This window comes from Psittacula echo (genome assembly GCF_963264785.1).
Source record: "Psittacula echo genome assembly, chromosome: 1".
Lineage (NCBI taxonomy): Eukaryota > Metazoa > Chordata > Aves > Psittaciformes > Psittacidae > Psittacula > Psittacula echo.
The window spans coordinates 113,249,991-113,320,821 of NC_137735.1; the positions used below are offsets into that span (position 1 = coordinate 113,249,991).

Genomic DNA, 70,831 nt, shown 5'->3' on the forward strand with positions numbered 1-70,831 from the left:
ATTCAATCACCACGTGGGATCCCTAATTTTTTGTTAAGGTATCACATTTAATAAAAGACCGTATTTCACCTAGTAAAATAATCTTCAATTGGCTAAAACTAGAAATAGTAGGAGTATGAAGTTTTAACTCGTTTGAAATTCCAGCACTTAAAAATGTATTGTGCTGAATTGAGACACAAAGTTAGCATTTTGTAAAGATTTTTTTTAAAGAATGAAAAAAAAAACCAACCCAAACCAGAATGTCAAAGCAACATTGCTTTAACATGTCAAAACCTAACATTAAATATTGTGTATTTATAGATATATTTTTAAAATCTATTGTAGAATTCAAAACAAACAAGTAAGTAAATAAGAAACTAAAAAAGATAAAATGTTTTTCCAGATTAATCCTTTTGAAAACTTCTGTTGAAAAAGGCATCAAAATCACATTGTGTAAGCTATTTCAGTTGGGGTGGGAAGTTTAGTAGGAAATCATGGCTTTTGAAATATATTATTTTCTGGCGAAATCTGACTGCAGTAAGCTGCTTTTGACAAGAAAGGTTGCAAAGGCTCAGGTATAAAATAGCACACAAACTAAACCACTAGATGTCATTGCATACTTATAGCTAATGCTGGTTTTTTCAGATATCAATAATGAGGTGGTTGTGAGCTTCAGACTGATTGCATCAAACTGCTGATCTATTAAATCACGAGAGAAGAGCTATTCTAACTTTTTAGTAAATATGCATGTTGGTATGTAACAGGATTTGTGGTAACTCAGCTGGTCAGCTGCCTGTATGGCCAGACATTTGGAAACAGTAAGTACAGCCACATTAAAAATTACGTTTAGATGTTTCAGAAATCCTTCTCAGGTGAAATAATCTAATCAAAGGACTGTTATTTTACCTGCATTTTCATTATACCAGTAAAGACAGGCTGAGAAAATTGGGCCTGTTCAGCCTGCAGAAGAGAAGGCTGATTGGAGACCTCATAGCAGCCTTCCAGTATCTGAAGGGGGCCTATAAGAATGCTGGGGAGGGACTCTTCATTAAGAACTGTAGTGCTAGGACAAGGGGTAATGGGTTCAAACTTATACAGGGGAAGTTCAGGTTAGATATAAGGAAGAAGTTCTTTACTGTGAGGGTGGTGAGGCACTGGATAGGTTGCCCAAAGAAGTGGTCAGTGCTCCATCCCTGGCAGCGTTCAAGGCCAGGCTGGACAGAGCCTTGGGCGACATGGTCTAGGGTGAGGCGTCCCTGCCTATGGCAGGGGGGTCGAAACTAGATAATCTTAAGGTCCTTTCTAGCCAAAAACCATTCTGGGATTCTATGATTCTATGATCTTCTGGGGTATGTTGTGCAATATTCAAGTAGAATGAAAACTCACATTTGTTTACCTGGTAGATAAAATTTAAAAAAACCTTGCAGGATTAAAATTTAATTATTGCATTTTTCTGTTTACTTCAATGGCTAATGCTGTACCTGTCTTTAAGTTCTCCTTTCCAGACTGCAGTTTCAGAGTACGAAAGAGCAAAGGCGGCACAGGCCGAGTGGTGATGTGGAAGATGGGCATCAACAACAGCTACACTTTGGAAGCCTCTATCTGTGGCTCTAAGTTGGGTTAGACAATTCCCTGTAGCTATTTAGTAGGAATAATCAAACAAGACCTTTACTTCTGTTTTTTTCATGGAAAAAAAAATGTGGTTTTTCATGTTTTTTCCCTTTTTGGGGTTCTGTCACCAGCAGCATTATTGCATATGTATCATGAAACAACAATGGTAGTGGGTGGCAAATTGAAAGCTGTAACTAAAGCCAGTTGTATTTTTAGGAATTTTGGATTAGGGAATCAGTTAACTATGCCTTACCCCCTCTGAGTGATCTGTTCATAAAGGCAGAATATTGATCTATAATACCATTTGTATAAAACTACAACTACAACAGACCTGTCTAGGATCTGTCAGTGAATTTGCAGTCAGCCAGCATCCTGAAATATCACAGTTACCTAGCAGTCAGCAGGATTGCTGACATTTTCATTTCTGTCTTGCTCTTATTGATGCTGCAGGCTGCAGACACAGCACTCATTTTGATGTGAAAGACTTGGAGTCAATAGGACAGCATTTCTGTGATGCTCTCTTGAGCTACTGTGTTCATGATAAGGAAGTAAGGAAAATCCCCCTACGCCTTTTCTCCTGCCTCAGTTCATCTTACTGTGACAAAACATAACACTCTATAGGGTTATAATAATAATCAATTCAATAATGGCTTTCTTAAAACAGTGAACTAAATTTTTTATGTTTCTTATTATTATCTGTGCCTGAGGAACATGAAAGTGTAATGAAACAGCAAGTCGGGGTGAACTCCAAGGTCCTGAATTCTGATGCACTAGACTTGGATTCCGGGTAACTATTCAGATATACCACAACTTATTATATGTTCTCTGCATCTCATAAAGAGTACCAGAGTAAATGTTAGAAATGTTACTAAAATCAGACTTTTAATAGTCACAGTCCTTAATTTAACACTCCTTAAGAAATTTCATACAAATCTTATAGCCAAACCTTAATAACCAGTTCATTGGAAGCAGATCTCTGTACCTACCCCAGGTGGCCTTCCTGAAGTGAAATGAAACTGCATTGATACAGAGCTTGGTCTGTTGCATCACTTAAAACAATATGCTTTTTTTCAGCCTTACATTTTGCAGAGCAATCTAATATGAGGTATATTATTTGGTTTTGTGTAAACCTAATTTAATTAAGCATGGAAGACACTAGTCTGATTCCATTTATGCAAAGGGGTTAAGGTCAGGGTAACTGATAACACTGCAAGAATCCCTGCACTGACCAGATGATACCCCTATTAAACATATCATCAATTCTCCAGGGTACAGGAGAGGACCTTAAAAAAGCTAGGAGGATTGGCCAAGTTAATAAATGGTTAAAAGGGTGGTGTCATAGTCAGGCGTTTGGGTGTTTTGAATACGGGACCCACGTTAGTAGGCCAGGTCTACTGGGGGCTGGTGGAGCTGATCTGGCAAAGAAGAGGAAGAGAGGTTTTGGTAGAAGGCTTGCCAAGCTCGTCAAGGTTTCCTTAAACTAGATGTGTTGGGGGAGGGGGGCATCATTCCATCCCAACACACCCAGTCAGTTGCCAGCACCTACAATAAATGCTCGGAGCGATGCAGAGATATTCCAGCTGCTCCAGCCAATGAGCCGGCTTCATTTGCAGCTCGGCTCAGATGCCTCTATACAAACGCCCGTAGCATGGGAAACAAACAAGAGGAATTAGAGGTGCGTGCACGACTACGGGAGTATGATATAGTAGGCATCACAGAAACATGGTGGGATGGCTCCTACGACTGGAGTGTTGGAATGGAAGGTTACAGACTCTTTAGAAAAGACAGGCTTGGCAGGCGGGGAGGGGGAGTTGCTATTTATGTTAGGGATAGGCTGGAGAGTATGGAACTCTGTCTGGGGACGGGTGAGCAGTCGACAGGGTTTGTGGGTCAGGGTTAAAGGGAGAGCAGCGATGGGGGACATTACTGTGGGGATCTGTTACAGACCGCCTGATCAAGAGGAATCTGTGGATGAAGTGCTCTATAGGCAGATAGGAACAGCCTCACGCTCACAGGCCCTTGTTCTCATGGGGGACTTCAACCACCCTGACATCTGTTGGAGTGAAGGTACGGCCCAGCACAAGCAATCCAGGAGGTTCCTCGATCGTGTGGAAGACAACTTTGTTCTGCAAGTAATAGAGGAGCCAACAAGGAGAGGTGCCGTGCTTGACCTTGTGCTCACCAACAGGGAAGGGCTGGTTGGAAATGTGACACTCCAGGGCAGCCTTGGATGCAGCGACCATGAGATGGTCAAATTCAAGATCCTCGGGACAGTGAGAAGAGCGTGCAGCAAGCTCACTGCCCTGGACTTCAAGAGAGCAGACTTTGGCCTCTTCAGGAACCTGCTTAGTAAGGTTCCATGGGATATAGCCCTAGAGGGCAGGGGGGCTGTTGGTTGTTATTCAAGGATCACCTGCTACAAGCTCAGGAGTGTTGCATCCCAACTAGAAGGAAGTGCAGCAGGAGGGCCAGGAGACCTCCTTGGATGGATAAGGTGCTGCTCAGGAAAATTCAAAGGAAAAAAGAGGCTTATAGAAGGTGGAAGCAGGGACAGGCGGCCTGGGAAGAATACAGGGATGTTGTCCGGGAGGCTAGGGACCAGGTGAGGAAAGCTAAGGCCCAGTTAGAATTGAACTTGGCTAGGGATGTTAAGGATAACAGGAAGGGATTCTATAGGTACGTAGCGAATAAAAGACCGACTAGGGACAACGTAGGCCCCCTCCGGAAGATATGGAGAGAACTGGCTACCCGGGATTTGGAGAAGGCTGAGGTTCTCAATGACTTCTTTGCCTCGGTCTTCACTGGCAAAGGCTCTGACCGCACCACCCAAGTCTTGGAAGGCGGACGCAGGGACTGTGAGAATGAAGACCCTAGGCCCACTGTAGGAGAGGATCTGGTTCGAGACCATCTTAAAAACCTAAACGTACACAAGTCCATGGGACCTGACGAAATCCATCCGCGGGTCCTGAAGGAGCTGGCGAATGAAGTTGCTAAGCCACTGGCCATCATATTTGAAAAATCATGGCAGTCAGGTGAAGTTCCCGACGACTGGAAGAAGGGAAATATAACCCCCATTTTCAAGAAGGGGAAAATGGATGACCCGGGGAATTACCAGTCAGTCTCACCTCTGTGCCTGGCAAACTCTTGGAGCAGATTCTCCTGGAAGGCATGTTAACGCACATGAAAAACAGCAAGGTGCTTGGTGACAGCCAGCATGGCTTCACTAAGGGGAAATCCTGCCTGAACCAATTTGGTGGCCTTCTATGATGGGGCTACGAAGCTGATGGACAGGGGCAGAGTAGTTGACGTCATCCACCTGGACTTGTGCAAAGCGTTCGACACTGTCCCACACGACATCCTTGTCTCTAAATTGGAGAGACATCAATTTGATGGGTGGACCACTCGGTGGATAAAGAACTGGCTGGATGGCCACACACAAAGAGTTGTTGTGGTCAATGGCTCAATGTGCGGCTGGAGACCGGTAACGAGTAGTGTCCCTCAGGGATCGGTGTTGAGACCGGTCTTGTTCAACGTCTTTGTCGGTGACATGGACAGTGGGATTGAGTGCGCCCTCAGCAAGTTTGCCAATGACACCAAGCTGTGTGGTTCGGTTGATACACCGGAGGGAAGGGATGCCATCCAGAGGGACATCGACACGCTTGTGAGGTGGGCTGATGCCAACCTTATGAAGTTTAACCATGCCAAGGGCAAGGTCCTACACCTGGGTCGGAGCAATTCCAGGCACAGCTACAGATTGGGCAGAGAAGAGATTCAGAGCAGCCATGTGGAGAAGTTGGGGGTGTTGGTCGATGAGAAAATGAACATGAGCCAACAGTGTGCGCTCGCAGCCCAGAAAGCCAACCGTATCCTGGGATGCATCAAAAGGAGCGTGACCAGCAGGTCGAAGGAGGTGATCCTGCCCCTCTACTCTGCTCTCGTGAGATCTCACTTGGAGTATTGTGTGCAGTTCTGGTGTCCTCAACATAAAAAGGACATGGAACTGTTGGAACAAGTCCAGAGGAGGGCCACGAGGGTGATCAGGGGACTGGAGCACCTCCTGCATGAAGACAGGCTGAGAAAGTTGGGGCTGTTCAGCCTGGAGAAGGCTGCGTGGAGACCTCATAGCAGCCTTCCAGTATCTGAAGGGAGCCTACAAGGATGCTGGGGAGGGACTCTTCATCAGGGACTATAGTGACAGGACAAGGGGTAACGGGTTAAAACTTAAACAGGGGAAGTTTAGACTGGATATAAGGAAGAAATTCTTTACTGAGAGGGTGGTGAGGCACTGGAATGGGTTGCCCAGAGAGGTTGTGAATGCTCCATCCTTGGCAGTGTTCAAGGCCAGGTTGAATGAGGCCTTGGGTGGCATGGTTTAGTATGAGGTGTCCCTGCCCATGGCAGGGGGGTTGGAACCAGAGGATCTTAAGGTCCTTTCCAACCCTAACTATTCTATGATTCTATGAATAGTAACTGGAGTGACTCTAGTTCAGTTACGGTGAAGTGGCTCACATCCAGCCCCTGCAGCAGCAGCGTACCCAGAGGGGCAGCTTAACAACTTGCTGAACAGAGCCATGGCAGTGGGGTTGGAACTAGATGATCTTAAGGTCCTTTCCAACCCTAACTATTCTATGATTCTAACGAGGAGGGTTTCTGTAGGGATTGGTGCATGGACGGGAAGCTGCTAGGAGGGACAGGAACCAGCTGACTCTGGGGAGGTGCTTGGGCGGCAAATATAAGGAATTCTAACTGCGCAATAAATCGTTGATGACCCGCATTCCGTGAATGCTCTATGTCTCAGCCCTAGTTAGGAGGGAACTAGTGCTTCCGTCCCTCACCACGCGAGTAGCAAGAAACTACAAGTGGTGACCCCGACGTGATAGCGATGGATGTGAGCCACGTGGTACAGATACTGGAGGCCCTCGTGCAGCAAGCTGGGTTGCCGAAGGTGATATACTCGGTTCCAGCGGGCCACTGCATCCAATGGTTGCGAGGCCGGGGGGCGGTGGAGGCCCCCGTGGACGTATTAGATACCTCCCAATGGGGACGGATCTGCCAAGAGCTTTTGGAAGCGGTCTTGGCTGGGGAAAAGAAAGCAGCAGATCTAGGGGAGACGTGGGGTGCTATCGAGAAGGTTATCTCCAGGAGAGCAGCTGTTGGAGCGGCTGCGGGACACGGAGGTGCTGCGAGTGGAGGAGCCGCGGGTGCAGACCCTTGCGCGGGAGCTGTGGAGGAAGGTGCCCCGGGAGGCGCAGCCGGAGCCCCCGGGCCGCACGGGCAGCGCCGGAGCTGCAGTGCGACTGCCAGAAACCGCGGCCGCGGCAACAGCAACAACGGCAGCAGCAAGGAAACGGGAAGTGGAGTGTTGTGAGCCCTGGCAACACTCCCCTTTGTGCGACAGGGCAGGGGACAGGGGGGTTCCCCACAACGAGCGACAACAACCCTCAAAGTCTACCCTGGGGGAATCCTCCCTACTAATGACATTGTCTTTATCCTTGGCTACCAGGCAGGAGTGTTCAGTTTGTTTTTGATTTTCTAGGGGGGAAAAAAAAAAAAAAAAAAAAAAGTACCCTTATAGCCTTTTGAACATGTTATATGAGTACTGTGGCAGGCTGTGGACTTGAAACCCCATATACAACTCATTTGATAGTCTCTCTGTGATCCACATGTATTAGAAGTTGGCAAATATATATCCATGTATATCCATGTTTCTATTAGCCTTTGGAGACTTTTTAAGGATATTGCTGACCACTTCTTCCGATGTAGGCTGGCCACCTGCATCGGAATGAGTGTGCGTTTTGGTCAGTGTGAAAGCCCAAGGCTCATGCGATGGGGGGGAGGCAGGGCCTCTGCGGGGACGCCCGCTGAAGTTGAGCCTGCCACCTCACACTGCGATGATGCTGCTTGGAGCTGATTTTTTGATTGTCTTCACAGGGTCCTTACGCCACGTTCCATATGAGGGACCGTATAGTGGGAATAATGACTGTCTAGGTTTTGTGTTTCAAATACTGTAATTGTATGGAGTTTGCTTGTGGGATCCCGTGTGTGTGTGTGTGTGTGTGTGTGTTGAGGGCGGACAGTGTTCTGTATATTTTTTGTTGTTGGGTTTGTGTAAAAGTTTTAATGGGTAGCAGATTAACATTTTGGACAAGAAAGGGTTAATGCAAAGTGCTGTTGCTGGCAGGTATTTATGGCTGCTGATAAGCAGGCAGGCAGCTGTAGCTTCACATTTCTTTCCCATCAGAATGCCTTTGAATCACTTTAACCTGCCTCCTTCTCAAGAGCTGATAACGTGGGAGAGGGGGTATGTTTGTGTTCTCCTACCTACAGGTCCATGGCAGCTGCCTGCAAAGTTTGCAAAGCCTTGCCATGAGCTGGACAGACAAGTGGAGGAACCCGATGCCTCAGCTACAGGAGCTGACAGTGAATACCCCAAGGAGAATGAGATAGAGAAGGAGAAAAATAGATGATTACAGGACATCACTTGAGGGCAACTGAAAAGTAACAACTTGACTACGTGTGCTTGTAACTTAGCTAGTATTAGACGCTGTGATTTGGTGTATAAAACCACTTGTATTTACTAGCCAGTTGCTAATGGGAAACTATACCTTGTATTGTGTGGACTTGTTACTTGTAAAAGATGTTAGAGCATGCAAATTTGCAGCAGCTGCTAGAAAATGCTAAGGCAAAAGCTAGAAAGATTCTAATATGATGGTAGTGTTATAAAGCAGGTAATGGAACAAATTAAGAGGGTGGGAGAACTCCACTGGTAAGAAAATTCTTTGGCTGGTTTCTTGCTGCCATCAGCATTTTCAACATGCTGTTGTAACCTGTAATAGTTACTCTGGTAATGTAAATCTGTGTGTGCTTTGCCACAGTAGCAACTTGTTACTGGATGAAGCAGGTGAAACTCTGCATTGACAACGAGGTACAAGAACTGAGGTTGACCAAATGCCTGCTGCCACAGTCAAGGGCAAGACTGGGTTGGCCTCTGTGTTTGCCACCAAGAAGAACCTTTAGCTCCGCTGTTGGCTGCAACCCAGCAAGCGTGGAGCGATGGGGACACATGCCATGCCAGACCTTGATGTGAGGGGATGGCCTCCCCTCTTACCAGAGAGCCATCCAGGAGAAAAAGGGCAGACCCAGCAGCCTGTGATTGACCTATGTTGAAGAAATATGGAAACATGCTAAGATCTTACACATGGTGTATGAGGATGGGCAAGCCTTTTGGCTGGACAATTTGTTAGGTGAATGGGGACTGACAGGTTGGCTGGTTGCTCTAGTAAAAGGTGGACTAATGGTATTTATTATCATTTTAACGATTTTGATTTTGTTGCTGTGTATTTTTAATGTATCCAACGAATGATAATGAGTGCTACAAAGCGTGTTTGGCTTGTATAAAAAGAAAAAGGCGGAGATGTGGATGACTTTCTGGCAAAGAACAGCCGTGTACCCAGATCAGCAAGTGCCTACGTGGAGTCGAACATGAACCAAGGGACAACAAAAGCTGAAGGAATCCCAGCAAGATAAGAAGGAAGTGACAAATGCTACTATGCTTGCACTAAGTGGGCTCTTGACTGATGTTGATAGTGTTCGTCATGCCACCTCACAAATAGGGCAGCAATCGACTTTTTATTGTTGGCACAGGGGCATGGTTGTGCTGAATTTAAGGGGATGTGCTGCATGAATTTGTCAGGTCATTTGGAATCAATTTATAAGAGTATACAACAATTGAAAGAGGGGGTTAAACGGCTAACAAAAGATGATGGGTGGAGTAGCTATATTATGTGTGTTAGTTTTATTTGTATTAGTAGCAAGTTATATGTTGCGGTGTGATATCTATGGTTAAGAAAAATGTAACATCCGTCTGGTTTGCTCAAAAACAAAAAGAGGGAATTGTGGAGTGGCTAAGGGACGGTGGACATTTCATGACCAACCCAGATGTCTTAGCCTTAGGAGATGGTGGTTATGAAGAATACAGCTGAACAATGGACATGTGAGCAATCCCAGCTGTTTGGTCTTGGCCAAGCTCTGAGTTAAGTTGCAAGGCCTGAATTCAACTTACCCAGGCTGCAAGGCCTAGCCTTAGGTTACTGAAGGACAGTTACGTGCAGTAGCATAAGGAACTTGGCATTTGCTCAAGGCTAACAAGATGTGGGAGCGGGATGGTGAAACTGCAAGTTATGTGAGAAAGGTAGCGAATGGATAATTTTAGCTAGCTTGTTATCTGCTTCAAAATGTGTGGACTGCACTTCTGAGCCAATCACAATCTATATTGGTTACGTCTAGCCAATAGCAGTTCAATTTCTGGAAGCATATACTGTAGCTACTGTGCTACGACAGTGGTCTGCGGACCCCATTGGCCATTGAGGCTACGATGGAGTGTGCGCAAGTCCTTTTTCAGGCTTTGTCTGAGTGAGCTGCTGAAATTTGCCCAGAACACTGTAATAGTCATTCGCACATCCGTGGACTCCTAACTGAAGGTAAACAATAGGGCAGACCGTGTTGCACAAGGTCTGCCACTCCCTGACTGTTGCGCTCCAGTTTTTATGCGCTATTTACATGCCACGGTTGATACCTGTAGCAGTGTCATCTTGGCTACGGCACAACGCAAGCAAGATGCTAAGGCGGCCATTTTGCATTGGCGCGAGGTCATGGCGATTTTGGGAGTCCCTAGCCAGATCAAGACCGACAACAGCCCAGCATATTCAAGTCAACTGGTGGCTTCGTTTTTACGACAGTGGGGCATTGAGCATAAGACCGGTTGTCCTCATAACAGCACTGGCCAAGCTATCGTCGAACGCGCGCACCGGACTCTGAAAGCTCTCCTCGTGTGTCTTGAGGCGGGGGAGACCGTACCCGGAGGAGCTCCTGCAGTCCGTGTGCGCCGACTTTTACTTTCTGCGCTGACTAGTTTAAATCAATTCTGGCGTGGATCAAGTGAACAATCCCCGATGAGCTCGCACTTTGCTCCACCTCTAGACAAACCCCTGTATCCACAGGTACGGGTGAAAGATCTGGAAAAGGGTAAGATAGGTCCATTTGCCCTACGTGCTCACGGACGGGGCTATGCCTGTGTAGAGGGTGAGACTGGGCTACGCTGGGTACCGGCAAAATGATTATTACCGTATTTGTAGCTGTGTCTGTAAGTTTGTATTTGAGCTATGTTTTACAGGTGGTGATTGGCGCTCAGCTGTATCTGGGAGAGAGTGATGGAAAGAGGTGTGAAATGACATCCATGGCCCTTATGTGTCCAGATGACTTCAGTCACGGATCCAGTCATGACGTGCCTTACGAACTTTGTAGCCGGCCGTTGACGACATCAGTCAGGCCGGAAACACCTGTGTCTAGGTCCCTTTAGGCTGACGCTCTGTGTTTATTAGTATTGGGATGTTTGTTTCCTTCTTGTTTGATTATGTAATACGCACCATGTTTGAATACTTAGTGGCACAAACCTTTCTTACTTAGTTAATTAGAGTTATAAGTTGTTATCTGGAATAGCTGTTAAAACCCTGAGTTTTCTAGTCTTGAAGCAGGGGAGATGTAGGGATTGGTGCATGGACGGGAAGCTGCTAGGATGGACAGGAACCAGCTGACTCTGGGGAGGTGCTTGGGCGGCAAATATAAGGAATTCTAACTGCGCAATAAATCGTTGTTGACCCGCATTCCGTGAATGCTCTATGTCTCAGCCCTAGTTCGGAGGAAACTAGTGCTTCCGTCCCTCACCACGCGAGTAGCAAGAAACTACAGGTTTCCATGAGGAAGCAGAGGATTTTGCTGCAGAGCTGCAGGTTTGTCCCCAGTGATACTGCAGGGCTGAGCCCAGTACTGCAGCAGCCTTTGAGACTCCAGAAGAACTGGTTCTGTGTGAGGGCACGTCACCACAAGGCTCAGACCCACACAAGCCCACGAAAGGGTGTGCTTGGGGGGCTGGGCAAAGGCTGGGTTGCAGTGCCTCAGCTGGGCCACCACAGCCACAGCATTGCATGGGGCCTCTCTGCCACAGTGGTGCACAGCACTGCTCTATGCTTTGTCTGCAACCTTGCACAAAGAATCACCTGCTTTTTCCCCATCCCCTTCAGGGACATGAGGGTGCATTTTCTCTCCTGCTGTGGTCTTGGTGTGGGGGATGTGGTTGGTGATGCTGGTTGGACTGATTCTTCATTTCAATAAAGGCTCTCGCACCTGTGCCACCCTCATGTGGTTTATTCAGCCCCCCTTCAGGCCGGGAAGAGGATGCTGACCCATCCTACCAGCTCCATAGGCCACCAACACAGCAGATACACAGCCCACTCCACACCCTCCTCCCACCGTCCTCCGTGCTGTGGGACGGCGACACCCTCCTCACTGGCCCCTTTGCTCCCGGGCAGCCACAGAGGGGCAGCGTTAGCTGAAAAAGATCTCCCTGACATATTTCAGAACATCATCCTGAGAGTCCTCCCAGCCAGTCCTCTCTGCATCAGCACCAGCCTCGGGAGGGGATGGGAGAGCTGGACTGCGGTCGCTGCCTCCCCCCGTGCTGGCTGTGTTTCCAGGAGCCTCGCCTGACGTTGGCTGGAGCTCCCGCGCCTCTTCACTCCTGGACCAGGCCTTCTCCTCTTCTTCCTCGCGCTGTAGCTTCTGACGAAAGGGAAAACAAAGAGACCCGGCTGTGCGCGGCTTCACCCCGGGAGCCCCCAGGAGCTGCGGGTGAGGGCAGCCCAGCACCCCGCGGGACACTCCTCGCCGGTCCGCGGGGGGCGCTGGGTTTGTCTCGCAGCGCCGACGGACAAGAGCACTGCTCAGGCCGCGGCAGCCTCCGAGAAACGGAGCGGGGGGGCCGGGAAACCCAGGCGGTGCTCGGCAGCGTTCCCAGATCCGCCTCCCGCTTCCTGCCCGTGCCCCGCCAGGACCAGGGTCGGGGCTCACCTCGGCCAGGACCGCGAGGGCCGCGTTCACCAGCTCCGCCTCGTTCATGCAGTGCACCGCCGCCGCCCTGGGCGCCGCGTCGGGACGGAGACACTCAGCGCGGACTGGCACGGGCACGGTCCCCCGTGCCCCCAGCCCCAGCGGCAGCGCCGCTACCTTGGCCTTGCCGCCGCCTTCCGCCGCCCGGCCGCGGGGACCGGGGCCACGGCCGGCCCATCGTCACTCGCTGTCCCCATCCAGGCTGGGAGGAGCCGCCGCCGCGGAGCCGCCTTCGCCATGGCCGGCGCGGGAGCCTCAACGGGTAGAGCGCGCTCCCGGCGGAGGCACGGCTCGGTCCGGCGTCATAAGCCCTCTGTGACGCGCCGAGCGCGCTCCCCGCAGGTAGCGAGGGGAGCAGGCCTCGGAGCTCAGTGGTGTCGAGCGGCGGCAGCGGTTCGCAGTCCCGGACGCTCCCTGCGGCAGACGCCCTTACCGCCCACTCCTCTCCTACGGCCGCTCACCCCGGGACGGGCTGTGCCCTCCCCTCGTCCCCGCCGCAGCATGCAGAGGCTCGCCAGACTCTTTAGCGGGCTGCAGCCGAAGAGCAGTGGCACCTGGCACAGAGCGGCCGCTAGCGGGGACCTGGTCGAGCTGCAGCAGCTCGTGAGGCGGAATCGCTTCCGTATCAACGTAACGGACGCGCGAAAGCGGTAACGGGCGGGCAGTGCCTGCAGCAAAGCCTCCACCCTCGCTGGCTGGAAGAGCCAGCAAAGCCCTCCACGCTAGGTCACAAGCAGCTGAGGAGGGTAGCCGGCTCCACAGCGCTGGCCTTACTCTAGGCCTGCCCAAGCTGGGACGGGAGGCAGTAGATGCTTCGTCCCGCCATGCCTGCCTTGCTCTGCCAGCCTGGTCATGGAATCATAGAATACCAGATTGGAAGTGCTATCGAAGAGTGAGCTAATCTCGGTTTAAAATATAGATTTATTAAAATGAGCAAGCGATAGCAGATAAAAAAAAAAAATAGCGCTCGATGCACCAGAAGGCTCCACTTCGCCCGGCCCAAGATGCACACGGGGTCTTTTTGGAGGCTGTCCCTTATACCTTTTTGGTTCAGGACTTCAGCCAATCCTGTGGTCTCCTTTCCTCGGATGTTTTGACGTGGCTCTTTTCCATTGGTTTTCCCCGCCGCTGGGGGTCTCATCGTCGAGAAACTTCGAGAAGTTTCCAGAATCCTCGAGAAGCTCCCAGAAGTTTCGGGAAGTCTCCCAGAAGTTTTGAGGAGCTCCCGCCCCCAGCCCAGTCGTCATAGCAACCTCCATCCCCCATGTGCTGTAACAAGACACTACCTCAAACTACCCAACCCCCCTTCTCTTCTCTCTCACAATCCCCTGCAGTAACACAACTGACTTCTCCTTCCCAATGCAGAAGTGCAATAGTTAAAAAAAAAAAAAAGAAAATATGATTCCACACAAAGTGATAGGTACAGAGAGTTTCTTAAAATGTAGCAAACAATATTTTCCTTTAAACCTTTTGATGAACAAACATTACATATGAACTACACATTACAGGAAGGGACCTCGGAGATCACCTGTCCCACTAGTCAGTTTTTTGTGGAGCTCAGCAGGCCTTCATCCAAGCAGAGACGGCTCCTCCTCTGTTGCCAGGCTGAGCGGCTTGCTTGGGCAGGGCATAGATTTGCAGAAAGACAGGGCACAGCCTTCCCGTTGCTATTAGAAACCTCATCCCCACTGTCTCTGTGACACTTCTAGCACGGGACTGACAGGGCGAAAGCCCAGGGGATTACGCAGACTCCATAGCCTTAGGTAGACACCACAGGCTCCAGGCTGCCAAGACGTGGTCTCTGCTGCGCTGGGTGGCCAGGCAGTGCCGCTGGAGGCAGGGACCAGTGCCTGGGCACAGGAGTCTGTGTGAGTTCATTGACACCGCTGAGGAAACGTCTCCTGACACAACAGACACATTGTGGCTTTTTCCTAGCCAGCCCCAGGCTTTGGGTGTGCAACCACTGCCACCTGCTCTGCAATGAGAAAGCTTGCTTTTGGCTTTTTTTTTGTTTTGCCAGCTGAGGCTTGTTGGCCTGTGTGGTGGGTACCACAGCCTGAAACAAGACCTTCAGCTGTCTGTCAGTGTTAACAGAGCATGTCTAATTTCTAGGACACCTCTGCATCTTGCTTGTGAGAATGGGCATGCAGATGTCATTCGATTTCTGGCAGAAAATAAGTGCCGCCTAGACCCTCGTGACAAAGACAAGAAAACGCCGCTGATGAGGGTACGTGGAATATGTTCTGCTGTTGTTTGTTGGGCTATTCACTTACGCACTGAGTGATGCATACCTTGCACGATTCTTTATGTAGGCCTACATAAATAACGCAGGTATGTTGTAGTGGGCAGGGAAGGGGCATATGTTGCCTGATCTTTGAAGATACTTGTACTTTCCAGTGTTGGGAAGGTGGCAGAGTTCTGACAGAGAAAAACGTCACTGTTGGTAGTCATTCCTCCTTTCTGTCTTGTTTCCAGGCAGTAGAGCTCAGGCACGAAGACTGTGTAGCTACTCTGCTGAAGCTTGGTGCCCAGACTGACCTCAGAGATTCTGTCGGCAACACTGCGCTTCACCTGGCTGCCTTAGTAGAGAGCAAACGTCTAGTGGAGCTGTTACTGGAGCACAATGCCCATATTGATGCTGTGAATAAGGTAATTTGGACTTTGGGTAAGGCTCCTGTTCCCCAACCTTGTTTGACTTTTCTTTGTTACTCTAACGGAGGTGATGTCTACTTTCAGCTCGGACAAACTCCACTTGCTCAGGCAGTCTATATGCACCGTGAAGAGATAGTAGAGTTGCTGCTTCAGAAAGGAGCTGACGTAAATACTCGTCTTAAGAGTGAAAGGTAAAGGGTTTGTCACAAGTGCACGTGGAACTCCTGAGCACTGTCCAAGTTGGTTTGATGGGAGGAATAGAAATGATCTTTGAAAAAGTACCAGGAGCTGCTTGGAGGAGCTCCTTCTGTGTGACTTGTGAAAGCAGACCCACACTTGGCTGCTCTTTTACCTCAGGGGATGGTTTCCCCACTGAGGACTGCAAGAAAGCACTGGCTTTGGTGCCATGCACATGCAGGCATGCCCTGAATCTGCTCTGGGCAGGGGGTTGGCCTGGAGACCTCCTGAGGTCCCACCAACCTGAATTCTCCGACGCTTCCACATATTTGGCTGTGCTTTTGCTCTGCCTGTAGGAGAGGGGAAATTAATTGGGGAGCAAAGAGGGACTGAAGTAATGGCAATGCAATGTCCACAGAAGCTGATGTATTTCCTATCATCTCTTGGACCCTTTAGGACTGCTCTTATGATTGCTACTATGGTTGGGGATTTGAATATAATACAGACTCTTCATCGGCATGGTGCTGATCTTCGTTGTGTAGACAGCGCGGGCTACACAGCAACGATGTATTCCAGAATGCATGTAAATCCTGCGTAAGTGTTTTATGGCCTAATTAGAGCAGCTGCATTCTGAGAATGTCCATACTGATGTGTGGCCCTTTTTAGTAACATCACCAGGGTTTCATGAGGCATTGAGACCTCTGTTGAAGCTGGGCTCAGCGATGTCCCTCTGAGGCATCTCTTACCGTGTCAAGAGTGTATTTGGAAGTTGAGGAAAACTTCCCCCCATGGTTCTCTCTGAGGATCTCAACTTCATTTCTTATCCCCCTGCCCCTTCAGTCAGCCTATATCGATGGGAAGCAGGAGAGGAGGGTGCTTGGGCAAAACCCCTGTGGAGTAGAAACCCCTTTAGGAATAAAGCATGTTTGAGGATTGCTCTAGCAAAACAAGATGTCCATTCCTTGCCTCCAAGCTTCTGGCACAGCATTAATGCTGCGCTAGTACACCATTTTGCATGGCAGCCTTGACCTGGAACGTGTTTTAATTTCCCCTTTTCTTGTCTGTTTGGGGATTTTTCATTTGGTGTTCGGTTCTGCTTATGAAGCAGATCTGAAAGGGGTCTCTCACTGATGCCCCAGCAGATCCTCTGCCAGGACTGTCACAAAATAACACCAGTACAATGCAGTTAATCCCCACAGAGCTTGGAATCTTCCTTGGCGTCTTGGTATCTCACTTGGGAGCTCTCTAAACTCTCAGGTCCTCAGGCTAATGATGGGAATTTCTGAAGCCCTCCAAAGCCAGGATTGGGTTTGAGGAGATGTTAGCCCGGCTTGATGCAAAGAGTAGCTGCAGCATTAGCATAACATTCTGCTGAGGTAGCCGTAGTTAGATGTCAGTCTTGTTAATCTCACTGGCCCTCGAAATGGGACGGATCAGATCAGACTGGCACCAGCAGGGCTGAGCTGCTCCATGTACAATAACAGGCACCTGTACTATGAACAGTCAAGCAGTATTTCAGTCTCTACTACCCCAGTAGTGCAGTGAGCCGTGTACGTGTGCTACCCTTTACAAGCTGGCAATGAATATAGTCAGGATGGCGTAAGAGTTTCTGTTGCTCTTCCCAGTAAAGAGTGTGTCCAAGTGGTGGGATAATTTTACCAAATGCATTTCCTTCCTCTCTGGATACAGAATTTATACCTACATGAAGGAATTAACATGTGATAAAGCGTTCAGTTCTGTTCAAGAATATTCTGCTCATGAAAAAGATGACTCCACTTTACCTTCTAAGGTATGTTCTCTGAAAGAGACAGTGAAGCTACTAACTCAACTCCTAACTTGAACTTGACATTTAAATTACAAAGATATATAATGGAAATCTAAAAAGCATGTCAGCCTTTTAGAATCATGACTCCTCATCTGTTTCTAAGAGAAATTTTTCTGAAGGAGGCAGTGGGGCTCCACTTGGATCGCTTGCCTCTGGGGTCAGTCCCTCTGCTGCTACTTCTACCACGCGCTCCTACTTTCTACCTTTACAGGCCATGCTGATGGCAAGCCTTTGAATTAGGTCTGGGATGAAGTGATGTCAAGCTAATGAGCCTGGTCTCCTAGCAGCTGACATCTGAGCTGGATTTAGACTCTAGTATTGAAACGATGAAGCTTCCTGCTAGTTACACTCCTCTCCAGTCCTACAAGGCTGGACCTGTCAGCATCCCTGGTTTTCCATTACACAGCTGCCTTCTCCCGATCCAGTCCATGTCCAGTGGTTGCCTGTAGTGCATACAGTTTTGCTTCTTCTGCCAAGGTTCCCTCTACTCCCACCCATGGGCAGGAGATTTTGTCTTCTGAAGTTTGTCTTCCAGGAAATCTCTGCTCAAAAGTAATGCCCAACTCCCTGATAGTGTTTGCCCTTTTCCCTCTTTGCTCCACCTGATAGCAGAGTTTACTTGCTGGCTGAAGGGGGAAATTAAAGCACAGAACCTGGTTGAGATGGAGCCTGTGCCAGCTCTCACACGTGTCTTCAATTACCCAGGTGGATTCTGAAGCTCCAGGGAAAGAGTCGGCTGCAGTGCTGCTTCCCAAGGCAAAGGGGCACACAGAAGAAACAGGGACCCTTGCAGAACAGCAGAGCAATGGTAATTTCTTGAGGGTCTAATTGGTTCCCTTTGAAAGCTTCTCTGGTGAGAAGCAGGTGGGGAAAGCAGAGTGAAATAAGCACTGACAGCAGCCCTGTGCTTCTTATCTCCTCTGTAGGGGTCTGGGCAGCTGCAAGAGCAGAAAAAGACTTTGACTCCCTTTTTGAATCTGTGGTACGTTCTCTGAAGGAGGCAGTGGGGCTGTGCTTGGCTCCCTTGCTTCTGGGCTGATTTCCCTCTGCAGCTGCTTCTTCCACCACTGCTCCTAACTTGAACCTTGACATTTAAATTACACAGGTCAATTCTGAACGTGCAAAAAGCGTATCAGCCGTTGCATGTCGTCCAGCTGGAGGCAGACACAGTGTGGGAGCCAAGTCAGTCGCGGACAAGTACTACAAAGGTAATTTCCTGATGGCCTAAATGATTCCCTTTGAAAGCTTCTCTGGTGTGAGGCAGGTGGGGAAACAGAGTGAAAGAAGCACTGACAGCAGTTTTCTTGCCAGCACCAGGAGCAGAAAAAGAGGAAGACTTTGACTCCCTTTTTGAATCTGTGGTAAGTTCTCTGATAGAGGCAGTGGGGCTGCACCTGTCTCCCTTGCTTCTGGGCTCTTTTCTCTCTGCTGCTGCTGCTGCTTCTTTCATCACTGCTCCTAACTTGAACCTTGACTTTTAAATTACACAGGTCAATTCTGAACGTGCAAAAACCGTGTCAGCCGTTGCCTGTCGTCCAGCTGGTGGCAGACACAGTGTGGGAGCCAAGTCGGTTGCGGACAAGTACTACAAAGGTAATTTCCTGATGGCCTAAATGATTCCCTTTGAAAGCTTCTCTGGTGTGAGGCAGGTGGGGAAACAGAGTGAAAGAAGCACTGACAGCAGTTTTCTTGCCAGCACCAGGAGCAGAAAAAGAGGAAGACTTTGACTCCCTTTTGGAATCTGTGGTACGTTCTCTGATAGAGGCAGTGGGGCTCTGCTTGGCTCCCTTGCTTCTAGGCTCAATTTCCTCTGCTGCTGCTTCTTCCACCACTGCTCCCAACTTGAACCTTGACTTTTAAATTACACAGGTCAATTCTGAACGTGCAAAAAGCGTGTCAGCCATTGCATGTCATCCAGCTGGAGGCAGACACAGTGTGGGAGCCAAGTCAGTGGGAGAGAGGTGTTACAAAGGTAATTTCCTGATGGCCTAAATGATTCCCTTTGAAAGCTTCTCTGGTGTGAGGCAGGTGGGGAAACAGAGAGAAAGAACCACTGACAGCAGTTTTCTTGCCAGCACCAGGAGCAGAAAAAGAGGAAGACTTTGACTCCCTTTTTGAATCTGTGGTACGTTCTCTGATAGAGGCAGTGGGGCTGTGCTTGGCTCCCTTGCTTCTGGTCTCTTTTCTCTATGCTGCTGCTTCTTCTTCCATCACATGCTCCTAAACCATTGCATTTAGATTAAAGAGATAGATTCTGAAAATGCAAAATGCGTGTCAGCCGTTGCCTGTCGTCCAGCTGGAGGCAGACACAATGTGGGAGCCAAGTCAGTCGCGGACAAGTACTACAAAGGTAATTTCCTGATGGTCTAAATGATTCCCTTTGAAAGCTTTTCTGGTGTGAGGCAGGTGGGGAAACAGAGTGAAAGAACCACTGACAGCAGTTTTCTTGCCAGCACCAGGAGCAGAAAAAGAGGAAGACTTTGACTCCCTTTTTGAATCTGTGGTACGTTCTCTGATAGAGGCAGTGGGGCTCTGCTTGGCTCCCTTGCTTCTGGTCTCTTTTCTCTCTGCTGCTGCTGCTTCTTCCATCACTGCTCCTAACTTGAACCTTGACTTTAAAATTACACAGGTCAATTCTGAACGTGCAAAATGCGTGTCAGCCGTTGCATGTCGTCCAGCTGGAGGCAGACACAGTGTTGGAGCCAAGTCGGTCGCGGACAAGTACTACAAAGGTAATTTCCTGATGGTCTAAATGATTCCCTTTGAAAGCTTCTCTGGTGTGAGGCAGGTGGGGAAACAGAGTGAAAGAAGCACTGACAGCAGTTTTCTTGCCAGCACCAGGAGCAGAAAAAGAGGAAGACTTTGACTCCCTTTTTGAATCTGTGGTACGTTCTCTGATAGAGGCAGTGGGGCTCTGCTTGGCTCCCTTCCTTCTGGTCTCTTTTCTCTCTGCTGCTGCTTCTTCTTCCATCACATGCTCCTAAACCATTGCATTTAGATTAGAGAGATAGATTCTGAAAATGCAAAATGCGTGTCAGCCGTTGCCTGTCATCCAGCTGAAGGCAGACACAATGTGGGAGCCAAGTCAGTTGTGGACAAGTACTACAAAGGTAATTTCCTGATGGTCTAAATGGCTGCCTTTGAAAGCTTCTCTGGTGAGAAGCAGGTGGGGAAAGCAGAGTGAAAGAAGCACTGACAGGAGCCCTGTGCTTCTTATCTCATCTGCAGGGGTCTTGCCAGCTGCAGGAGCACAACAAGAGGAAGGCTTTGACTCCTGGTCTGATTCTGAGGTAACTTTTCTGAAGGAGGCAGTGGTGCTCCACTTGGATCGCTTGATGTTGGGCATGGGTCCCTCTCCTGCAACTTCCACCACACGCTCCTAACTTGCACTTGACATGCCAGTTCTGCAGACAGGCTCATTATTTAGATTTGAAATGAAGTGATGTCAAGCTAATGAGCCAGGTCTCCTAGCAGCTGACCTTTGAGAAGGATTTAGTCATAGAGCTTCCTGCTGGTTACAGTCCTCTCCAATCCTACAAGGCTGGCACTGTGAGGGTCCCTGGTTTTCCATCACACAGCTGCCTTCTCCCGATCCAGTCCATGTCCAGTGGTTGCCTGTAGTGCCTGCAGTTTTAGTGCTTTGCTGCTTCTGCCAAGGTTCCCTCTATTCCCACCCATGGGCAGGAGATATTTGTCCTCCAGGAAATGTCTGCTCAAAAGTGATGCCCAACTCCCTGATAGTGTTTGCCCTTTTCCCTCTTTGCTCCACCTGATAGCAGAGTTTACTTGCTGGCTGAAGGGGGAAATTAAAGCACAGAACCTGGTTGAGATGGAGCCTGTGCCAGCTCTCACACGTGTCTTCAATTACCCAGGTGGATTCTGAAGCTCCAGGGAAAGAGTCGGCTGCAGTGCTGCTTCCCAAGGCCAAGGGGCACACAGCAGAAACAGGGACCCTTGCAGAACAGCAGAGCAATGGTAATTTCTTGAGGGTGTAATTGGTTCCCTTTGAAAGCTTCTCTGGTGTGAGGCAGGTGGGGAAAGCAGAGTGAAAGAAGCACTGACAGCAGCCCTGTGCTTCTTATCTCCTCTATAGGAGTCTTGCCTGTGGCTGGAGCAGAGAACAAGGAAGATTCTCATTTCTTCTCTACGAATGAAGTACTTTACTTTCTTTCGGATATGTGTTGCCTGTAGCAGCTGTCACACTTCTCTAGCCCCAGTGCTGCAATGCGGTGTGATGCTGCAGTTATTCTGTAAATTCTTTTTCCCACTGTGTTCCTGTGCTCTCTCCCTCAGTTCTCCTTATTGGAGGGAGCACAGCTTCAGCTGAAGAAGGATGCTTCGAGTCAGACTGGCTGTCCAAGGGAAAACGAGGTGATTCTGTTAGGGACTGATGCAAATAACCAAGAGAGAGCCTGTCAGTTTAAGGAATGTTGTTCTTGCTCCTGAGTTCTTTTTGGAGTGCTGCTGAAAGGAGGTGTTTGTGTCTGGACTTCAGTTGCATTTTGGACCTCATTTTGTTCCCATTTTTAAGCAGAAGGGCTGGATAAAGAGGTTGCTCAATGTCCCATTCAGCCTGACTCTGAACGCTTCCAGGGATGGGGTATCCTACAAGTTCTCTGGGTAATCTGTTCCAGTGTCCCACCACCCTTACTGCAAAAAATTTCTTCATGTCCAATCCCAGTGTACCCTCTTTTAGTTTAAAACCTTTGCCCTTTGTCCTGTCACTGCAGGCCTTGGTAAAAAAGGCTCTCTCCATCTGCTTTGAAAGGCTGCAATAAGGTCTCCCTAGATCCTGTTTTTCCACAGGCTGAATAACCCCAAATCTCTCAGCCTTTCTTCACGGGAGAGGTGTTCCAGCCCTATGACCATTTCCAGGGCCCTCCTCTGCACCTTCTTCAAGAGATCCATGTTTTCCTTACGCTGGGGACCCCAGAGCTGGATGCAGTCCTCCAGATGTGATCTGAGAGCAGAGTAGGAGAGAAGCATCTCCTTCGGCCTGCTGGCCACCCTCAAAAGTGATCTAAAGATACAATCCCATGAGGAAAAGCATCTGGCATGTTATCATCTTGATCTCTCCATGCTCACGGAACACCATTTTTTTAGAGATGTGTCAGGCAGCTGCAGCAGGAGCTTGCCAATGCTCTCAGGAAGAACTCGCTGGCAGAAGCCTCCCTAGAAGCTGAGAAACGCAGCAGGGACCTGCGGGAACAGAAACTGCAGTTGCAGAAAGAACTGGACAGGTCTAAAGCTAAGGTATGGAGAGGGCCTTTCTGGTAACAAACCAGAATGGGGACCTGATCCTTTCTTGGGGATTTTGTGTAACCCAAGGTGCTTCAGTGTGGGGCTAGCTGTGATGAGGGTGCTGTGAGGGAACAGCAATTCTGCCTTTGATGCCTGTCTGCTTGCACTGCGTGAAGTACCAGTGGACGGCTGCGCTAAGGTGGTCTTAGTACACTTGGTACGCTAAACAACTTTGCAGCAGGAGTAGATGGAGTGTGTATGCCTTTTAAATAGCTACTTTTTGCTGCTTCAAATGGAGTGTGTATGCCTTTTAAATAGCTACTTTTTGCTGCTTCAAAACGCACGTGCACTTGCTGCTTGGGTCTGGCAAAGGGAGTGTGTGCTGATGGAGAAAGAGTAGGCATACTGGAGTGTTGTGCTAGTGCTTTTTTTTGTACTCCCTCATCACATCATCATGGTTAAGGAGTTGCAAAGTCACTTTAGGAGCAGGAGGAGCTTCTAACTGCATTGGAGTAGGCAACAAATGCCTACAAAGATTGTTTGGAGTTCTTAAGAAAGGAGGAAGAGTGTTGCAGGAGTGTTTAGGAAACACTGTAGGAAATCAGTGTAGATGCAGGAGAGGGGCCAGTATAAAAGATGAAGTAACATGGATTTTGAGAGTCGATTTGAGAGTCAAAGTAGCCAGCTCCTTTTTATCAAACCTAAGCCAAATACTGGGGATTCTTGTGGTTTGACAGCTGCAGGAATTGAAAGAACGACGTATCAAGACTGAGTGTTATGCCAAGCTCCTGAAGAGTGCCATCAAGAATAAGGACAGGGAACTGACAGTTTACAGGGTCCTGCAGGGCCTCCTGGCCTCGTCTTCTGGAACTGTGGCTATCCGAGAGCTGGAAGAACACGTACAACGGTAAGGAAGTAACCTGACAATGGTAAGGAAGTGGAGCAAGGCTTTGCTTTCTGTGATTGTGTGAAAACAACAGGACTGTCTTCTTGCAACCCAGTGAGACAGGCATACACAATTTTCAAAGATGTTTTTGGTTTAGATGAATTTCTCTTGCACTTTTCTGGAATTTATGCTCTTGTGGACTTTTGTGATAAGGTCTGTGCTGCTTTTTCAGTCTTCAAGTTGGAAAGACCCAGCTGGAAGCCACAGTCCAGCAACAAGCCAAGGCCACTGAAGCTCTTCAGAAAGACCTGCAAGCCTCTGCCCTAGTAAGCTAGTCAGAGCCTTCTCTTTTCATGAGCTACAGAGCCTAGCTCTGTATTCATTTCCTTGGGGAAATGCTAAGGTGAGGTTTTCCTGGAGAGAGCCTAGGAGAGATCAGTTCCTCTGTTCTACTGACTATAGGCTGCTCTGAAAGTCCTGCTGACTCATTCCAAGCTGACCCAACCTTTCTGCTTTTGAGGGTTGTCCCATGAGACCATAGCAAGTCCTACTTAACTCCATCTCTCTCCTTAACAAAGTAGACAGTAATGCACTGGCTTAAGTATTTTCTGCTTTAGACCAGTTGTGAAGTTGAGAACTCAGACGGCACTTCAGAGAGTCATGCAGTAGAAGGATTTGGTACCTTTGGCTGTGGAATCTCCTTGGGCACTGGCGGTGCCGACCCTAGAGGCTCTTCATGGAGAATACTGCCTGCAAATTCTGCACATGGATCCCATTCCTGTGCTCTGTGTGACGCGTATCTTTTCTATTTTGAAAGTGGTGGAGTGGAAGAAAGGAAGTGCAGAAGCTGGCCCAGCCAAAACACCAATCAGAAGCACTTCTGGACGAAATACAGAGAGAAAACACCACACTCGAGAAAGAACATGCCAGGCATGGCTTTTTAGTGTTCTAAAGAAATATCCCATTGAGTACAAGTCAAGCTTTACTGAACTCTAATGTAAAAGCATGCACATAACCCTTTGTGAGCAAATTCAAGCCTCACATTCAATTTTGCAAGAAGCTTCTGTGCATGAGCCTGTGCTTTTAAAAAGCTGCAAAAGGCCTTGCAAATGCAGGCTGCCTGCAGCTCTGCTGGGAGGGAAGGAAGTCTTTCTTCCTCTGTTCAGGTAAACTTTGGGCCCTCAAGGGACGTGTAGTGCTGTTCTCAGTAATTCCTGGCCTGTCAAGCACGTTACTGATGAAGCAAGCCGTGGCTGTGCTGCTTACGTAGGAGTATGTGATAAAGGCTGACAGTTGCTTTGCCTCATGTTTTCCTTATTAATTTGCTGTGTAGGTTGAAGATGCTTCTGGAGAAATCTCAAGAGAAAGCTGATGGCATAGGTGGGGAGTCCCTGCTTGGTTTCCAGGGGGAGATGAAGGACAGCTGTTCTCCAGTGGCCAACAAAGCTGGTAAACTAAGCTCTGGTGAGCTCTGGTTGGTTTGGTGGATTTGAGGGGATTATTTTTTCCTGCTCCTGCTGCTTTTGTAGCAGATGATGGTGATGTTGGTGAACATGGGTGTAGCTATCATGATGAGTAAAAAACCATGAGCCAGGAGTCCCAGCAGGGCTGCTAAGATGAATGGCCTCACGGGCTGGGACACAGTCCCTGGGGCCCTGAGCAAGCAGAGCAGAGCTGCTCCCCATATATTTTAATACTCTGCCAGCAGGTGACGAATGCATCCTCGATGCCCTCTCACCTTACTGGTTTCCACAGAAGTGAGTCCCTTTAGCACTCTCTCTCTGATTTCCTTTTGTTTTCCCACCTGCAAGTTGCTGACATTTCCCAACAGCGGGAGATGCAGTCGAAAGAATGCATGCAGCAGGCAAGATGAAACCAAGAGCTGCAAGAATAGCTCCCCATTTTACATGGAGTCAGGCTGAATGATCTGTCTGTAGCACACTAGCTGTAACTTTATTGTTGACGCTTTTGAATGCTTGGGCTTTGGCATCAGGATCTGCACATTAGTGCTGCACCTCTGTGATCCACTTCCCAATGCCTCCTTTGGCCCAGTCTGCTGGAAAACTAATATGCAGTCTTTGCTCTTCCCACCCTTCCCCAGCCACTGCTGAACAGCCACCATAGTCAGCGACGAGCAGATGCCGAAGCAGAGAAACCACCAGTACCAGAATCACAGAATGGTTTCTTCTGGAAAGGACCTTAAAATCGTCAAGTTCCAGTGCTTTACCACCTTCGCAATAAAGAACATCTTCCTCATTATCTAACTTGAGCTTCCGCTGTTTTAGCTTAAACCCTTTACCCCTTGTCCTATCACTACAGTCCCTGGGTGAAGAGTCCCTCTCCACCATCCTTGTAAGCCCCCTTCAGATTCTGGAAGGCTGCTATGAGGTCTCTAGGCAGCCTTCTCTTCTCCAGGCTGAACAGCCCCAGCTTTCTCAGACTATCTTCATACGAGAGGTGCTCCAGCCTCCTGACCGTCCTTGTGGCCTCCTCTTGACTTCCTCCAACAGCTCCATGTCCTCCTTCTGTTGAGGACACCAGAACTGCACACAGTGCTCCAGGTGGGTTCTCACAAGAGCAGAATAGAGGAGCAGAAGACAGTGGTCACAGGTAGCTGAAGGAAGCCTGGAAACTTTTGCCTTCCACCTTGTGCAGCCCCTAGCATCTAGTTCCAAGTGTTGTGTTACAGCTTGGTATTTAATAAGCAGTGTCATCTAGTATGTGTCTTCATTTTGCTGCACAACCTAGCAACTTTGGAGAATCAGTCCTGCAGAGGGCCCCAAGAGGGAGCACACATTTGTATCTTTTTCCTCTTGGGAAGCTTGAAGCTTGACTGTGTGCTCACTCAGATCAGGGACTAGCACTGAGCAACTGCTAATAACCAGTTACCGGACTCTTCCTGCTTTTTGACAGCAATCCTGCTCATAGTATGGGCAGAAGGTGGTGGGTGAGCTTCTGGAAGCCACAGAAGCTTTGCAGATCCCGTGAGGATCTGGCAGATTTACAGCCCACTCAGGGGAAAGGGGTGAAGAAGTGGGCACAGGCTGGAGCAGGGGGAATCCCACTTCAACCTAAAGAAAAACCTTTCCTCTGGTGAGAGACCGGGGTAACTGGCACAGGCACGCTGCTCCCTCAGAGGCAGGGAGCCAAAGGGGGTCCCATGGCCAGCATGGCAGGGCCAGCCTTGGCCTACCCAACAGGAGGGCCAGGGCAGTCCCACGGTGAGCAACCAAGGGCCGAGACCCACAGACAAGTGCCTGGTGAGACAGCAGCTCTGAGGGTAAGCCAGGTCAGGCCAGGCTGTGCTGGGGTTCAGGCCCAGTGATGGTGTAGGCTTAAAATTTAAACTAACAATAGTGTGTGTGTGTCTTCAACATAGACTAGACCACACTGTTCTAACTTACTAACATGTAGAGAGAAAAGAATGTTCGGCTGACAAGGGAAGGAACATCACAGGACTGATAACAACTAAGGAGACAGTAAGTAAGACCAAGGATGCTAGTGTTCAAGACAGCAGACTGGCACCCACTGTGGAGCGAGACGGGAACAGAACAGAAGCAAGGACATACAAACTGCTAACTCGGCACTAGGACCTTGCAAGCGTGCGCAAGCACTGAGGTCATTCACTAAACACAATGAGGAAGGTTATCAGCGACCACCAGTGTCGTGGTTTAAACTCTCTGAGCCATGCAGTCTCGCTCACTCACTCCTCCTCTTCTTCCCTCCCACCCCCCCCTTGAGGGGTGGGGAGGAGAATCGAAAGAATGTAACTCCCACGGGTTGAGATAAGAACAATCCAGTAACTAAGGTATAACACAAACCACTGCTGCTACCACCAATAATAATAATGATAAGAGAAATAACAAGGGAAGAGAATTCAACATCACCCGCCGACCGATAATACGCAGCCCGACCACGCAATAGGCCAGCCCTTCCCGGTAACTCCCAGTTACATCCCAGGCATGATGTGCTGTGGTATGGAATACCTCTTTGGCTAGTTTGGGTCAGGTGTCCTGTCCCTGCTTCTTCCCAGCTTCACCTGCTCCCTGATAGAGCATGAGGCTCACAAAGCCCTTGGTCAGACTAAACATCTGAGCAGTACCTAAAAACATTGGTGTTACCAGCGCTGTTCCCACGCCGAAAGTCAAAACCACAGCACTGCACCAGCTACTAAGAAGGAGAAAAAATGACTGCTACTGCTGAACCCAGGACAGTATCCACCCCTTATTCCATACCATTCACGTCATGCTCAGATCCCACATTTTCAATATACCATCACTCTTACATATATACATCCACATACACACACAGGCAGGGAGAAAGAGATCATTCCTCAGTGCATGGACCAATCCCTATAAAGCTGCTGAGTCCATTCGGTCCACGATGTCAGCTTCCATCTCTTGTAACAGTCTTTTGGGGCAGGAGAGGCTGTGCGCAGTGTTGGATCGTTGCCTGCTGATGCTGATTGTTCCTTTGCCGCAGAACTCGTCTAGTTCTATCAAAGCTCATTCTCTGTTGGGATGATGGTTGAAGGGAAGTCAGGGCCAGTTTCTGGTGACCTGAAGACATCTAGTTGATGGGCTATAAAAGTATTACATAGCAGGCAACAGCATACAATTGAGTTCATTGGCTGTTTTCCCCTAAAATCAAATCCCCTTGAGGTATACATTGGACTTCCCCATCTTCCCACATTACCCACCAAGTATATCTGGGTCCCTGAGCAAAAGCAATCCCATGAGTGGGTTTGCCTTTACCTGAAGCAGGAATAACCCAGACTGTCTTCCCCAGCAAATTCTTCATGTGCACCACAGGAACTTTGCCCCCCTCTAGGTCACGGGCCCATCTATATGTTGCATCTCTGCCCTGATGGCCTGAAGTGTCATGGGCCCGCCGGGCCAAAAATAATTCACCCTTATGTTGCCAATCTAAGTCCACCTGAGCCACTTCAATCTTAGCAGCTTTATCCACTTGTTGGTTGTTCTGGTGTTCCTCAGTGGCCCGACTCTTGGGTACATGGGTGTCTACATGGCGTACCTTCACCACCAGGTTCTGCACCCGGGCAGCGATATCTTGCCACAGTGCAGCAGCCCAGATGGGTTTACCTCTGCGTTGCCAGTTGCTCTGCTTCCATTGCTGCAACCACCCCCACAGGGCATTTGCCACCATCCATCAGTCAGTATAGAGATAAAGTACTGGCCACTTTTCTCGTTCAGCAATGTCCAGGGCCAGCTGGATGGCTTTCACCTCGGCAAACTGACTCGATTCACCCTCTCCTTCAGCAGTTTCTGCAACTTGTCGTTGAGGACTCCATACGGCTGCCTTCCATCTCCGATGCTTTCCCACAATACGGCAGGACCCATCAGTAAACAAGGCATACTGCCTTTCACTTTCTGACAGTTTATTATATGGTGGGGCCTCTTCAGCACACATCACCTCCTCCTCTGGTCACCACTCCCCTTTGTGCGACAGGGCAGGGGACAGGGGGGTTCCCCACAACGAGCGACAACAACCCTCAAAGTCTACCCTGGGGGAATCCTCCCTACTAATGACATTGTCTTTATCCTTGGCTACCAGGCAGGAGTGTTCAGTTTGTTTTTGATTTTCTAGGGGGGAAAAAAAAAAAAAAAAAAAAAAAGTACCCTTATAGCCTTTTGAACATGTTATATGAGTACTGTGGCAGGCTGTGGACTTGAAACCCCATATACAACTCATTTGATAGTCTCTCTGTGATCCACATGTATTAGAAGTTGGCAAATATATATCCATGTATATCCATGTTTCTATTAGCCTTTGGAGACTATTCTCTGTTGTCCTGTATTACAGAGCGATGGGGGAATGTGATGGTTTTATGTATTGTGACATCCATGGTCACAACAGGAAACAAAATATCTTCATGTATGGTTGTGAGAGAAGGCCCCAGGCGAAAGCACCATATGTGTATCCACATGTCTTCCCGCTCCTGCTGAGCAAGAGCTGCCCAGATAAGGTGAGCAAAAGTCTGGCTAGAATCTTGCCTCAAAATTCAATCACCACGTGGGATCCCTAATTTTTTGTTAAGGTATCACATTTAATAAAAGACCGTATTTCACCTAGTAAAATAATCTTCAATTGGCTAAAACTAGAAATAGTAGGAGTATGAAGTTTTAACTCGTTTGAAATTCCAGCACTTAAAAATGTATTGTGCTGAATTGAGACACAAAGTTAGCATTTTGTAAAGATTTTTTTTAAAGAATGAAAAAAAAAAACAACCCAAACCAGAATGTCAAAGCAACATTGCTTTAACATGTCAAAACCTAACATTAAATATTGTGTATTTATAGATATATTTTTAAAATCTATTGTAGAATTCAAAACAAACAAGTAAGTAAATAAGAAACTAAAAAAGATAAAATGTTTTTCCAGATTAATCCTTTTGAAAACTTCTGTTGAAAAAGGCATCAAAATCACATTGTGTAAGCTATTTCAGTTGGGGTGGGAAGTTTAGTAGGAAATCATGGCTTTTGAAATATATTATTTTCTGGCGAAATCTGACTGCAGTAAGCTGCTTTTGACAAGAAAGGTTGCAAAGGCTCAGGTATAAAATAGCACACAAACTAAACCACTAGATGTCATTGCATACTTATAGCTAATGCTGGTTTTTTCAGATATCAATAATGAGGTGGTTGTGAGCTTCAGACTGATTGCATCAAACTGCTGATCTATTAAATCACGAGAGAAGAGCTATTCTAACTTTTTAGTAAATATGCATGTTGGTATGTAACAGGATTTGTGGTAACTCAGCTGGTCAGCTGCCTGTATGGCCAGACATTTGGAAACAGTAAGTACAGCCACATTAAAAATTACGTTTAGATGTTTCAGAAATCCTTCTCAGGTGAAATAATCTAATCAAAGGACTGTTATTTTACCTGCATTTTCATTATACCAGTAAAGACAGGCTGAGAAAATTGGGCCTGTTCAGCCTGCAGAAGAGAAGGCTGATTGGAGACCTCATAGCAGCCTTCCAGTATCTGAAGGGGGCCTATAAGAATGCTGGGGAGGGACTCTTCATTAAGAACTGTAGTGCTAGGACAAGGGGTAATGGGTTCAAACTTATACAGGGGAAGTTCAGGTTAGATATAAGGAAGAAGTTCTTTACTGTGAGGGTGGTGAGGCACTGGATAGGTTGCCCAAAGAAGTGGTCAGTGCTCCATCCCTGGCAGCGTTCAAGGCCAGGCTGGACAGAGCCTTGGGCGACATGGTCTAGGGTGAGGCGTCCCTGCCTATGGCAGGGGGGTCGAAACTAGATAATCTTAAGGTCCTTTCTAGCCAAAAACCATTCTGGGATTCTATGATTCTATGATCTTCTGGGGTATGTTGTGCAATATTCAAGTAGAATGAAAACTCACATTTGTTTACCTGGTAGATAAAATTTAAAAAAACCTTGCAGGATTAAAATTTAATTATTGCATTTTTCTGTTTACTTCAATGGCTAATGCTGTACCTGTCTTTAAGTTCTCCTTTCCAGACTGCAGTTTCAGAGTACGAAAGAGCAAAGGCGGCACAGGCCGAGTGGTGATGTGGAAGATGGGCATCAACAACAGCTACACTTTGGAAGCCTCTATCTGTGGCTCTAAGTTGGGTTAGACAATTCCCTGTAGCTATTTAGTAGGAATAATCAAACAAGACCTTTACTTCTGTTTTTTTCATGGAAAAAAAAATGTGGTTTTTCATGTTTTTTCCCTTTTTGGGGTTCTGTCACCAGCAGCATTATTGCATATGTATCATGAAACAACAATGGTAGTGGGTGGCAAATTGAAAGCTGTAACTAAAGCCAGTTGTATTTTTAGGAATTTTGGATTAGGGAATCAGTTAACTATGCCTTACCCCCTCTGAGTGATCTGTTCATAAAGGCAGAATATTGATCTATAATACCATTTGTATAAAACTACAACTACAACAGACCTGTCTAGGATCTGTCAGTGAATTTGCAGTCAGCCAGCATCCTGAAATATCACAGTTACCTAGCAGTCAGCAGGATTGCTGACATTTTCATTTCTGTCTTGCTCTTATTGATGCTGCAGGCTGCAGACACAGCACTCATTTTGATGTGAAAGACTTGGAGTCAATAGGACAGCATTTCTGTGATGCTCTCTTGAGCTACTGTGTTCATGATAAGGAAGTAAGGAAAATCCCCCTACGCCTTTTCTCCTGCCTCAGTTCATCTTACTGTGACAAAACATAACACTCTATAGGGTTATAATAATAATCAATTCAATAATGGCTTTCTTAAAACAGTGAACTAAATTTTTTATGTTTCTTATTATTATCTGTGCCTGAGGAACATGAAAGTGTAATGAAACAGCAAGTCGGGGTGAACTCCAAGGTCCTGAATTCTGATGCACTAGACTTGGATTCCGGGTAACTATTCAGATATACCACAACTTATTATATGTTCTCTGCATCTCATAAAGAGTACCAGAGTAAATGTTAGAAATGTTACTAAAATCAGACTTTTAATAGTCACAGTCCTTAATTTAACACTCCTTAAGAAATTTCATACAAATCTTATAGCCAAACCTTAATAACCAGTTCATTGGAAGCAGATCTCTGTACCTACCCCAGGTGGCCTTCCTGAAGTGAAATGAAACTGCATTGATACAGAGCTTGGTCTGTTGCATCACTTAAAACAATATGCTTTTTTTCAGCCTTACATTTTGCAGAGCAATCTAATATGAGGTATATTATTTGGTTTTGTGTAAACCTAATTTAATTAAGCATGGAAGACACTAGTCTGATTCCATTTATGCAAAGGGGTTAAGGTCAGGGTAACTGATAACACTGCAAGAATCCCTGCACTGACCAGATGATACCCCTATTAAACATATCATCAATTCTCCAGGGTACAGGAGAGGACCTTAAAAAAGCTAGGAGGATTGGCCAAGTTAATAAATGGTTAAAAGGGTGGTGTCATAGTCAGGCGTTTGGGTGTTTTGAATACGGGACCCACGTTAGTAGGCCAGGTCTACTGGGGGCTGGTGGAGCTGATCTGGCAAAGAAGAGGAAGAGAGGTTTTGGTAGAAGGCTTGCCAAGCTCGTCAAGGTTTCTTTAAACTAGATGTGTTGGGGGAGGGGGGCATCATTCCATCCCAACACACCCAGTCAGTTGCCAGCACCTACAATAAATGCTCGGAGCGATGCAGAGATATTCCAGCTGCTCCAGCCAATGAGCCGGCTTCATTTGCAGCTCGGCTCAGATGCCTCTATACAAACGCCCGTAGCATGGGAAACAAACAAGAGGAATTAGAGGTGCGTGCACGACTACGGGAGTATGATATAGTAGGCATCACAGAAACATGGTGGGATGGCTCCTACGACTGGAGTGTTGGAATGGAAGGTTACAGACTCTTTAGAAAAGACAGGCTTGGCAGGCGGGGAGGGGGAGTTGCTATTTATGTTAGGGATAGGCTGGAGAGTATGGAACTCTGTCTGGGGACGGGTGAGCAGTCGACAGGGTTTGTGGGTCAGGGTTAAAGGGAGAGCAGCGATGGGGGACATTACTGTGGGGATCTGTTACAGACCGCCTGATCAAGAGGAATCTGTGGATGAAGTGCTCTATAGGCAGATAGGAACAGCCTCACGCTCACAGGCCCTTGTTCTCATGGGGGACTTCAACCACCCTGACATCTGTTGGAGTGAAGGTACGGCCCAGCACAAGCAATCCAGGAGGTTCCTCGATCGTGTGGAAGACAACTTTGTTCTGCAAGTAATAGAGGAGCCAACAAGGAGAGGTGCCGTGCTTGACCTTGTGCTCACCAACAGGGAAGGGCTGGTTGGAAATGTGACACTCCAGGGCAGCCTTGGATGCAGCGACCATGAGATGGTCAAATTCAAGATCCTCGGGACAGTGAGAAGAGCGTGCAGCAAGCTCACTGCCCTGGACTTCAAGAGAGCAGACTTTGGCCTCTTCAGGAACCTGCTTAGTAAGGTTCCATGGGATATAGCCCTAGAAGGCAGGGGGGCTGTTGGTTGTTATTCAAGGATCACCTGCTACAAGCTCAGGAGTGTTGCATCCCAGCTAGAAGGAAGTGCAGCAGGAGGGCCAGGAGACCTCCTTGGATGGATAAGGTGCTGCTCAGGAAAATTCAAAGGAAAAAAGAGGCTTATAGAAGGTGGAAGCAGGGACAGGCGGCCTGGGAAGAATACAGGGATGTTGTCCGGGAGGCTAGGGACCAGGTGAGGAAAGCTAAGGCCCAGTTAGAATTGAACTTGGCTAGGGATGTTAAGGATAACAGGAAGGGATTCTATAGGTACGTAGCGAATAAAAGACCGACTAGGGACAACGTAGGCCCCCTCCGGAAGATATGGAGAGAACTGGCTACCCGGGATTTGGAGAAGGCTGAGGTTCTCAATGACTTCTTAGCCTCGGTCTTCACTGGCAAAGGCTCTGACCGCACCACCCAAGTCTTGGAAGGCGGATGCAGGGACTGTGAGAATGAAGACCCTAGGCCCACTGTAGGAGAGGATCTGGTTCGAGACCATCTTAAAAACCTAAACGTACACAAGTCCATGGGACCTGATGAAATCCATCCGCGGGTCCTGAAGGAGCTGGCGAATGAAGTTGCTAAGCCACTGGCCATCATATTTGAAAAATCATGGCAGTCAGGTGAAGTTCCCGACGACTGGAAGAAGGGAAATATAACCCCCATTTTCAAGAAGGGGAAAATGGATGACCCGGGGAATTACCAGTCAGTCTCACCTCTGTGCCTGGCAAACTCTTGGAGCAGATTCTCCTGGAAGGCATGTTAACGCACATGAAAAACAGCAAGGTGCTTGGTGACAGCCAGCATGGCTTCACTAAGGGGAAATCCTGCCTGAACCAATTTGGTGGCCTTCTATGATGGGGCTACGAAGCTGATGGACAGGGGCAGAGTAGTTGACGTCATCCACCTGGACTTGTGCAAAGCGTTCGACACTGTCCCACACGACATCCTTGTCTCTAAATTGGAGAGACATCAATTTGATGGGTGGACCACTCGGTGGATAAAGAACTGGCTGGATGGCCACACACAAAGAGTTGTTGTGGTCAATGGCTCAATGTGCGGCTGGAGACCGGTAACGAGTAGTGTCCCTCAGGGATCGGTGTTGAGACCGGTCTTGTTCAACGTCTTTGTCGGTGACATGGACAGTGGGATTGAGTGCGCCCTCAGCAAGTTTGCCAATGACACCAAGCTGTGTGGTTCGGTTGATACACCGGAGGGAAGGGATGCCATCCAGAGGGACATCGACACGCTTGTGAGGTGGGCTGATGCCAACCTTATGAAGTTTAACCATGCCAAGGGCAAGGTCCTACACCTGGGTCGGAGCAATTCCAGGCACAGCTACAGATTGGGCAGAGAAGAGATTCAGAGCAGCCATGTGGAGAAGTTGGGGGTGTTGGTCGATGAGAAAATGAACATGAGCCAACAGTGTGCGCTCGCAGCCCAGAAAGCCAACCATATCCTGGGATGCATCAAAAGGAGCGTGACCAGCAGGTCGAAGGAGGTGATCCTGCCCCTCTACTCTGCTCTCGTGAGATCTCACTTGGAGTATTGTGTGCAGTTCTGGTGTCCTCAACATAAAAAGGACATGGAACTGTTGGAACAAGTCCAGAGGAGGGCCACGAGGGTGATCAGGGGACTGGAGCACCTCCTGCATGAAGACAGGCTGAGAAAGTTGGGGCTGTTCAGCCTGGAGAAGGCTGCGTGGAGACCTCATAGCAGCCTTCCAGTATCTGAAGGGAGCCTACAAGGATGCTGGGGAGGGACTCTTCATCAGGGACTATAGTGACAGGACAAGGGGTAACGGGTTAAAACTTAAACAGGGGAAGTTTAGACTGGATATAAGGAAGAAATTCTTTACTGAGAGGGTGGTGAGGCACTGGAATGGGTTGCCCAGAGAGGTTGTGAATGCTCCATCCTTGGCAGTGTTCAAGGCCAGGTTGAATGAGGCCTTGGGTGGCATGGTTTAGTATGAGGTGTCCCTGCCCATGGCAGGGGGGTTGGAACCAGAGGATCTTAAGGTCCTTTCCAACCCTAACTATTCTATGATTCTATGAATAGTAACTGGAGTGACTCTAGTTCAGTTACGGTGAAGTGGCTCACATCCAGCCCCTGCAGCAGCAGCGTACCCAGAGGGGCAGCTTAACAACTTGCTGAACAGAGCCATGGCAGTGGGGTTGGAACTAGATGATCTTAAGGTCCTTTCCAACCCTAACTATTCTATGATTCTAACGAGGAGGGTTTCTGTAGGGATTGGTGCATGGACGGGAAGCTGCTAGGAGGGACAGGAACCAGCTGACTCTAGGGAGGTGCTTGGGCGGCAAATATAAGGAATTCTAACTGCGCAATAAATCGTTGATGACCCGCATTCCGTGAATGCTCTATGTCTCAGCCCTAGTTCGGAGGGAACTAGTGCTTCCGTCCCTCACCACGCGAGTAGCAAGAAACTACAAGTGGTGACCCCGACGTGATAGCGATGGATGTGAGCCACGTGGTACAGATACTGGAGGCCCTCGTGCAGCAAGCTGGGTTGCCGAAGGTGATATACTCGGTTCCAGCGGGCCACTGCATCCAATGGTTGCGAGGCCGGGGGGCGGTGGAGGCCCCCGTGGACGTATTAGATACCTCCCAATGGGGACGGATCTGCCAAGAGCTTTTGGAAGCGGTCTTGGCTGGGGAAAAGAAAGCAGCAGATCTAGGGGAGACGTGGGGTGCTATCGAGAAGGTTATCTCCAGGAGAGCAGCTGTTGGAGCGGCTGCGGGACACGGAGGTGCTGCGAGTGGAGGAGCCGCGGGTGCAGACCCTTGCGCGGGAGCTGTGGAGGAAGGTGCCCCGGGAGGCGCAGCCGGAGCCCCCGGGCCGCACGGGCAGCGCCGGAGCTGCAGTGCGACTGCCAGAAACCGCGGCCGCGGCAACAGCAACAACGGCAGCAGCAAGGAAACGGGAAGTGGAGTGTTGTGAGCCCTGGCAACACTCCCCTTTGTGCGACAGGGCAGGGGACAGGGGGGTTCCCCACAACGAGCGACAACAACCCTCAAAGTCTACCCTGGGGGAATCCTCCCTACTAATGACATTGTCTTTATCCTTGGCTACCAGGCAGGAGTGTTCAGTTTGTTTTTGATTTTCTAGGGGGGAAAAAAAAAAAAAAAAAAAAAGTACCCTTATAGCCTTTTGAACATGTTATATGAGTACTGTGGCAGGCTGTGGACTTGAAACCCCATATACAACTCATTTGATAGTCTCTCTGTGATCCACATGTATTAGAAGTTGGCAAATATATATCCATGTATATCCATGTTTCTATTAGCCTTTGGAGACTTTTTAAGGATATTGCTGACCACTTCTTCCGATGTAGGCTGGCCACCTGCATCGGAATGAGTGTGCGTTTTGGTCAGTGTGAAAGCCCAAGGCTCATGCGATGGGGGGGAGGCAGGGCCTCTGCGGGGACGCCCGCTGAAGTTGAGCCTGCCACCTCACACTGCGATGATGCTGCTTGGAGCTGATTTTTTGATTGTCTTCACAGGGTCCTTACGCCACGTTCCATATGAGGGACCGTATAGTGGGAATAATGACTGTCTAGGTTTTGTGTTTCAAATACTGTAATTGTATGGAGTTTGCTTGTGGGATCCCGTGTGTGTGTGTGTGTGTGTGTGTGTTGAGGGCGGACAGTGTTCTGTATATTTTTTGTTGTTGGGTTTGTGTAAAAGTTTTAATGGGTAGCAGATTAACATTTTGGACAAGAAAGGGTTAATGCAAAGTGCTGTTGCTGGCAGGTATTTATGGCTGCTGATAAGCAGGCAGGCAGCTGTAGCTTCACATTTCTTTCCCATCAGAATGCCTTTGAATCACTTTAACCTGCCTCCTTCTCAAGAGCTGATAACGTGGGAGAGGGGGTATGTTTGTGTTCTCCTACCTACAGGTCCATGGCAGCTGCCTGCAAAGTTTGCAAAGCCTTGCCATGAGCTGGACAGACAAGTGGAGGAACCCGATGCCTCAGCTACAGGAGCTGACAGTGAATACCCCAAGGAGAATGAGATAGAGAAGGAGAAAAATAGATGATTACAGGACATCACTTGAGGGCAACTGAAAAGTAACAACTTGACTACGTGTGCTTGTAACTTAGCTAGTATTAGACGCTGTGATTTGGTGTATAAAACCACTTGTATTTACTAGCCAGTTGCTAATGGGAAACTATACCTTGTATTGTGTGGACTTGTTACTTGTAAAAGATGTTAGAGCATGCAAATTTGCAGCAGCTGCTAGAAAATGCTAAGGCAAAAGCTAGAAAGATTCTAATATGATGGTAGTGTTATAAAGCAGGTAATGGAACAAATTAAGAGGGTGGGAGAACTCCACTGGTAAGAAAATTCTTTGGCTGGTTTCTTGCTGCCATCAGCATTTTCAACATGCTGTTGTAACCTGTAATAGTTACTCTGGTAATGTAAATCTGTGTGTGCTTTGCCACAGTAGCAACTTGTTACTGGATGAAGCAGGTGAAACTCTGCATTGACAACGAGGTACAAGAACTGAGGTTGACCAAATGCCTGCTGCCACAGTCAAGGGCAAGACTGGGTTGGCCTCTGTGTTTGCCACCAAGAAGAACCTTTAGCTCCGCTGTTGGCTGCAACCCAGCAAGCGTGGAGCGATGGGGACACATGCCATGCCAGACCTTGATGTGAGGGGATGGCCTCCCCTCTTACCAGAGAGCCATCCAGGAGAAAAAGGGCAGACCCAGCAGCCTGTGATTGACCTATGTTGAAGAAATATGGAAACATGCTAAGATCTTACACATGGTGTATGAGGATGGGCAAGCCTTTTGGCTGGACAATTTGTTAGGTGAATGGGGACTGACAGGTTGGCTGGTTGCTCTAGTAAAAGGTGGACTAATGGTGTTTATTATCATTTTAACGATTTTGATTTTGTTGCTGTGTATTTTTAATGTATCCAACGAATGATAATGAGTGCTACAAAGCGTGTTTGGCTTGTATAAAAAGAAAAAGGCGGAGATGTGGATGACTTTCTGGCAAAGAACAGCCGTGTACCCAGATCAGCAAGTGCCTACGTGGAGTCGAACATGAACCAAGGGACAACAAAAGCTGAAGGAATCCCAGCAAGATAAGAAGGAAGTGACAAATGCTACTATGCTTGCACTAAGTGGGCTCTTGACTGATGTTGATAGTGTTCGTCATGCCACCTCACAAATAGGGCAGCAATCGACTTTTTATTGTTGGCACAGGGGCATGGTTGTGCTGAATTTAAGGGGATGTGCTGCATGAATTTGTCAGGTCATTTGGAATCAATTTATAAGAGTATACAACAATTGAAAGAGGGGGTTAAACGGCTAACAAAAGATGATGGGTGGAGTAGCTATATTATGTGTGTTAGTTTTATTTGTATTAGTAGCAAGTTATATGTTGCGGTGTGATATCTATGGTTAAGAAAAATGTAACATCCGTCTGGTTTGCTCAAAAACAAAAAGAGGGAATTGTGGAGTGGCTAAGGGACGGTGGACATTTCATGACCAACCCAGATGTCTTAGCCTTAGGAGATGGTGGTTATGAAGAATACAGCTGAACAATGGACATGTGAGCAATCCCAGCTGTTTGGTCTTGGCCAAGCTCTGAGTTAAGTTGCAAGGCCTGAATTCAACTTACCCAGGCTGCAAGGCCTAGCCTTAGGTTACTGAAGGACAGTTACGTGCAGTAGCATAAGGAACTTGGCATTTGCTCAAGGCTAACAAGATGTGGGAGCGGGATGGTGAAACTGCAAGTTATGTGAGAAAGGTAGCGAATGGATAATTTTAGCTAGCTTGTTATCTGCTTCAAAATGTGTGGACTGCACTTCTGAGCCAATCACAATCTATATTGGTTACGTCTAGCCAATAGCAGTTCAATTTCTGGAAGCATATACTGTAGCTACTGTGCTACGACAGTGGTCTGCGGACCCCATTGGCCATTGAGGCTACGATGGAGTGTGCGCAAGTCCTTTTTCAGGCTTTGTCTGAGTGAGCTGCTGAAATTTGCCCAGAACACTGTAATAGTCATTCGCACATCCGTGGACTCCTAACTGAAGGTAAACAATAGGGCAGACCGTGTTGCACAAGGTCTGCCACTCCCTGACTGTTGCGCTCCAGTTTTTATGCGCTATTTACATGCCACGGTTGATACCTGTAGCAGTGTCATCTTGGCTACGGCACAACGCAAGCAAGATGCTAAGGCGGCCATTTTGCATTGGCGCGAGGTCATGGCGATTTTGGGAGTCCCTAGCCAGATCAAGACCGACAACAGCCCAGCATATTCAAGTCAACTGGTGGCTTCGTTTTTACGACAGTGGGGCATTGAGCATAAGACCGGTTGTCCTCATAACAGCACTGGCCAAGCTATCGTCGAACGCGCGCACCGGACTCTGAAAGCTCTCCTCGTGTGTCTTGAGGCGGGGGAGACCGTACCCGGAGGAGCTCCTGCAGTCCGTGTGCGCCGACTTTTACTTTCTGCGCTGACTAGTTTAAATCAATTCTGGCGTGGATCAAGTGAACAATCCCCGATGAGCTCGCACTTTGCTCCACCTCTAGACAAACCCCTGTATCCACAGGTACGGGTGAAAGATCTGGAAAAGGGTAAGATAGGTCCATTTGCCCTACGTGCTCACGGACGGGGCTATGCCTGTGTAGAGGGTGAGACTGGGCTACGCTGGGTACCGGCAAAATGATTATTACCGTATTTGTAGCTGTGTCTGTAAGTTTGTATTTGAGCTATGTTTTACAGGTGGTGATTGGCGCTCAGCTGTATCTGGGAGAGAGTGATGGAAAGAGGTGTGAAATGACATCCATGGCCCTTATGTGTCCAGATGACTTCAGTCACGGATCCAGTCATGACGTGCCTTACGAACTTTGTAGCCGGCCGTTGACGACATCAGTCAGGCCGGAAACACCTGTGTCTAGGTCCCTTTAGGCTGACGCTCTGTGTTTATTAGTATTGGGATGTTTGTTTCCTTCTTGTTTGATTATGTAATACGCACCATGTTTGAATACTTAGTGGCACAAACCTTTCTTACTTAGTTAATTAGAGTTATAAGTTGTTATCTGGAATAGCTGTTAAAACCCTGAGTTTTCTAGTCTTGAAGCAGGGGAGATGTAGGGATTGGTGCATGGACGGGAAGCTGCTAGGATGGACAGGAACCAGCTGACTCTGGGGAGGTGCTTGGGCGGCAAATATAAGGAATTCTAACTGCGCAATAAATCGTTGTTGACCCGCATTCCGTGAATGCTCTATGTCTCAGCCCTAGTTCGGAGGAAACTAGTGCTTCCGTCCCTCACCACGCGAGTAGCAAGAAACTACAGGTTTCCATGAGGAAGCAGAGGATTTTGCTGCAGAGCTGCAGGTTTGTCCCCAGTGATACTGCAGGGCTGAGCCCAGTACTGCAGCAGCCTTTGAGACTCCAGAAGAACTGGTTCTGTGTGAGGGCACGTCACCACAAGGCTCAGACCCACACAAGCCCACGAAAGGGTGTGCTTGGGGGGCTGGGCAAAGGCTGGGTTGCAGTGCCTCAGCTGGGCCACCACAGCCACAGCATTGCATGGGGCCTCTCTGCCACAGTGGTGCACAGCACTGCTCTATGCTTTGTCTGCAACCTTGCACAAAGAATCACCTGCTTTTTCCCCATCCCCTTCAGGGACATGAGGGTGCATTTTCTCTCCTGCTGTGGTCTTGGTGTGGGGGATGTGGTTGGTGATGCTGGTTGGACTGATTCTTCATTTCAATAAAGGCTCTCGCACCTGTGCCACCCTCATGTGGTTTATTCAGCCCCCCTTCAGGCCGGGAAGAGGATGCTGACCCATCCTACCAGCTCCATAGGCCACCAACACAGCAGATACACAGCCCACTCCACACCCTCCTCCCACCGTCCTCCGTGCTGTGGGACGGCGACACCCTCCTCACTGGCCCCTTTGCTCCCGGGCAGCCACAGAGGGGCAGCGTTAGCTGAAAAAGATCTCCCTGACATATTTCAGAACATCATCCTGAGAGTCCTCCCAGCCAGTCCTCTCTGCATCAGCACCAGCCTCGGGAGGGGATGGGAGAGCTGGACTGCGGTCGCTGCCTCCCCCCGTGCTGGCTGTGTTTCCAGGAGCCTCGCCTGACGTTGGCTGGAGCTCCCGCGCCTCTTCACTCCTGGACCAGGCCTTCTCCTCTTCTTCCTCGCGCTGTAGCTTCTGACGAAAGGGAAAACAAAGAGACCCGGCTGTGCGCGGCTTCACCCCGGGAGCCCCCAGGAGCTGCGGGTGAGGGCAGCCCAGCACCCCGCGGGACACTCCTCGCCGGTCCGCGGGGGGCGCTGGGTTTGTCTCGCAGCGCCGACGGACAAGAGCACTGCTCAGGCCGCGGCAGCCTCCGAGAAACGGAGCGGGGGGGCCGGGAAACCCAGGCGGTGCTCGGCAGCGTTCCCAGATCCGCCTCCCGCTTCCTGCCCGTGCCCCGCCAGGACCAGGGTCGGGGCTCACCTCGGCCAGGACCGCGAGGGCCGCGTTCACCAGCTCCGCCTCGTTCATGCAGTGCACCGCCGCCGCCCTGGGCGCCGCGTCGGGACGGAGACACTCAGCGCGGACTGGCACGGGCACGGTCCCCCGTGCCCCCAGCCCCAGCGGCAGCGCCGCTACCATGGCCTTGCCGCCGCCTTCCGCCGCCCGGCCGCGGGGACCGGGGCCACGGCCGGCCCATCGTCACTCGCTGTCCCCATCCAGGCTGGGAGGAGCCGCCGCCGCGGAGCCGCCTTCGCCATGGCCGGCGCGGGAGCCTCAACGGGTAGAGCGCGCTCCCGGCGGAGGCACGGCTCGGTCCGGCGTCATAAGCCCTCTGTGACGCGCCGAGCGCGCTCCCCGCAGGTAGCGAGGGGAGCAGGCCTCGGAGCTCAGTGGTGTCGAGCGGCGGCAGCGGTTCGCAGTCCCGGACGCTCCCTGCGGCAGACGCCCTTACCGCCCACTCCTCTCCTACGGCCGCTCACCCCGGGACGGGCTGTGCCCTCCCCTCGTCCCCGCCGCAGCATGCAGAGGCTCGCCAGACTCTTTAGCGGGCTGCAGCCGAAGAGCAGTGGCACCTGGCACAGAGCGGCCGCTAGCGGGGACCTGGTCGAGCTGCAGCAGCTCGTGAGGCGGAATCGCTTCCGTATCAACGTAACGGACGCGCGAAAGCGGTAACGGGCGGGCAGTGCCTGCAGCAAAGCCTCCACCCTCGCTGGCTGGAAGAGCCAGCAAAGCCCCCCACGCTAGGTCACAAGCAGCTGAGGAGGGTAGCCGGCTCCACAGCGCTGGCCTTACTCTAGGCCTGCCCAAGCTGGGACGGGAGGCGGTAGATGCTTCGCCCCGCCGTGCCTGCCTTGCTCTGCCAGCCTGGTCATGGAATCATAGAATACCAGATTGGAAGGGACCTCGGGGATCACCTGTCCCACTAGTCAGTTTTTTGTGGAGCTCAGCAGGCCTTCATCCAAGCAGAGACGGCTCCTCCTCTGTTGCCAGGCTGAGCGGCTTGCTTGGGCAGGGCATAGGTTTGCAGAAAGACAGGGCACAGCCTTCCCGTTGCTATTAGAAACCTCATCCCCACTGTCTCTGTGACACTTCTAGCACGGGACTGACAGGGCGAAAGCCCAGGGGATTACGCAGACTCCATAGCCTTAGGTAGACACCACAGGCTCCAGGCTGCCAAGACGTGGTCTCTGCTGCGCTGGGTGGCCAGGCAGTGCCGCTGGAGGCAGGGACCAGTGCCTGGGCACAGGAGTCTGTGTGAGTTCATTGACACCGCTGAGGAAACGTCTCCTGACACAACAGACACATTGTGGCTTTTTCCTAGCCAGCCCCAGGCTTTGGGTGTGCAACCACTGCCACCTGCTCTGCAATGAGAAAGCTTGCTTTTGGCTTTTTTTTTGTTTTGCCAGCTGAGGCTTGTTGGCCTGTGTGGTGGGTACCACAGCCTGAAACAAGACCTTCAGCTGTCTGTCAGTGTTAACAGAGCATGTCTAATTTCTAGGACACCTCTGCATCTTGCTTGTGAGAATGGGCATGCAGATGTCATTCGATTTCTGGCAGAAAATAAGTGCCGCCTAGACCCTCGTGACAAAGACAAGAAAACGCCGCTGATGAGGGTACGTGGAATATGTTCTGCTGTTGTTTGTTGGGCTATTCACTTACGCACTGAGTGATGCATACCTTGCACGATTCTTTATGTAGGCCTACATAAATAACGCAGGTATGTTGTAGTGGGCAGGGAAGGGGCATATGTTGCCTGATCTTTGAAGATACTTGTACTTTCCAGTGTTGGGAAGGTGGCAGAGTTCTGACAGAGAAAAACGTCACTGTTGGTAGTCATTCCTCCTTTCTGTCTTGTTTCCAGGCAGTAGAGCTCAGGCACGAAGACTGTGTAGCTACTCTGCTGAAGCTTGGTGCCCAGACTGACCTCAGAGATTCTGTCGGCAACACTGCGCTTCACCTGGCTGCCTTAGTAGAGAGCAAACGTCTAGTGGAGCTGTTACTGGAGCACAATGCCCATATTGATGCTGTGAATAAGGTAATTTGGACTTTGGGTAAGGCTCCTGTTCCCCAACCTTGTTTGACTTTTCTTTGTTACTCTAACGGAGGTGATGTCTACTTTCAGCTCGGACAAACTCCACTTGCTCAGGCAGTCTATATGCACCGTGAAGAGATAGTAGAGTTGCTGCTTCAGAAAGGAGCTGACGTAAATACTCGTCTTAAGAGTGAAAGGTAAAGGGTTTGTCACAAGTGCACGTGGAACTCCTGAGCACTGTCCAAGTTGGTTTGATGGGAGGAATAGAAATGATCTTTGAAAAAGTACCAGGAGCTGCTTGGAGGAGCTCCTTCTGTGTGACTTGTGAAAGCAGACCCACACTTGGCTGCTCTTTTACCTCAGGGGATGGTTTCCCCACTGAGGACTGCAAGAAAGCACTGGCTTTGGTGCCATGCACATGCAGGCATGCCCTGAATCTGCTCTGGGCAGGGGGTTGGCCTGGAGACCTCCTGAGGTCCCACCAACCTGAATTCTCCGACGCTTCCACATATTTGGCTGTGCTTTTGCTCTGCCTGTAGGAGAGGGGAAATTAATTGGGGAGCAAAGAGGGACTGAAGTAATGGCAATGCAATGTCCACAGAAGCTGATGTATTTCCTATCATCTCTTGGACCCTTTAGGACTGCTCTTATGATTGCTACTATGGTTGGGGATTTGAATATAATACAGACTCTTCATCGGCATGGTGCTGATCTTCGTTGTGTAGACAGCGCGGGCTACACAGCAACGATGTATTCCAGAATGCATGTAAATCCTGCGTAAGTGTTTTATGGCCTAATTAGAGCAGCTGCATTCTGAGAATGTCCATACTGATGTGTGGCCCTTTTTAGTAACATCACCAGGGTTTCATGAGGCATTGAGACCTCTGTTGAAGCTGGGCTCAGCGATGTCCCTCTGAGGCATCTCTTACCGTGTCAAGAGTGTATTTGGAAGTTGAGGAAAACTTCCCCCCATGGTTCTCTCTGAGGATCTCAACTTCATTTCTTATCCCCCTGCCCCTTCAGTCAGCCTATATCGATGGGAAGCAGGAGAGGAGGGTGCTTGGGCAAAACCCCTGTGGAGTAGAAACCCCTTTAGGAATAAAGCATGTTTGAGGATTGCTCTAGCAAAACAAGATGTCCATTCCTTGCCTCCAAGCTTCTGGCACAGCATTAATGCTGCGCTAGTACACCATTTTGCATGGCAGCCTTGACCTGGAACGTGTTTTAATTTCCCCTTTTCTTGTCTGTTTGGGGATTTTTCATTTGGTGTTCGGTTCTGCTTATGAAGCAGATCTGAAAGGGGTCTCTCACTGATGCCCCAGCAGATCCTCTGCCAGGACTGTCACAAAATAACACCAGTACAATGCAGTTAATCCCCACAGAGCTTGGAATCTTCCTTGGCGTCTTGGTATCTCACTTGGGAGCTCTCTAAACTCTCAGGTCCTCAGGCTAATGATGGGAATTTCTGAAGCCCTCCAAAGCCAGGATTGGGTTTGAGGAGATGTTAGCCCGGCTTGATGCAAAGAGTAGCTGCAGCATTAGCATAACATTCTGCTGAGGTAGCCGTAGTTAGATGTCAGTCTTGTTAATCTCACTGGCCCTCGAAATGGGACGGATCAGATCAGACTGGCACCAGCAGGGCTGAGCTGCTCCATGTACAATAACAGGCACCTGTACTATGAACAGTCAAGCAGTATTTCAGTCTCTACTACCCCAGTAGTGCAGTGAGCCGTGTACGTGTGCTACCCTTTACAAGCTGGCAATGAATATAGTCAGGATGGCGTAAGAGTTTCTGTTGCTCTTCCCAGTAAAGAGTGTGTCCAAGTGGTGGGATAATTTTACCAAATGCATTTCCTTCCTCTCTGGATACAGAATTTATACCTACATGAAGGAATTAACATGTGATAAAGCGTTCAGTTCTGTTCAAGAATATTCTGCTCATGAAAAAGATGACTCCACTTTACCTTCTAAGGTATGTTCTCTGAAAGAGACAGTGAAGCTACTAACTCAACTCCTAACTTGAACTTGACATTTAAATTACAAAGATATATAATGGAAATCTAAAAAGCATGTCAGCCTTTTAGAATCATGACTCCTCATCTGTTTCTAAGAGAAATTTTTCTGAAGGAGGCAGTGGGGCTCCACTTGGATCGCTTGCCTCTGGGGTCAGTCCCTCTGCTGCTACTTCTACCACGCGCTCCTACTTTCTACCTTTACAGGCCATGCTGATGGCAAGCCTTTGAATTAGGTCTGGGATGAAGTGATGTCAAGCTAATGAGCCTGGTCTCCTAGCAGCTGACATCTGAGCTGGATTTAGACTCTAGTATTGAAACGATGAAGCTTCCTGCTAGTTACACTCCTCTCCAGTCCTACAAGGCTGGACCTGTCAGCATCCCTGGTTTTCCATTACACAGCTGCCTTCTCCCGATCCAGTCCATGTCCAGTGGTTGCCTGTAGTGCATACAGTTTTGCTTCTTCTGCCAAGGTTCCCTCTACTCCCACCCATGGGCAGGAGATTTTGTCTTCTGAAGTTTGTCTTCCAGGAAATCTCTGCTCAAAAGTAATGCCCAACTCCCTGATAGTGTTTGCCCTTTTCCCTCTTTGCTCCACCTGATAGCAGAGTTTACTTGCTGGCTGAAGGGGGAAATTAAAGCACAGAACCTGGTTGAGATGGAGCCTGTGCCAGCTCTCACACGTGTCTTCAATTACCCAGGTGGATTCTGAAGCTCCAGGGAAAGAGTCGGCTGCAGTGCTGCTTCCCAAGGCAAAGGGGCACACAGAAGAAACAGGGACCCTTGCAGAACAGCAGAGCAATGGTAATTTCTTGAGGGTCTAATTGGTTCCCTTTGAAAGCTTCTCTGGTGAGAAGCAGGTGGGGAAAGCAGAGTGAAATAAGCACTGACAGCAGCCCTGTGCTTCTTATCTCCTCTGTAGGGGTCTGGGCAGCTGCAAGAGCAGAAAAAGACTTTGACTCCCTTTTTGAATCTGTGGTACGTTCTCTGAAGGAGGCAGTGGGGCTGTGCTTGGCTCCCTTGCTTCTGGGCTGATTTCCCTCTGCAGCTGCTTCTTCCACCACTGCTCCTAACTTGAACCTTGACATTTAAATTACACAGGTCAATTCTGAACGTGCAAAAAGCGTATCAGCCGTTGCATGTCGTCCAGCTGGAGGCAGACACAGTGTGGGAGCCAAGTCAGTCGCGGACAAGTACTACAAAGGTAATTTCCTGATGGCCTAAATGATTCCCTTTGAAAGCTTCTCTGGTGTGAGGCAGGTGGGGAAACAGAGTGAAAGAAGCACTGACAGCAGTTTTCTTGCCAGCACCAGGAGCAGAAAAAGAGGAAGACTTTGACTCCCTTTTTGAATCTGTGGTAAGTTCTCTGATAGAGGCAGTGGGGCTGCACCTGTCTCCCTTGCTTCTGGGCTCTTTTCTCTCTGCTGCTGCTGCTGCTTCTTTCATCACTGCTCCTAACTTGAACCTTGACTTTTAAATTACACAGGTCAATTCTGAACGTGCAAAAACCGTGTCAGCCGTTGCCTGTCGTCCAGCTGGTGGCAGACACAGTGTGGGAGCCAAGTCGGTTGCGGACAAGTACTACAAAGGTAATTTCCTGATGGCCTAAATGATTCCCTTTGAAAGCTTCTCTGGTGTGAGGCAGGTGGGGAAACAGAGTGAAAGAAGCACTGACAGCAGTTTTCTTGCCAGCACCAGGAGCAGAAAAAGAGGAAGACTTTGACTCCCTTTTTGAATCTGTGGTACGTTCTCTGATAGAGGCAGTGGGGCTCTGCTTGGCTCCCTTGCTTCTAGGCTCAATTTCCTCTGCTGCTGCTTCTTCCACCACTGCTCCCAACTTGAACCTTGACTTTTAAATTACACAGGTCAATTCTGAACGTGCAAAAAGCGTGTCAGCCATTGCATGTCATCCAGCTGGAGGCAGACACAGTGTGGGAGCCAAGTCAGTGGGAGAGAGGTGTTACAAAGGTAATTTCCTGATGGCCTAAATGATTCCCTTTGAAAGCTTCTCTGGTGTGAGGCAGGTGGGGAAACAGAGAGAAATAAGCACTGACAGCAGTTTTCTTGCCAGCACCAGGAGCAGAAAAAGAGGAAGACTTTGACTCCCTTTTTGAATCTGTGGTACGTTCTCTGATAGAGGCAGTGGGGCTGTGCTTGGCTCCCTTGCTTCTGGTCTCTTTTCTCTATGCTGCTGCTTCTTCTTCCATCACATGCTCCTAAACCATTGCATTTAGATTAAAGAGATAGATTCTGAAAATGCAAAATGCGTGTCAGCCGTTGCCTGTCGTCCAGCTGGAGGCAGACACAATGTGGGAGCCAAGTCAGTCGCGGACAAGTACTACAAAGGTAATTTCCTGATGGTCTAAATGATTCCCTTTGAAAGCTTTTCTGGTGTGAGGCAGGTGGGGAAACAGAGTGAAAGAAGCACTGACAGCAGTTTTCTTGCCAGCACCAGGAGCAGAAAAAGAGGAAGACTTTGACTCCCTTTTTGAATCTGTGGTACGTTCTCTGATAGAGGCAGTGGGGCTCTGCTTGGCTCCCTTGCTTCTGGTCTCTTTTCTCTCTGCTGCTGCTGCTTCTTCCATCACTGCTCCTAACTTGAACCTTGACTTTAAAATTACACAGGTCAATTCTGAACGTGCAAAATGCGTGTCAGCCGTTGCATGTCGTCCAGCTGGAGGCAGACACAGTGTTGGAGCCAAGTCGGTCGCGGACAAGTACTACAAAGGTAATTTCCTGATGGTCTAAATGATTCCCTTTGAAAGCTTCTCTGGTGTGAGGCAGGTGGGGAAACAGAGTGAAAGAAGCACTGACAGCAGTTTTCTTGCCAGCACCAGGAGCAGAAAAAGAGGAAGACTTTGACTCCCTTTTTGAATCTGTGGTACGTTCTCTGATAGAGGCAGTGGGGCTCTGCTTGGCTCCCTTCCTTCTGGTCTCTTTTCTCTCTGCTGCTGCTTCTTCTTCCATCACATGCTCCTAAACCATTGCATTTAGATTAGAGAGATAGATTCTGAAAATGCAAAATGCGTGTCAGCCGTTGCCTGTCGTCCAGCTGAAGGCAGACACAATGTGGGAGCCAAGTCAGTTGTGGACAAGTACTACAAAGGTAATTTCCTGATGGTCTAAATGGCTGCCTTTGAAAGCTTCTCTGGTGAGAAGCAGGTGGGGAAAGCAGAGTGAAAGAAGCACTGACAGGAGCCCTGTGCTTCTTATCTCATCTGCAGGGGTCTTGCCAGCTGCAGGAGCACAACAAGAGGAAGGCTTTGACTCCTGGTCTGATTCTGAGGTAACTTTTCTGAAGGAGGCAGTGGTGCTCCACTTGGATCGCTTGATGTTGGGCATGGGTCCCTCTCCTGCAACTTCCACCACACGCTCCTAACTTGCACTTGACATGCCAGTTCTGCAGACAGGCTCATTATTTAGATTTGAAATGAAGTGATGTCAAGCTAATGAGCCAGGTCTCCTAGCAGCTGACCTTTGAGAAGGATTTAGTCATAGAGCTTCCTGCTGGTTACAGTCCTCTCCAATCCTACAAGGCTGGCACTGTGAGGGTCCCTGGTTTTCCATCACACAGCTGCCTTCTCCCGATCCAGTCCATGTCCAGTGGTTGCCTGTAGTGCCTGCAGTTTTAGTGCTTTGCTGCTTCTGCCAAGGTTCCCTCTATTCCCACCCATGGGCAGGAGATATTTGTCCTCCAGGAAATGTCTGCTCAAAAGTGATGCCCAACTCCCTGATAGTGTTTGCCCTTTTCCCTCTTTGCTCCACCTGATAGCAGAGTTTACTTGCTGGCTGAAGGGGGAAATTAAAGCACAGAACCTGGTTGAGATGGAGCCTGTGCCAGCTCTCACACGTGTCTTCAATTACCCAGGTGGATTCTGAAGCTCCAGGGAAAGAGTCGGCTGCAGTGCTGCTTCCCAAGGCCAAGGGGCACACAGCAGAAACAGGGACCCTTGCAGAACAGCAGAGCAATGGTAATTTCTTGAGGGTGTAATTGGTTCCCTTTGAAAGCTTCTCTGGTGTGAGGCAGGTGGGGAAAGCAGAGTGAAAGAAGCACTGACAGCAGCCCTGTGCTTCTTATCTCCTCTATAGGAGTCTTGCCTGTGGCTGGAGCAGAGAACAAGGAAGATTCTCATTTCTTCTCTACGAATGAAGTACTTTACTTTCTTTCGGATATGTGTTGCCTGTAGCAGCTGTCACACTTCTCTAGCCCCAGTGCTGCAATGCGGTGTGATGCTGCAGTTATTCTGTAAATTCTTTTTCCCACTGTGTTCCTGTGCTCTCTCCCTCAGTTCTCCTTATTGGAGGGAGCACAGCTTCAGCTGAAGAAGGATGCTTCGAGTCAGACTGGCTGTCCAAGGGAAAACGAGGTGATTCTGTTAGGGACTGATGCAAATAACCAAGAGAGAGCCTGTCAGTTTAAGGAATGTTGTTCTTGCTCCTGAGTTCTTTTTGGAGTGCTGCTGAAAGGAGGTGTTTGTGTCTGGACTTCAGTTGCATTTTGGACCTCATTTTGTTCCCATTTTTAAGCAGAAGGGCTGGATAAAGAGGTTGCTCAATGTCCCATTCAGCCTGACTCTGAACGCTTCCAGGGATGGGGTATCCTACAAGTTCTCTGGGTAATCTGTTCCAGTGTCCCACCACCCTTACTGCAAAAAATTTCTTCATGTCCAATCCCAGTGTACCCTCTTTTAGTTTAAAACCTTTGCCCTTTGTCCTGTCACTGCAGGCCTTGGTAAAAAAGGCTCTCTCCATCTGCTTTGAAAGGCTGCAATAAGGTCTCCCTAGATCCTGTTTTTCCACAGGCTGAATAACCCCAAATCTCTCAGCCTTTCTTCACGGGAGAGGTGTTCCAGCCCTATGACCATTTCCAGGGCCCTCCTCTGCACCTTCTTCAAGAGATCCATGTTTTCCTTACGCTGGGGACCCCAGAGCTGGATGCAGTCCTCCAGATGTGATCTGAGAGCAGAGTAGGAGAGAAGCATCTCCTTCGGCCTGCTGGCCACCCTCAAAAGTGATCTAAAGATACAATCCCATGAGGAAAAGCATCTGGCATGTTATCATCTTGATCTCTCCATGCTCACGGAACACCATTTTTTTAGAGATGTGTCAGGCAGCTGCAGCAGGAGCTTGCCAATGCTCTCAGGAAGAACTCGCTGGCAGAAGCCTCCCTAGAAGCTGAGAAACGCAGCAGGGACCTGCGGGAACAGAAACTGCAGTTGCAGAAAGAACTGGACAGGTCTAAAGCTAAGGTATGGAGAGGGCCTTTCTGGTAACAAACCAGAATGGGGACCTGATCCTTTCTTGGGGATTTTGTGTAACCCAAGGTGCTTCAGTGTGGGGCTAGCTGTGATGAGGGTGCTGTGAGGGAACAGCAATTCTGCCTTTGATGCCTGTCTGCTTGCACTGCGTGAAGTACCAGTGGACGGCTGCGCTAAGGTGGTCTTAGTACACTTGGTACGCTAAACAACTTTGCAGCAGGAGTAGATGGAGTGTGTATGCCTTTTAAATAGCTACTTTTTGCTGCTTCAAATGGAGTGTGTATGCCTTTTAAATAGCTACTTTTTGCTGCTTCAAAACGCACGTGCACTTGCTGCTTGGGTCTGGCAAAGGGAGTGTGTGCTGATGGAGAAAGAGTAGGCATACTGGAGTGTTGTGCTAGTGCTTTTTTTTGTACTCCCTCATCACATCATCATGGTTAAGGAGTTGCAAAGTCACTTTAGGAGCAGGAGGAGCTTCTAACTGCATTGGAGTAGGCAACAAATGCCTACAAAGATTGTTTGGAGTTCTTAAGAAAGGAGGAAGAGTGTTGCAGGAGTGTTTAGGAAACACTGTAGGAAATCAGTGTAGATGCAGGAGAGGGGCCAGTATAAAAGATGAAGTAACATGGATTTTGAGAGTCGATTTGAGAGTCAAAGTAGCCAGCTCCTTTTTATCAAACCTAAGCCAAATACTGGGGATTCTTGTGGTTTGACAGCTGCAGGAATTGAAAGAACGACGTATCAAGACTGAGTGTTATGCCAAGCTCCTGAAGAGTGCCATCAAGAATAAGGACAGGGAACTGACAGTTTACAGGGTCCTGCAGGGCCTCCTGGCCTCGTCTTCTGGAACTGTGGCTATCCGAGAGCTGGAAGAACACGTACAACGGTAAGGAAGTAACCTGACAATGGTAAGGAAGTGGAGCAAGGCTTTGCTTTCTGTGATTGTGTGAAAACAACAGGACTGTCTTCTTGCAACCCAGTGAGACAGGCATACACAATTTTCAAAGATGTTTTTGGTTTAGATGAATTTCTCTTGCACTTTTCTGGAATTTATGCTCTTGTGGACTTTTGTGATAAGGTCTGTGCTGCTTTTTCAGTCTTCAAGTTGGAAAGACCCAGCTGGAAGCCACAGTCCAGCAACAAGCCAAGGCCACTGAAGCTCTTCAGAAAGACCTGCAAGCCTCTGCCCTAGTAAGCTAGTCAGAGCCTTCTCTTTTCATGAGCTACAGAGCCTAGCTCTGTATTCATTTCCTTGGGGAAATGCTAAGGTGAGGTTTTCCTGGAGAGAGCCTAGGAGAGATCAGTTCCTCTGTTCTACTGACTATAGGCTGCTCTGAAAGTCCTGCTGACTCATTCCAAGCTGACCCAACCTTTCTGCTTTTGAGGGTTGTCCCATGAGACCATAGCAAGTCCTACTTAACTCCATCTCTCTCCTTAACAAAGTAGACAGTAATGCACTGGCTTAAGTATTTTCTGCTTTAGACCAGTTGTGAAGTTGAGAACTCAGACGGCACTTCAGAGAGTCATGCAGTAGAAGGATTTGGTACCTTTGGCTGTGGAATCTCCTTGGGCACTGGCGGTGCCGACCCTAGAGGCTCTTCATGGAGAATACTGCCTGCAAATTCTGCACATGGATCCCATTCCTGTGCTCTGTGTGACACGTATCTTTTCTATTTTGAAAGTGGTGGAGTGGAAGAAAGGAAGTGCAGAAGCTGGCCCAGCCAAAACACCAATCAGAAGCACTTCTGGACGAAATACAGAGAGAAAACACCACACTCGAGAAAGAACATGCCAGGCATGGCTTTTTAGTGTTCTAAAGAAATATCCCATTGAGTACAAGTCAAGCTTTACTGAACTCTAATGTAAAAGCATGCACATAACCCTTTGTGAGCAAATTCAAGCCTCACATTCAATTTTGCAAGAAGCTTCTGTGCATGAGCCTGTGCTTTTAAAAAGCTGCAAAAGGCCTTGCAAATGCAGGCTGCCTGCAGCTCTGCTGGGAGGGAAGGAAGTCTTTCTTCCTCTGTTCAGGTAAACTTTGGGCCCTCAAGGGACGTGTAGTGCTGTTCTCAGTAATTCCTGGCCTGTCAAGCACGTTACTGATGAAGCAAGCCGTGGCTGTGCTGCTTACGTAGGAGTATGTGATAAAGGCTGACAGTTGCTTTGCCTCATGTTTTCCTTATTAATTTGCTGTGTAGGTTGAAGATGCTTCTGGAGAAATCTCAAGAGAAAGCTGATGGCATAGGTGGGGAGTCCCTGCTTGGTTTCCAGGGGGAGATGAAGGACAGCTGTTCTCCAGTGGCCAACAAAGCTGGTAAACTAAGCTCTGGTGAGCTCTGGTTGGTTTGGTGGATTTGAGGGGATTATTTTTTCCTGCTCCTGCTGCTTTTGTAGCAGATGATGGTGATGTTGGTGAACATGGGTGTAGCTATCATGATGAGTAAAAAACCATGAGCCAGGAGTCCCAGCAGGGCTGCTAAGATGAATGGCCTCACGGGCTGGGACACAGTCCCTGGGGCCCTGAGCAAGCAGAGCAGAGCTGCTCCCCATATATTTTAATACTCTGCCAGCAGGTGACGAATGCATCCTCGATGCCCTCTCACCTTACTGGTTTCCACAGAAGTGAGTCCCTTTAGCACTCTCTCTCTGATTTCCTTTTGTTTTCCCACCTGCAAGTTGCTGACATTTCCCAACAGCGGGAGATGCAGTCGAAAGAATGCATGCAGCAGGCAAGATGAAACCAAGAGCTGCAAGAATAGCTCCCCATTTTACATGGAGTCAGGCTGAATGATCTGTCTGTAGCACACTAGCTGTAACTTTATTGTTGACGCTTTTGAATGCTTGGGCTTTGGCATCAGGATCTGCACATTAGTGCTGCACCTCTGTGATCCACTTCCCAATGCCTCCTTTGGCCCAGTCTGCTGGAAAACTAATATGCAGTCTTTGCTCTTCCCACCCTTCCCCAGCCACTGCTGAACAGCCACCATAGTCAGCGACGAGCAGATGCCGAAGCAGAGAAACCACCAGTACCAGAATCACAGAATGGTTTCTTCTGGAAAGGACCTTAAAATCGTCAAGTTCCAGTGCTTTACCACCTTCGCAATAAAGAACATCTTCCTCATTATCTAACTTGAGCTTCCGCTGTTTTAGCTTAAACCCTTTACCCCTTGTCCTATCACTACAGTCCCTGGGTGAAGAGTCCCTCTCCACCATCCTTGTAAGCCCCCTTCAGATTCTGGAAGGCTGCTATGAGGTCTCTAGGCAGCCTTCTCTTCTCCAGGCTGAACAGCCCCAGCTTTCTCAGACTATCTTCATACGAGAGGTGCTCCAGCCTCCTGACCGTCCTTGTGGCCTCCTCTTGACTTCCTCCAACAGCTCCATGTCCTCCTTCTGTTGAGGACACCAGAACTGCACACAGTGCTCCAGGTGGGTTCTCACAAGAGCAGAATAGAGGAGCAGAAGACAGTGGTCACAGGTAGCTGAAGGAAGCCTGGAAACTTTTGCCTTCCACCTTGTGCAGCCCCTAGCATCTAGTTCCAAGTGTTGTGTTACAGCTTGGTATTTAATAAGCAGTGTCATCTAGTATGTGTCTTCATTTTGCTGCACAACCTAGCAACTTTGGAGAATCAGTCCTGCAGAGGGCCCCAAGAGGGAGCACACATTTGTATCTTTTTCCTCTTGGGAAGCTTGAAGCTTGACTGTGTGCTCACTCAGATCAGGGACTAGCACTGAGCAACTGCTAATAACCAGTTACCGGACTCTTCCTGCTTTTTGACAGCAATCCTGCTCATAGTATGGGCAGAAGGTGGTGGGTGAGCTTCTGGAAGCCACAGAAGCTTTGCAGATCCCGTGAGGATCTGGCAGATTTACAGCCCACTCAGGGGAAAGGGGTGAAGAAGTGGGCACAGGCTGGAGCAGGGGGAATCCCACTTCAACCTAAAGAAAAACCTTTCCTCTGGTGAGAGACCGGGGTAACTGGCACAGGCACGCTGCTCCCTCAGAGGCAGGGAGCCAAAGGGGGTCCCATGGCCAGCATGGCAGGGCCAGCCTTGGCCTACCCAACAGGAGGGCCAGGGCAGTCCCACGGTGAGCAACCAAGGGCCGAGACCCACAGACAAGTGCCTGGTGAGACAGCAGCTCTGAGGGTAAGCCAGGTCAGGCCAGGCTGTGCTGGGGTTCAGGCCCAGTGATGGTGTAGGCTTAAAATTTAAACTAACAATAGTGTGTGTGTGTCTTCAACATAGACTAGACCACACTGTTCTAACTTACTAACATGTAGAGAGAAAAGAATGTTCGGCTGACAAGGGAAGGAACATCACAGGACTGATAACAACTAAGGAGACAGTAAGTAAGACCAAGGATGCTAGTGTTCAAGACAGCAGACTGGCACCCACTGTGGAGCGAGACGGGAACAGAACAGAAGCAAGGACATACAAACTGCTAACTCGGCACTAGGACCTTGCAAGCGTGCGCAAGCACTGAGGTCATTCACTAAACACAATGAGGAAGGTTATCAGCGACCACCAGTGTCGTGGTTTAAACTCTCTGAGCCATGCAGTCTCGCTCACTCACTCCTCCTCTTCTTCCCTCCCACCCCCCCCTTGAGGGGTGGGGAGGAGAATCGAAAGAATGTAACTCCCACGGGTTGAGATAAGAACAATCCAGTAACTAAGGTATAACACAAACCACTGCTGCTACCACTGATAATAATAATAATGATAAAGGAAATAACAAGGGAAGAGAATTCAATACCACCCGCCGACCGATAATACACAGCCCGACCACGCAATAGGCCAGCCCTTCCCGGTAACTCCCAGTTACATCCCAGGCATGATGTGCTGTGGTATGGAATACCTCTTTGGCTAGTTTGGGTCAGGTGTCCTGTCCCTGCTTCTTCCCAGCTTCACCTGCTCCCTGATAGAGCATGAGGCTCACAAAGCCCTTGGTCAGACTAAACATCTGAGCAGTACCTAAAAACATTGGTGTTACCAGCGCTGTTCCCACGCCGAAAGTCAAAACCACAGCACTGCACCAGCTACTAAGAAGGAGAAAAAATGACTGCTACTGCTGAACCCAGGACAGTATCCACCCCTTATTCCATACCATTCACGTCATGCTCAGATCCCACATTTTCAATATACCATCACTCTTACATATATACATCCACATACACACACAGGCAGGGAGAAAGAGATCATTCCTCAGTGCATGGACCAATCCCTATAAAGCTGCTGAGTCCATTCGGTCCACGATGTCAGCTTCCATCTCTTGTAACAGTCTTTTGGGGCAGGAGAGGCTGTGCGCAGTGTTGGATCGTTGCCTGCTGATGCTGATTGTTCCTTTGCCGCAGAACTCGTCTAGTTCTATCAAAGCTCATTCTCTGTTGGGATGATGGTTGAAGGGAAGTCAGGGCCAGTTTCTGGTGACCTGAAGACATCTAGTTGATGGGCTATAAAAGTATTACATAGCAGGCAACAGCATACAATTGAGTTCATTGGCTGTTTTCCCCTAAAATCAAATCCCCTTGAGGTATACATTGGACTTCCCCATCTTCCCACATTACCCACCAAGTATATCTGGGTCCCTGAGCAAAAGCAATCCCATGAGTGGGTTTGCCTTTACCTGAAGCAGGAATAACCCAGACTGTCTTCCCCAGCAAATTCTTCATGTGCACCACAGGAACTTTGCCCCCCTCTAGGTCACGGGCCCATCTATATGTTGCATCTCTGCCCTGATGGCCTGAAGTGTCATGGGCCCGCCGGGCCAAAAATAATTCACCCTTATGTTGCCAATCTAAGTCCACCTGAGCCACTTCAATCTTAGCAGCTTTATCCACTTGTTGGTTGTTCTGGTGTTCCTCAGTGGCCCGACTCTTGGGTACATGGGTGTCTACATGGCGTACCTTCACCACCAGGTTCTGCACCCGGGCAGCGATATCTTGCCACAGTGCAGCAGCCCAGATGGGTTTACCTCTGCGTTGCCAGTTGCTCTGCTTCCATTGCTGCAACCACCCCCACAGGGCATTTGCCACCATCCATCAGTCAGTATAGAGATAAAGTACTGGCCACTTTTCTCGTTCAGCAATGTCCAGGGCCAGCTGGATGGCTTTCACCTCGGCAAACTGACTCGATTCACCCTCTCCTTCAGCAGTTTCTGCAACTTGTCGTTGAGGACTCCATACGGCTGCCTTCCATCTCCGATGCTTTCCCACAATACGGCAGGACCCATCAGTAAACAAGGCATACTGCCTTTCACTTTCTGATAGTTTATTATATGGTGGGGCCTCTTCAGCACGCATCACCTCCTCCTCTGGTCACCACTCCCCTTTGTGCGACAGGGCAGGGGACAGGGGGGTTCCCCACAACGAGCGACAACAACCCTCAAAGTCTACCCTGGGGGAATCCTCCCTACTAATGACATTGTCTTTATCCTTGGCTACCAGGCAGGAGTGTTCAGTTTGTTTTTGATTTTCTAGGGGGGAAAAAAAAAAAAAAAAAAAAAAAGTACCCTTATAGCCTTTTGAACATGTTATATGAGTACTGTGGCAGGCTGTGGACTTGAAACCCCATATACAACTCATTTGATAGTCTCTCTGTGATCCACATGTATTAGAAGTTGGCAAATATATATCCATGTATATCCATGTTTCTATTAGCCTTTGGAGACTATTCTCTGTTGTCCTGTATTACAGAGCGATGGGGGAATGTGATGGTTTTATGTATTGTGACATCCATGGTCACAACAGGAAACAAAATATCTTCATGTATGGTTGTGAGAGAAGGCCCCAGGCGAAAGCACCATATGTGTATCCACATGTCTTCCCGCTCCTGCTGAGCAAGAGCTGCCCAGATAAGGTGAGCAAAAGTCTGGCTAGAATCTTGCCTCAAAATTCAATCACCACGTGGGATCCCTAATTTTTTGTTAAGGTATCACATTTAATAAAAGACCGTATTTCACCTAGTAAAATAATCTTCAATTGGCTAAAACTAGAAATAGTAGGAGTATGAAGTTTTAACTCGTTTGAAATTCCAGCACTTAAAAATGTATTGTGCTGAATTGAGACACAAAGTTAGCATTTTGTAAAGATTTTTTTTAAAGAATGAAAAAAAAAAACAACCCAAACCAGAATGTCAAAGCAACATTGCTTTAACATGTCAAAACCTAACATTAAATATTGTGTATTTATAGATATATTTTTAAAATCTATTGTAGAATTCAAAACAAACAAGTAAGTAAATAAGAAACTAAAAAAGATAAAATGTTTTTCCAGATTAATCCTTTTGAAAACTTCTGTTGAAAAAGGCATCAAAATCACATTGTGTAAGCTATTTCAGTTGGGGTGGGAAGTTTAGTAGGAAATCATGGCTTTTGAAATATATTATTTTCTGGCGAAATCTGACTGCAGTAAGCTGCTTTTGACAAGAAAGGTTGCAAAGGCTCAGGTATAAAATAGCACACAAACTAAACCACTAGATGTCATTGCATACTTATAGCTAATGCTGGTTTTTTCAGATATCAATAATGAGGTGGTTGTGAGCTTCAGACTGATTGCATCAAACTGCTGATCTATTAAATCACGAGAGAAGAGCTATTCTAACTTTTTAGTAAATATGCATGTTGGTATGTAACAGGATTTGTGGTAACTCAGCTGGTCAGCTGCCTGTATGGCCAGACATTTGGAAACAGTAAGTACAGCCACATTAAAAATTACGTTTAGATGTTTCAGAAATCCTTCTCAGGTGAAATAATCTAATCAAAGGACTGTTATTTTACCTGCATTTTCATTATACCAGTAAAGACAGGCTGAGAAAATTGGGCCTGTTCAGCCTGCAGAAGAGAAGGCTGATTGGAGACCTCATAGCAGCCTTCCAGTATCTGAAGGGGGCCTATAAGAATGCTGGGGAGGGACTCTTCATTAAGAACTGTAGTGCTAGGACAAGGGGTAATGGGTTCAAACTTATACAGGGGAAGTTCAGGTTAGATATAAGGAAGAAGTTCTTTACTGTGAGGGTGGTGAGGCACTGGATAGGTTGCCCAAAGAAGTGGTCAGTGCTCCATCCCTGGCAGCGTTCAAGGCCAGGCTGGACAGAGCCTTGGGCGACATGGTCTAGGGTGAGGCGTCCCTGCCTATGGCAGGGGGGTCGAAACTAGATAATCTTAAGGTCCTTTCTAGCCAAAAACCATTCTGGGATTCTATGATTCTATGATCTTCTGGGGTATGTTGTGCAATATTCAAGTAGAATGAAAACTCACATTTGTTTACCTGGTAGATAAAATTTAAAAAAACCTTGCAGGATTAAAATTTAATTATTGCATTTTTCTGTTTACTTCAATGGCTAATGCTGTACCTGTCTTTAAGTTCTCCTTTCCAGACTGCAGTTTCAGAGTACGAAAGAGCAAAGGCGGCACAGGCCGAGTGGTGATGTGGAAGATGGGCATCAACAACAGCTACACTTTGGAAGCCTCTATCTGTGGCTCTAAGTTGGGTTAGACAATTCCCTGTAGCTATTTAGTAGGAATAATCAAACAAGACCTTTACTTCTGTTTTTTTCATGGAAAAAAAAATGTGGTTTTTCATGTTTTTTCCCTTTTTGGGGTTCTGTCACCAGCAGCATTATTGCATATGTATCATGAAACAACAATGGTAGTGGGTGGCAAATTGAAAGCTGTAACTAAAGCCAGTTGTATTTTTAGGAATTTTGGATTAGGGAATCAGTTAACTATGCCTTACCCCCTCTGAGTGATCTGTTCATAAAGGCAGAATATTGATCTATAATACCATTTGTATAAAACTACAACTACAACAGACCTGTCTAGGATCTGTCAGTGAATTTGCAGTCAGCCAGCATCCTGAAATATCACAGTTACCTAGCAGTCAGCAGGATTGCTGACATTTTCATTTCTGTCTTGCTCTTATTGATGCTGCAGGCTGCAGACACAGCACTCATTTTGATGTGAAAGACTTGGAGTCAATAGGACAGCATTTCTGTGATGCTCTCTTGAGCTACTGTGTTCATGATAAGGAAGTAAGGAAAATCCCCCTACGCCTTTTCTCCTGCCTCAGTTCATCTTACTGTGACAAAACATAACACTCTATAGGGTTATAATAATAATCAATTCAATAATGGCTTTCTTAAAACAGTGAACTAAATTTTTTATGTTTCTTATTATTATCTGTGCCTGAGGAACATGAAAGTGTAATGAAACAGCAAGTCGGGGTGAACTCCAAGGTCCTGAATTCTGATGCACTAGACTTGGATTCCGGGTAACTATTCAGATATACCACAACTTATTATATGTTCTCTGCATCTCATAAAGAGTACCAGAGTAAATGTTAGAAATGTTACTAAAATCAGACTTTTAATAGTCACAGTCCTTAATTTAACACTCCTTAAGAAATTTCATACAAATCTTATAGCCAAACCTTAATAACCAGTTCATTGGAAGCAGATCTCTGTACCTACCCCAGGTGGCCTTCCTGAAGTGAAATGAAACTGCATTGATACAGAGCTTGGTCTGTTGCATCACTTAAAACAATATGCTTTTTTTCAGCCTTACATTTTGCAGAGCAATCTAATATGAGGTATATTATTTGGTTTTGTGTAAACCTAATTTAATTAAGCATGGAAGACACTAGTCTGATTCCATTTATGCAAAGGGGTTAAGGTCAGGGTAACTGATAACACTGCAAGAATCCCTGCACTGACCAGATGATACCCCTATTAAACATATCATCAATTCTCCAGGGTACAGGAGAGGACCTTAAAAAAGCTAGGAGGATTGGCCAAGTTAATAAATGGTTAAAAGGGTGGTGTCATAGTCAGGCGTTTGGGTGTTTTGAATACGGGACCCACGTTAGTAGGCCAGGTCTACTGGGGGCTGGTGGAGCTGATCTGGCAAAGAAGAGGAAGAGAGGTTTTGGTAGAAGGCTTGCCAAGCTCGTCAAGGTTTCTTTAAACTAGATGTGTTGGGGGAGGGGGGCATCATTCCATCCCAACACACCCAGTCAGTTGCCAGCACCTACAATAAATGCTCGGAGCGATGCAGAGATATTCCAGCTGCTCCAGCCAATGAGCCGGCTTCATTTGCAGCTCGGCTCAGATGCCTCTATACAAACGCCCGTAGCATGGGAAACAAACAAGAGGAATTAGAGGTGCGTGCACGACTACGGGAGTATGATATAGTAGGCATCACAGAAACATGGTGGGATGGCTCCTACGACTGGAGTGTTGGAATGGAAGGTTACAGACTCTTTAGAAAAGACAGGCTTGGCAGGCGGGGAGGGGGAGTTGCTATTTATGTTAGGGATAGGCTGGAGAGTATGGAACTCTGTCTGGGGACGGGTGAGCAGTCGACAGGGTTTGTGGGTCAGGGTTAAAGGGAGAGCAGCGATGGGGGACATTACTGTGGGGATCTGTTACAGACCGCCTGATCAAGAGGAATCTGTGGATGAAGTGCTCTATAGGCAGATAGGAACAGCCTCACGCTCACAGGCCCTTGTTCTCATGGGGGACTTCAACCACCCTGACATCTGTTGGAGTGAAGGTACGGCCCAGCACAAGCAATCCAGGAGGTTCCTCGATCGTGTGGAAGACAACTTTGTTCTGCAAGTAATAGAGGAGCCAACAAGGAGAGGTGCCGTGCTTGACCTTGTGCTCACCAACAGGGAAGGGCTGGTTGGAAATGTGACACTCCAGGGCAGCCTTGGATGCAGCGACCATGAGATGGTCAAATTCAAGATCCTCGGGACAGTGAGAAGAGCGTGCAGCAAGCTCACTGCCCTGGACTTCAAGAGAGCAGACTTTGGCCTCTTCAGGAACCTGCTTAGTAAGGTTCCATGGGATATAGCCCTAGAGGGCAGGGGGGCTGTTGGTTGTTATTCAAGGATCACCTGCTACAAGCTCAGGAGTGTTGCATCCCAGCTAGAAGGAAGTGCAGCAGGAGGGCCAGGAGACCTCCTTGGATGGATAAGGTGCTGCTCAGGAAAATTCAAAGGAAAAAAGAGGCTTATAGAAGGTGGAAGCAGGGACAGGCGGCCTGGGAAGAATACAGGGATGTTGTCCGGGAGGCTAGGGACCAGGTGAGGAAAGCTAAGGCCCAGTTAGAATTGAACTTGGCTAGGGATGTTAAGGATAACAGGAAGGGATTCTATAGGTACGTAGCGAATAAAAGACCGACTAGGGACAACGTAGGCCCCCTCCGGAAGATATGGAGAGAACTGGCTACCCGGGATTTGGAGAAGGCTGAGGTTCTCAATGACTTCTTAGCCTCGGTCTTCACTGGCAAAGGCTCTGACCGCACCACCCAAGTCTTGGAAGGCGGATGCAGGGACTGTGAGAATGAAGACCCTAGGCCCACTGTAGGAGAGGATCTGGTTCGAGACCATCTTAAAAACCTAAACGTACACAAGTCCATGGGACCTGATGAAATCCATCCGCGGGTCCTGAAGGAGCTGGCGAATGAAGTTGCTAAGCCACTGGCCATCATATTTGAAAAATCATGGCAGTCAGGTGAAGTTCCCGACGACTGGAAGAAGGGAAATATAACCCCCATTTTCAAGAAGGGGAAAATGGATGACCCGGGGAATTACCAGTCAGTCTCACCTCTGTGCCTGGCAAACTCTTGGAGCAGATTCTCCTGGAAGGCATGTTAACGCACATGAAAAACAGCAAGGTGCTTGGTGACAGCCAGCATGGCTTCACTAAGGGGAAATCCTGCCTGAACCAATTTGGTGGCCTTCTATGATGGGGCTACGAAGCTGATGGACAGGGGCAGAGTAGTTGACGTCATCCACCTGGACTTGTGCAAAGCGTTCGACACTGTCCCACACGACATCCTTGTCTCTAAATTGGAGAGACATCAATTTGATGGGTGGACCACTCGGTGGATAAAGAACTGGCTGGATGGCCACACACAAAGAGTTGTTGTGGTCAATGGCTCAATGTGCGGCTGGAGACCGGTAACGAGTAGTGTCCCTCAGGGATCGGTGTTGAGACCGGTCTTGTTCAACGTCTTTGTCGGTGACATGGACAGTGGGATTGAGTGCGCCCTCAGCAAGTTTGCCAATGACACCAAGCTGTGTGGTTCGGTTGATACACCGGAGGGAAGGGATGCCATCCAGAGGGACATCGACACGCTTGTGAGGTGGGCTGATGCCAACCTTATGAAGTTTAACCATGCCAAGGGCAAGGTCCTACACCTGGGTCGGAGCAATTCCAGGCACAGCTACAGATTGGGCAGAGAAGAGATTCAGAGCAGCCATGTGGAGAAGTTGGGGGTGTTGGTCGATGAGAAAATGAACATGAGCCAACAGTGTGCGCTCGCAGCCCAGAAAGCCAACCATATCCTGGGATGCATCAAAAGGAGCGTGACCAGCAGGTCGAAGGAGGTGATCCTGCCCCTCTACTCTGCTCTCGTGAGATCTCACTTGGAGTATTGTGTGCAGTTCTGGTGTCCTCAACATAAAAAGGACATGGAACTGTTGGAACAAGTCCAGAGGAGGGCCACGAGGGTGATCAGGGGACTGGAGCACCTCCTGCATGAAGACAGGCTGAGAAAGTTGGGGCTGTTCAGCCTGGAGAAGGCTGCGTGGAGACCTCATAGCAGCCTTCCAGTATCTGAAGGGAGCCTACAAGGATGCTGGGGAGGGACTCTTCATCAGGGACTATAGTGACAGGACAAGGGGTAACGGGTTAAAACTTAAACAGGGGAAGTTTAGACTGGATATAAGGAAGAAATTCTTTACTGAGAGGGTGGTGAGGCACTGGAATGGGTTGCCCAGAGAGGTTGTGAATGCTCCATCCTTGGCAGTGTTCAAGGCCAGGTTGAATGAGGCCTTGGGTGGCATGGTTTAGTATGAGGTGTCCCTGCCCATGGCAGGGGGGTTGGAACCAGAGGATCTTAAGGTCCTTTCCAACCCTAACTATTCTATGATTCTATGAATAGTAACTGGAGTGACTCTAGTTCAGTTACGGTGAAGTGGCTCACATCCAGCCCCTGCAGCAGCAGCGTACCCAGAGGGGCAGCTTAACAACTTGCTGAACAGAGCCATGGCAGTGGGGTTGGAACTAGATGATCTTAAGGTCCTTTCCAACCCTAACTATTCTATGATTCTAACGAGGAGGGTTTCTGTAGGGATTGGTGCATGGACGGGAAGCTGCTAGGAGGGACAGGAACCAGCTGACTCTGGGGAGGTGCTTGGGCGGCAAATATAAGGAATTCTAACTGCGCAATAAATCGTTGATGACCCGCATTCCGTGAATGCTCTATGTCTCAGCCCTAGTTCGGAGGGAACTAGTGCTTCCGTCCCTCACCACGCGAGTAGCAAGAAACTACAAGTGGTGACCCCGACGTGATAGCGATGGATGTGAGCCACGTGGTACAGATACTGGAGGCCCTCGTGCAGCAAGCTGGGTTGCCGAAGGTGATATACTCGGTTCCAGCGGGCCACTGCATCCAATGGTTGCGAGGCCGGGGGGCGGTGGAGGCCCCCGTGGACGTATTAGATACCTCCCAATGGGGACGGATCTGCCAAGAGCTTTTGGAAGCGGTCTTGGCTGGGGAAAAGAAAGCAGCAGATCTAGGGGAGACGTGGGGTGCTATCGAGAAGGTTATCTCCAGGAGAGCAGCTGTTGGAGCGGCTGCGGGACACGGAGGTGCTGCGAGTGGAGGAGCCGCGGGTGCAGACCCTTGCGCGGGAGCTGTGGAGGAAGGTGCCCCGGGAGGCGCAGCCGGAGCCCCCGGGCCGCACGGGCAGCGCCGGAGCTGCAGTGCGACTGCCAGAAACCGCGGCCGCGGCAACAGCAACAACGGCAGCAGCAAGGAAACGGGAAGTGGAGTGTTGTGAGCCCTGGCAACACTCCCCTTTGTGCGACAGGGCAGGGGACAGGGGGGTTCCCCACAACGAGCGACAACAACCCTCAAAGTCTACCCTGGGGGAATCCTCCCTACTAATGACATTGTCTTTATCCTTGGCTACCAGGCAGGAGTGTTCAGTTTGTTTTTGATTTTCTAGGGGGGAAAAAAAAAAAAAAAAAAAAAAGTACCCTTATAGCCTTTTGAACATGTTATATGAGTACTGTGGCAGGCTGTGGACTTGAAACCCCATATACAACTCATTTGATAGTCTCTCTGTGATCCACATGTATTAGAAGTTGGCAAATATATATCCATGTATATCCATGTTTCTATTAGCCTTTGGAGACTTTTTAAGGATATTGCTGACCACTTCTTCCGATGTAGGCTGGCCACCTGCATCGGAATGAGTGTGCGTTTTGGTCAGTGTGAAAGCCCAAGGCTCATGCGATGGGGGGGAGGCAGGGCCTCTGCGGGGACGCCCGCTGAAGTTGAGCCTGCCACCTCACACTGCGATGATGCTGCTTGGAGCTGATTTTTTGATTGTCTTCACAGGGTCCTTACGCCACGTTCCATATGAGGGACCGTATAGTGGGAATAATGACTGTCTAGGTTTTGTGTTTCAAATACTGTAATTGTATGGAGTTTGCTTGTGGGATCCCGTGTGTGTGTGTGTGTGTGTGTTGAGGGCGGACAGTGTTCTGTATATTTTTTGTTGTTGGGTTTGTGTAAAAGTTTTAATGGGTAGCAGATTAACATTTTGGACAAGAAAGGGTTAATGCAAAGTGCTGTTGCTGGCAGGTATTTATGGCTGCTGATAAGCAGGCAGGCAGCTGTAGCTTCACATTTCTTTCCCATCAGAATGCCTTTGAATCACTTTAACCTGCCTCCTTCTCAAGAGCTGATAACGTGGGAGAGGGGGTATGTTTGTGTTCTCCTACCTACAGGTCCATGGCAGCTGCCTGCAAAGTTTGCAAAGCCTTGCCATGAGCTGGACAGACAAGTGGAGGAACCCGATGCCTCAGCTACAGGAGCTGACAGTGAATACCCCAAGGAGAATGAGATAGAGAAGGAGAAAAATAGATGATTACAGGACATCACTTGAGGGCAACTGAAAAGTAACAACTTGACTACGTGTGCTTGTAACTTAGCTAGTATTAGACGCTGTGATTTGGTGTATAAAACCACTTGTATTTACTAGCCAGTTGCTAATGGGAAACTATACCTTGTATTGTGTGGACTTGTTACTTGTAAAAGATGTTAGAGCATGCAAATTTGCAGCAGCTGCTAGAAAATGCTAAGGCAAAAGCTAGAAAGATTCTAATATGATGGTAGTGTTATAAAGCAGGTAATGGAACAAATTAAGAGGGTGGGAGAACTCCACTGGTAAGAAAATTCTTTGGCTGGTTTCTTGCTGCCATCAGCATTTTCAACATGCTGTTGTAACCTGTAATAGTTACTCTGGTAATGTAAATCTGTGTGTGCTTTGCCACAGTAGCAACTTGTTACTGGATGAAGCAGGTGAAACTCTGCATTGACAACGAGGTACAAGAACTGAGGTTGACCAAATGCCTGCTGCCACAGTCAAGGGCAAGACTGGGTTGGCCTCTGTGTTTGCCACCAAGAAGAACCTTTAGCTCCGCTGTTGGCTGCAACCCAGCAAGCGTGGAGCGATGGGGACACATGCCATGCCAGACCTTGATGTGAGGGGATGGCCTCCCCTCTTACCAGAGAGCCATCCAGGAGAAAAAGGGCAGACCCAGCAGCCTGTGATTGACCTATGTTGAAGAAATATGGAAACATGCTAAGATCTTACACATGGTGTATGAGGATGGGCAAGCCTTTTGGCTGGACAATTTGTTAGGTGAATGGGGACTGACAGGTTGGCTGGTTGCTCTAGTAAAAGGTGGACTAATGGTGTTTATTATCATTTTAACGATTTTGATTTTGTTGCTGTGTATTTTTAATGTATCCAACGAATGATAATGAGTGCTACAAAGCGTGTTTGGCTTGTATAAAAAGAAAAAGGCGGAGATGTGGATGACTTTCTGGCAAAGAACAGCCGTGTACCCAGATCAGCAAGTGCCTACGTGGAGTCGAACATGAACCAAGGGACAACAAAAGCTGAAGGAATCCCAGCAAGATAAGAAGGAAGTGACAAATGCTACTGTGCTTGCACTAAGTGGGCTCTTGACTGATGTTGATAGTGTTCGTCATGCCACCTCACAAATAGGGCAGCAATCGACTTTTTATTGTTGGCACAGGGGCATGGTTGTGCTGAATTTAAGGGGATGTGCTGCATGAATTTGTCAGATCATTTGGAATCAATTTATAAGAGTATACAACAATTGAAAGAGGGGGTTAAACGGCTAACAAAAGATGATGGGTGGAGTAGCTATATTATGTGTGTTAGTTTTATTTGTATTAGTAGCAAGTTATATGTTGCGGTGTGATATCTATGGTTAAGAAAAATGTAACATCCGTCTGGTTTGCTCAAAAACAAAAAGAGGGAATTGTGGAGTGGCTAAGGGACGGTGGACATTTCATGACCAACCCAGATGTCTTAGCCTTAGGAGATGGTGGTTATGAAGAATACAGCTGAACAATGGACATGTGAGCAATCCCAGCTGTTTGGTCTTGGCCAAGCTCTGAGTTAAGTTGCAAGGCCTGAATTCAACTTACCCAGGCTGCAAGGCCTAGCCTTAGGTTACTGAAGGACAGTTACGTGCAGTAGCATAAGGAACTTGGCATTTGCTCAAGGCTAACAAGATGTGGGAGCGGGATGGTGAAACTGCAAGTTATGTGAGAAAGGTAGCGAATGGATAATTTTAGCTAGCTTGTTATCTGCTTCAAAATGTGTGGACTGCACTTCTGAGCCAATCACAATCTATATTGGTTACGTCTAGCCAATAGCAGTTCAATTTCTGGAAGCATATACTGTAGCTACTGTGCTACGACAGTGGTCTGCGGACCCCATTGGCCATTGAGGCTACGATGGAGTGTGCGCAAGTCCTTTTTCAGGCTTTGTCTGAGTGAGCTGCTGAAATTTGCCCAGAACACTGTAATAGTCATTCGCACATCCGTGGACTCCTAACTGAAGGTAAACAATAGGGCAGACCGTGTTGCACAAGGTCTGCCACTCCCTGACTGTTGCGCTCCAGTTTTTATGCGCTATTTACATGCCACGGTTGATACCTGTAGCAGTGTCATCTTGGCTACGGCACAACGCAAGCAAGATGCTAAGGCGGCCATTTTGCATTGGCGCGAGGTCATGGCGATTTTGGGAGTCCCTAGCCAGATCAAGACCGACAACAGCCCAGCATATTCAAGTCAACTGGTGGCTTCGTTTTTACGACAGTGGGGCATTGAGCATAAGACCGGTTGTCCTCATAACAGCACTGGCCAAGCTATCGTCGAACGCGCGCACCGGACTCTGAAAGCTCTCCTCGTGTGTCTTGAGGCGGGGGAGACCGTACCCGGAGGAGCTCCTGCAGTCCGTGTGCGCCGACTTTTACTTTCTGCGCTGACTAGTTTAAATCAATTCTGGCGTGGATCAAGTGAACAATCCCCGATGAGCTCGCACTTTGCTCCACCTCTAGACAAACCCCTGTATCCACAGGTACGGGTGAAAGATCTGGAAAAGGGTAAGATAGGTCCATTTGCCCTACGTGCTCACGGACGGGGCTATGCCTGTGTAGAGGGTGAGACTGGGCTACGCTGGGTACCGGCAAAATGATTATTACCGTATTTGTAGCTGTGTCTGTAAGTTTGTATTTGAGCTATGTTTTACAGGTGGTGATTGGCGCTCAGCTGTATCTGGGAGAGAGTGATGGAAAGAGGTGTGAAATGACATCCATGGCCCTTATGTGTCCAGATGACTTCAGTCACGGATCCAGTCATGACGTGCCTTACGAACTTTGTAGCCGGCCGTTGACGACATCAGTCAGGCCGGAAACACCTGTGTCTAGGTCCCTTTAGGCTGACGCTCTGTGTTTATTAGTATTGGGATGTTTGTTTCCTTCTTGTTTGATTATGTAATACGCACCATGTTTGAATACTTAGTGGCACAAACCTTTCTTACTTAGTTAATTAGAGTTATAAGTTGTTATCTGGAATAGCTGTTAAAACCCTGAGTTTTCTAGTCTTGAAGCAGGGGAGATGTAGGGATTGGTGCATGGACAGGAAGCTGCTAGGAAGGACAGGAACCAGCTGACTCTGGGGAGGTGCTTGGGCGGCAAATATAAGGAATTCTAACTGCGCAATAAATCGTTGTTGACCCGCATTCCGTGAATGCTCTATGTCTCAGCCCTAGTTCGGAGGAAACTAGTGCTTCCGTCCCTCACCACGCGAGTAGCAAGAAACTACAGGTTTCCATGAGGAAGCAGAGGATTTTGCTGCAGAGCTGCAGGTTTGTCCCCAGTGATACTGCAGGGCTGAGCCCAGTACTGCAGCAGCCTTTGAGACTCCAGAAGAACTGGTTCTGTGTGAGGGCACGTCACCACAAGGCTCAGACCCACACAAGCCCACGAAAGGGTGTGCTTGGGGGGCTGGGCAAAGGCTGGGTTGCAGTGCCTCAGCTGGGCCACCACAGCCACAGCATTGCATGGGGCCTCTCTGCCACAGTGGTGCACAGCACTGCTCTATGCTTTGTCTGCAACCTTGCACAAAGAATCACCTGCTTTTTCCCCATCCCCTTCAGGGACATGAGGGTGCATTTTCTCTCCTGCTGTGGTCTTGGTGTGGGGGATGTGGTTGGTGATGCTGGTTGGACTGATTCTTCACTTCAATAAAGGCTCTCGCACCTGTGCCACCCTCATGTGGTTTATTCAGCCCCCCTTCAGGCCGGGAAGAGGATGCCGACCCATCCCACCAGCTCCATAGGCCACCAACATAGCAGATACACAGCCCACTCCACACCCTCCTCCCACCGTCCTCCGTGCTGTGGGACGGGGACACCCTCCTCACTGGCCCCTTTGCTCCCGGGCAGCCACAGAGGGGCAGCGTTAGCTGAAAAAGATCTCCCTGACATATTTCAGAACATCATCCTGAGAGTCCTCCCAGCCAGTCCTCTCTGCATCAGCACCAGCCTCGGGAGGGGATGGGAGAGCTGGACTGCGGTCGCTGCCTCCCCCCGTGCTGGCTGTGTTTCCAGGAGCCTCGCCTGACGTTGGCTGGAGCTCCCGCGCCTCTTCACTCCTGGACCAGGCCTTCTCCTCTTCTTCCTCGCGCTGTAGCTTCTGACGAAAGGGAAAACAAAGAGACCCGGCTGTGCGCGGCTTCACCCCGGGAGCCCCCAGGAGCTGCGGGTGAGGGCAGCCCAGCACCCCGCGGGACACTCCTCGCCGGTCCGCGGGGGGCGCTGGGTTTGTCTCGCAGCGCCGACGGACAAGAGCACTGCTCAGGCCGCGGCAGCCTCCGAGAAACGGAGCGGGGGGGCCGGGAAACCCAGGCGGTGCTCGGCAGCGTTCCCAGATCCGCCTCCCGCTTCCTGCCCGTGCCCCGCCAGGACCAGGGTCGGGGCTCACCTCGGCCAGGACCGCGAGGGCCGCGTTCACCAGCTCCGCCTCGTTCATGCAGTGCACCGTCGCCGCCCTGGGCGCCGCGTCGGGACGGAGACACTCAGCGCGGACTGGCACGGGCACGGTCCCCCGTGCCCCCAGCCCCAGCGGCAGCGCCGCTACCTTGGCCTTGCCGCCGCCTTCCGCCGCCCGGCCGCGGGGACCGGGGCCACGGCCGGCCCATCGTCACTCGCTGTCCCCATCCAGGCTGGGAGGAGCCGCCGCCGCGGAGCCGCCTTCGCCATGGCCGGCGCGGGAGCCTCAACG

General features: G+C 48.8%; 2 protein-coding genes across 2 annotated transcripts; one reads left to right on the plus strand and one right to left on the minus strand.

Annotated features, from left to right (window-relative positions):
* Nucleotides 1–11,947: 11,947 nt before the first annotated feature.
* On the minus strand, nt 11,948–13,141 carry LOC308225523 (uncharacterized protein). Its single transcript, XM_080626497.1, has 2 exons — nt 12,496–13,141; nt 11,948–12,207 (listed from the first exon to the last, which is right to left on the minus strand). Exons 1-2 carry the CDS (start codon nt 12,541–12,543, stop codon nt 11,974–11,976), a joined length of 282 nt encoding a protein of 93 aa, XP_080482623.1. The 5' UTR covers nt 12,544–13,141; the 3' UTR covers nt 11,948–11,973.
* A 13,343-nt stretch (nt 13,142–26,484) lies between these two features.
* On the plus strand, nt 26,485–52,969 carry LOC308217152 (uncharacterized protein; the record flags this gene model as incomplete). The annotated part of the gene is made up of 20 exons (XM_080609993.1): nt 26,485–26,595; nt 41,539–42,518; nt 43,349–43,463; nt 43,712–43,885; nt 43,973–44,079; nt 44,522–44,659; nt 45,755–45,854; nt 46,596–46,698; nt 46,817–46,872; nt 46,996–47,098; nt 47,430–47,483; nt 48,187–48,240; nt 48,569–48,622; nt 48,947–49,000; nt 49,119–49,180; nt 50,184–50,261; nt 50,994–51,143; nt 51,869–52,038; nt 52,250–52,343; nt 52,835–52,969. 20 exons carry the CDS (start codon nt 26,485–26,487, stop codon nt 52,967–52,969), a joined length of 2,892 nt encoding a protein of 963 aa, XP_080466119.1.
* Between the last annotated feature and the right edge of the window lie 17,862 nt (nt 52,970–70,831).

Excerpts from the sequence above, each read along its gene's own strand:
- LOC308225523 (XM_080626497.1), bottom strand. The coding sequence starts at position 12,543 with ATGAACGAGGCGGAGCTGGTGAACGCGGCCCTCGCGGTCCTGGCCGAG. Across the intron at positions 12,208-12,495 it reads CCCTCGCGGTCCTGGCCGAG|AAGCTACAGCGCGAGGAAGA; the intron begins GTGAGCCCCGAC and ends CCCTTTCGTCAG.